General features: G+C 49.4%; 3 protein-coding genes across 4 annotated transcripts; 2 read left to right on the top strand and 1 right to left on the bottom strand.

The window, feature by feature from the left end:
* Positions 1-3151: 3151 nt before the first annotated feature.
* PLA2G2F (phospholipase A2 group IIF) lies at positions 3152-9555 on the top strand. The gene is made up of 5 exons (XM_004458650.1): positions 3152-3267; positions 3831-3883; positions 6145-6289; positions 7139-7248; positions 9332-9555. The coding sequence occupies exons 1-5, from the start codon at positions 3152-3154 to the stop codon at positions 9553-9555; spliced, it is 648 nt and encodes a 215-aa protein (XP_004458707.1).
* A 15557-nt stretch (positions 9556-25112) lies between these two features.
* Positions 25113-42897, bottom strand: PLA2G2C (phospholipase A2 group IIC). Its single transcript, XM_058304827.1, has 4 exons — positions 42698-42897; positions 40485-40632; positions 38129-38232; positions 25113-26704 (listed from the first exon to the last, which is right to left on the bottom strand). The coding sequence occupies exons 1-4, from the start codon at positions 42843-42845 to the stop codon at positions 26535-26537; spliced, it is 570 nt and encodes a 189-aa protein (XP_058160810.1). The 5' UTR covers positions 42846-42897; the 3' UTR covers positions 25113-26534.
* A 4005-nt stretch (positions 42898-46902) lies between these two features.
* On the top strand, positions 46903-58683 carry UBXN10 (UBX domain protein 10). Of its 2 annotated transcripts, none has more exons than XM_058304245.2 (2): positions 46903-47000; positions 55786-58683. In XM_058304245.2, exon 2 carries the CDS (start codon positions 55801-55803, stop codon positions 56641-56643), a length of 843 nt encoding a protein of 280 aa, XP_058160228.1. In that variant the 5' UTR covers positions 46903-47000; positions 55786-55800; the 3' UTR covers positions 56644-58683. The 2 variants fall into 2 exon arrangements, with proteins under 2 accessions (XP_058160228.1, XP_004458695.2); XM_004458638.5 differs by lacking the exon at positions 46903-47000 and adding an exon at positions 50634-50704.
* The last annotated feature ends 11486 nt before the right edge of the window (positions 58684-70169 follow it).

Here is a 70169-nt window from a genome sequence, read left to right as displayed (position 1 = left end):
TCTGGACATGGAGTTTCTTCATGGTGTCAAAAGGCAGATTGGAGTCAAGTTTGTGGATTATAGCATTTTATTCAGGACACCGAAAGTTTTGTTGCAATGAGAAAGCCAGATTACGTCCAGAAGCAGAAGCAGCTTCAAGCTTCTAGAAATGGCAAGTGATTTTTAGAGACATAAAAAGAGTTAGCTAAAAAGAGTTAGCTTGACTCCAATTGGTTGGATGGGGGTTGTCCACCTTTGAGAGGCGGGCTTAGGGAAGGCAGGTTTTATTTTGTGTCAAATATAAAGAACTAGGGACTTGACTGACCAGCTGGGTTGGTTGCCTTGGTGGGGATTTTGAATTTCAGGTGCTCAGAGATGTATTCACCAAAAGCAATGAATGTCTCATGATGATGGAGGAGATTGTTGTTATGGGGGGAGGAGTGGGGTGAGGGGGATAGGAGGTGCATGAGGGCCTCATATTTTTTGAATGTAATATTTTAAAAAAGCAAAAAAAGAATAAATGAAGATAAAATTTAAAAAATAAATAAAAAATATATTTTTAAAAAAAGCTATTAAGAGGAAACTGAAGAGGTTGGATTTTGGTTTTTGGCTCTGAGTGGTCCCCCAGATCTTTCTTCACATAATTTTGTCAGTGGGGAGGTTTTTAACTACAGAGCCAATTTCTTGAATAGATATAGGAATAGTTGAAGTTACATGAGCTTTGATAGTTGGTGTCTTTCAAAGAATTTGTCCATTTTATCTTAGGGATCACATTAGGTACATTTTAATGTGAGAAAAGAAGATACAGATAAAAAAAATAAAAGTCACTAGTCTTCTATAACTTAAAGATAACCATCACTAAGATTTTACTGAATATCCTTCCAGATAATCTTTATATGTGTTCCCGCCACGCTTTTTAAAAAACAAAATGGCTTTTACACTGTATATAGAGGTGGGGTTTTGTGGTTTTTTTTCCCACTTTCCAGCACAACATGAAATTTCCCCCAGAGTCTCAAATTTCTTTTAAGACATGGCTATAAATAGATCGCTGGTGATTTGCTCAACTAATCCCCTAACCTAAATTGTATCTGATTTTTCAGGGCCATCATAAATTACGACACCATCAGCATCCTTTATCACCTGTCTCCAGGAACAGCTCAGGCTTGAATGTAGGTTTATAGCCCCAGAAGTGGAATTACTGGGCCAACCAGTTATTGACTTCATCGCCACTGAGCACCCTGTGCTTGGCAGGAGGAGGGCCCGCGAGTGGGACGAGCCATCCCCCCTCAGGGATTTGCCTTCCACCAAGACCAGCCGGGCCAGGGCGGCCTATGGGGAGGCAGGGGGAGACAGCGGCCGCTCGGCCCCCTGCCACAGCCTCGGGCTCCCTGCCGTCGAGCTACGTGGCTCTCAGTTCCCTGCAGGCTGGAGGCGGCATCTGCAGCGCGTGGAGAGGACGCGCCTTCCTTCTCTGTTCTTCCTCCTTGGAGTGCTTGGACGCCTTAGGAGGTGTATGCCTCAGCCAGGGGCAAAAACCGAAGCCACGCTTCGTGCAGGAGACGCCAGCATTCAGGCTGAGGGGCAGGCGTGGCCCTGTCCCTGGGGGAGCCTGAGCTTTTGGAGGAAACCTAGCCCCCTCTTCTGCAGGAGCCCCAGTCTGAGTGAAGTGTCGTGATCCACAAAATCAGCTACTTACAAAGGAAATGCACAAGCAAGTACAAATGAATACCTCCCCGAGGAGGGCCGCGAGGGGACGGGGTTTATTTATCCAGGAAAACTTCCTGAGAAGGAGAGGGGCCTGGATCCACAGGCAGGAAGCTGGGCAGGCGAAGCCTTGGCTGGGAGAAGGAAGCCAGGCACGCAAGGCCAGCGGTGGGAAGGCTTGGCGTAAAGGAAGAGGACGTTGGCGAGGCCGGGCGGCAGGAAGGGAAGCTCGGGGGGCTGTCTCCTGTCCCTTGCCAGCCAGCCTGGGGGTGCTGACAGAGAAGAGTCACTGAGCAGGGGAGGGGATTATTTGGAGCCTCAATTTCCAAGGCTGCCCGCCCCCTACCCGCCTCCTGGCTTCACCTCGGGGCTGGGGAAGGGGTCTGTCCTTGGTAACGAGCAGACCTTCCGCTGAGCCCCTTCCTCCCCTGGCGGTGCCAGTGATGCTCGTCCGCAGCGGAGGACAGAGAGGCCAAGGAGAGGATCCGCTGGCCCAAGGTCCCACGGCCAAGAAGTAGGCATGCGGGGACTGGAACTCACAGCAGGCGACTCCTCGAGCCTCCGGGCCCAGCCCAGGAAGGGCTCCTGCCCGTCTTTCCTCCACACTTACCCGCCCCCCCATTCCCCAACCAAAGGCAAATGGCGCTGACCCCCAGCCCACCAGCCCACCAGCCCACCAGAGGTGATTTTGTCCGCCCCCCTCCTCCAGCAGATCCATGGCAATGCCTAGAGACATTGTTTTGGTTGTCACAGCTGGGGAGGGAGCTGCTACTGGGTCTAGTGGGTGGAGGCCAGGGAGGCTGCTCAACACCCCCCAATGCCCAGGACAGCACCCTGCCCCCTGCCCCGAGAATCACCCAGCCCAATGCCTCAGTAGTGCCGGGATTGAGAAGCCCTGCTCCAGAACAAGCAGGGCTGCCCTTCCGGTGGCACTCGGGGGCTTCCTGCCAGATGCATGTGCCCATAGCCCTCCAGTCCTAGCTCGGGGGTCCTGACGGATGCAGGCACCGACAGGCTTCTGCTCCAGATGTGGGTAGGACGCTCTCTCCAGATCTGGGGCTAAATCCTTTCCAGATGTGGAAGGGTTCCTTCCAACACGGGGATCCACATGGAAGGGCCTCCTTTCCAGACAGGGAGAGAGAGGCCTTTGGGTTCATTTCCTTTCAGGTGTGCAGGGAGGAGGCAACTCCTCATCAGGTGCCTACGTCCCCCACCTGTGCAGGCCTGAGCACACCCTGCAGGCCGTGGGTGGGGACTCTGCCAGCCCTCAGGGGCAGGGCAGTGGCGGGAGTGGGGGTGGAGGAAGTGGGGCCTCCTTTTTCTAGGGCATGTGTCACCTGCCTCCTGCCCGGGGTCAATGCCAGGCAGCGCGCGTGGCCGTGCGAAGCTGGGGCCTGCTCCCCGCAGCTCTTGGAGCGGACCTCGGACCTGGTGAGCCCTATGGCGCTGGCCCCCCAGGACTCAGATCATGGCAGGTGGGGCCCAGGTCAATCCCAAAGGGTTCAGGAAGAAGGTGCTGCTTAGACACCCCTCTGGGAGGGGGGACCCGTGCTTCAGGGCCTCCTCTACGCAGAGAACCTCCAGGTATTTGCCTGCTGCCCTGGGATAGAATCTCCATGGAGAGGGCAGGGGTGGAGGGGAGGTGGGGAGGCTGGCTCTAGGATCCATTTCTCCAGGAAGGAGAACTCTGATGCTCTGCCTGGTGGGCTGAGACATGTCACTGCTTATTTTATTTTGTTTTGTTTATATTTTAGGAGGTATCAGGGATTGAACCCAGGACCTCATATATGGGTGGCAGGCAGCTCTCAGCCACTGAGCTATATCTGCTACCCTGTCACTGCATTTTAAGTGAATCCTCATGGGGCACTCGAGGCCCAGAGAGGCTAAGGGATCTGCCCACAGTCTCACAGCAATTCAGAAGCAGAGCCAGGACTAGAACCCAGGGACCCAGGTCTCTTAGATCTGGGCTCAAGACCCACCCTCAGGAGGCGCAGGGGATTCCTGCTGAAGGTGGGAGGGAGGGAGGTGCCTGGTGCCTCGTGGCCCTGCTCTGCTGGCATCTGGGGCACCTGGGACTGGTGTGGACGGTGCCCCAGTGCAGGCAGGTGGATGGGATGGACTCGAGTCTCGGTTTCCTCCTCTCTCAGGTCTAACCTGGGTATGAGAGGGCTCTTCGCCATCGCCATCCTGGCGGGCAGCCGTGAGTAAAGACCCCTCCTTCCCTATCCCCTCTCCAGTCTTCACCCCGTGACTTTGGGTGCCCTGGGTTCTAGTTCTGCCGACCGGCGGTGAGACCTTAGACCTGTCACCTCTCCTCTCTGGGCCGCGCTTCCTGCTCAGCCCCTGCTGGCTTCATCCTCTCCGCTGGGGCTGTTTACTCCTCCAGCCACCCGTAAACGCCACAGGGTCTGCGGCATTTATGAGCCTCATGGGGTAGGGCTGGGAGCTGAGCATACATCGTAAAACGGTGGTGTTTGTGGGGTGTCAGGGCACCCCAGCAAAGCCTGGGTATGCGTTTGTGGACATGTAGACACGAGCAAATGAGTGTGTATGGCCATCAGCATGTGTCTATGTGTGTAGGTGTGTCTGAGCACACGGCGGAGTCTGTGCCACACATGTCAATAAAATGTGTGTCAGTGTTGGCGTGAGTTGTGAGACTATTTGTGTCCACTGTGTAAGTGTGTCTATCTCTGGAGTGAGTATATGAACGTAAGGGTGCAGGTATCCACTTATGGGCATGTGTACGAGTGGGTACAAGTGCATGTGAGTGTACAAGAAAATGGTGGAGCGGGTCTCGGGCACTTCTTGCCCAGGGTTGGTAGAAGGATGGGGGTAGCCACTTGTGGTGCTGTCAGGTGGGGCGTCCAACACAAATCTGGCCCTGCCACACATCCAGATGTTGGGGCAGAGGTGACTCAGGCCCGTGGAATGTGGCCTGAGCCTGGCCTGGCTCTCCATCCAGCCTGTTAAGCTTTGCCTGAAAGCCGGGTTTGAAGAGAGAAATGCCAGAGTGGTCCGTTATATAGAAAACAATCACTTGAGTTCAGCCCAAGAGGAGGCGGCCGGAGGGAGTGAGGGTCTGGTGTGGGCGACCCGGGCTGGGCGCTGGCCTGCAGGATGTCCCCAGGTCAGGGCTCCCGTTCCTCAGAGGAGAGAGCCGAGCCCCAGGAAGCTTTAGTTACTGGTCCAGGGCTGTCTGACTCCCAAGTCTGTGCCCTTCCCCCTGAGACACGTGGAGGTGGTGAGCTCCCCGTCGCTAGAGAGGGTGGCCCATCATGCCGGACAAGCAGGTACCTCGACTCTGCCACTTCCAGCTGTATGACCTGGGGCGCACCCGAGCTTCCCCCAGCCTGGGCTTCTGCCTCCGCGACATGGGGGCGGGCTGCACTCCTGCGGCGTGGGGGCGACTTCGCCAGGTGGTGACCCTGAAGCTCCAGGCACAGTGCACGGGGCGCCGGCCCAGCACCCAGCAGGTGGTGACGCTGACAAAAGCACGGGCAGCAGGGAGGGAGGGCCCAGCCCAGGTGAGGGCCAGGGGCGGCGGGACGCAGAGGAGAGGGGCACGAGGCAGCGGGGGCCGGGCAGGGGCCGCCAAGCTCCTTTTGCTAGTACAGAAAGTGACTGTTGCACTGTTGCTTCCTGTGAGACGCGGGCGAAGAGAAAGGAGCGAGTGTGTGTGTGTGTGTATGCGTGAGCGTGTGCGTGAGTGCATGCATGTGCAAGTGTGTTTGTGTGAGTGTGGGTCTGTGTGCGTTGTGTATGAAAGTGTGTGTGTTTGTGGATGTGAATGTGTATTTGTGTGTGCTCGGCAGCCCCCTTCCAACCCCCAGCTGGTATCAGCCTGTGAAATGAAGCCTTTTCTGTACCTTCATTAAATGACCAGAGTGCTACATTTTTTTTTTTTAATTAATCCTTAGAGAGATCAGCCCCAGGACGGTGGTGGGGCCGCTGAGTGCCTGCTGGGGACAGAGGCGGCAGACCAGGCAGGGGGAGGAAGGGCCTACAATCCAAGCCCTGTTGTTCCGATGGGCATTTGTGCAGCCCCTCACTGTGTACCAGGCACCCGGCAGCCCATGTGCAGCCCAGGGCTGAGCGTGGGGGCTCTGGACCCCGACTCTGCCTGGGTCCCAACTCTGTCTCCCTCACATTCTGACACTGTGACCTCGGGCAAGTTATCCAATGGCTCTGGACCTCGGTCTCTGCCCCTGTAACTTGAGGATAACGTAGACCTGGCAGGGCTGCGGCAGGCACTCAGAGAGCTCGAGCTCGTGCGCAGGAGGGGCGCAGGCCCGCGCCCGCACACCGCGCGTCTCAGTAAAGAGCGACGAGCAGGCTGATTTCTCCCGGCCGGGTGGGGAGTGCTCAGTGCTTGGCGCTCGGGGCTCCTCCCTCCTCCCCCTTCCCCGGGCCCTGGGGGGCTGGTGCTCACGGCGGCCCTGCCCGCCCCTGGCTCTCTTGCAGTCCTGACCTTGGCCCAGGGCAGCCTCCTCAACCTCAAGGCCATGGTGGAGGCCGTCACGGGGAGGAACGCCTTCCTGGCTTTCGTGGGCTACGGCTGCTACTGCGGGCTCGGGGGGCAAGGCCTGCCCGTGGACGAGGTGGACTGGTAGGTTCTCTTGTTGGGAGCTGGGGGGCAGCCGGTGAGCCTTATCGCCATTCCCGAGAGGACCCTGTTCCCAAAGGATGGGGCTTGTTTGATGAGTCAGTGGCCAGGGGACTGGCCTGTGACCTCCCCAACTGTTTAAATCGCTTTCTGTTGTCCATGGTCAAGGTCTGGGGCTTGAAGGCATCTGAACTCCCATCCTCACCTTGACCTGCCCATGGGCCACTCTCACAGGAGAGGAGCAAACACACGGCCAAGGCGCTGCAAAGGCCAGGGCTGGGCCCCAGCCCTTCAGGAGGGAAGCTCTGGAGGACAGGAACCGTGCCTCCTCCTCCAGGCGGGGGGTTCCCAAGAGGCGCGGCTTGTCTTTGCTCCTCTCTCCCCAGCAGCAGCCAGCACAAAGCCTGGCAGCGCTGAGAGCTTAGTAAGTGCGTGTTGACAACTGACTTCACTCCACCAGGGCAATGGGGACAGCCACACGCATTTGCTCTGTGGCCTGTCCCTCCAATCCCCACTCGACCTCCAGACCTTTGCCCCTCCCTGGCTATCAGGCACAGCCGGGTAGAACCTCTGCATACAGTCGGCGCTCCTCCCACCCTCACCGCAGTGCTGGACCGCATCCAGGGATCCAAGAGGGGAAGCGGGGATTCCTAGGAATAGGATGGAGAGGCAGGATTGTGCACAAGGGATCCGGGTGCTGGCTCCAGTTCTGCCACTGCCTGGCTGTGTGACCTTGGACAAGTAACTGCCCCTCTCTGGGCTTCAGTCTCAAGTTCTGCCTGGTGAGGGACTGCCAATGGGAGATGTGGCTAGCTTGGCCAAGCCTGCCTGCCCTCCTGTACCTGCCTGTAGGTGCTGCCATGCCCACGACTGCTGCTATGAGAAGCTCTTTCGCGAGGGCTGCAACCCCTATATGGACCACTATGAGTACGCCACCGAGAACGATACGAAGATCGTCTGCAGTGAGTCCCTCCCCCGCCATCCAGGCCCTGTCGGGGGACGGTGGGTGTGGTTGCCCAGTACAGGACAGGATGCTTGTACTGAAAACTGAATGTGGGCAGAAGATTAACTAGTTTTAATATAAAATGAAGAAATAGGATAAGTATGTCCCAGACAATATTTGGTACGTACTTGAACTACAACATTTATTATCTGAAATGCAGGTTTACCAGGTGGAGAGTCCTGTACTTGTTTTTGTTTTGGTTAGTTTTGCCAAATCTGGCAGCCCTGCCTTGGGGCTGGGATCAGATGTGTTCTGATTCTCAAGCCTGGCATCGGCATTCTGATGGCCATAATTCTCAAGCTTCATGGAGCTTAGGGAGTGGCTCTGATTCAGCGGATCTAAGTGGGGCAAAGGAATCCACAGTTATCACCAGAACCCAGGTGATCCTGAGACTGCTTTTCTGCGAGCCAGGTCTGGTGCAATGCTGGCGTGGGCGTGGGGAGACCTGGCCTGGACCCAGCTCACTACCAGCAACTCAGGGCAACCCTGGGCAAGCTGCTCATCTCGTCTGGCCTCGGCCTCCTCCTGGGCCCATCGAAGGGCTTGGATCCAAGCAGATGCATTCCTTTCCATTTCTGCCATTGGGGCCCCATCACAGGTCACGCCATGTTCCCAGCAATTGCAGTATCAGAACCAGGCCTGGTGGAGCTTGCTCCGTTCAGGATGAACACTCCATGGTCATTCCTCAGCTGACCGATGCAAGCAAGCGGCATCCCAGCGTACAGGGGCCAGGGGTCTCTGCCCTGCTTCCCTCAGATCCCCTTTGCTGGGGCAGATATGTGCTCCCCCACCCCCGGCCCGACCCCATAGGCCTCCTTGTCTTAATCAGGCTTTGCAAGTTGTTCCTTACTAATAGCTCACAAGCAATGCCAGCTTTGCAAAGACGCTCGTCTCCTGTGATCTGGGAGGCTGGCGGGGATCTGAGCACGTCTGGGGTCCCTGGGGAGCCCAGTGCTCTGTGGTCCTCACGTTCTGTTGTTCAAGCATGGGTGGAGGGGCCGCCTTGAGAGAGGGGGTCCCTCTTTAAGGGGATTTAAGAAGAGATAGCTTAGCCCCTCCCTGTCCCTGAGGGGCAACAGACTAACCTGCAGCAGGGGTTTTCACTGGGTTGCAGGGAGTCCTGCTGCGCCGGGGTCTGCTTCTGCGAGTGGGGACGCGGGCGAGGGAGCGGGCCTCCAGCCCAGCTGGCCGTTACTGTTTTTGTATATTAAGCAGCTTTGCTTTCAGCTGTTTGATGTATCGATCTTCTGCAAAGAATCTCATTTAAGAGAAAGGCTTCTTCCGATGGAATGTTTAAAAAGTTTGCAAACCATAGTCAGTGGTTCTCAAAGCGGGTTCCCAGGACCAGCATGGGCCTCACCTGGGAACTTGTTAGAAATGCACATGATCAGGCCCCACCCAGACCAACCAAGTCCGAAGCCCTGGGGGTGGAGTCCAGCAACCTGTGTTTTAACAAGCCCTCCGGCTGATTCGGATGCACACTCAAAGAACCACTGGGCTGGACGATTTCTGAAGGCCAAAGATAATAATGATGATAATAATTAATTAATAACAACATCCAAGCACAGCCAAGTGTTCGGGATGTGCTAGGTAGGCTCTTTACAAGCGTTTTATCACTCAATCCTTCTAAGCTCCAGAGGTTCTGTGGTTGAAGAGAGGAGGCGTGGGATAATAGAAAGTAACTGGCCGTGGGGAGAGGTGGCCCTGGCACCTGAGCTTTGTCCCAGCCCACTGGGTGGCTTCGACAAGCTCCCCCACCTTTCTGGGCCTCGGTTTCCTCAACCATACAATGAGCGTGTTGGACTGAGTGGTTTTCCAATTTTAGCACATGTCAGTTTCCTGGAAGGCTGGTTGACCCAGATTGCTGGGCCCTGCCCCAGCCTCGCAGGTGGGGTGACCTGCGTGGGTGATGCTGATCCTGCCTGCTGGAGCCCCCATTCGAGACTCACTGGACCAGCTAAGGCTGCGCTCTCCCTCTGCCCCCACGTCCCAGACGGGCTGCTGCCTCCTCACCCACAGCTTTGCCATCACCCACCCCACAGGCGAGTTCAACCAGACGGCGTGTGACAAGCAGATGTGCGAGTGTGACAGGAGCCTGGCTCTGTGCCTCCGGAGCCAGCTGTACAAGGAGGAGCACCGCAATCACCTCAACATTTACTGCCAGGGCCCCGTGCCCAACTGCAGCATGCACGACCCGCCCCCGGAGGAGGCCACTGGAGACGCGTCTCCCCGGCGTCCCACCTCCCTAGCACCCTCTGGGGTCTGAGAGAGAAGTGGGGGGAGGTTCTGGCTCTGTGGACCAGACCGAGGGAGCAGGCATGGAGGTGGGGGCAGATGGGGGGACCGAGGCTGCTCTGCCGCCTCCTCCCTGAAGCCCTCCAGGGAGACCAGTGCCTGGCCCAGCCCAGAGGACTCTGGGAGCTGGGCTGTTGCTCTGCTGCTGGTCTAGACTTGGCGGGAAGCTTGTGGCTTATTGGGCTCTCACCTGATGTGGACGGCAGGGCCCGAGGAAGGGGATGTCTGAGCGGGGCCTGGTGCCTGCGCCAGCTTGATGTCCTCAGCCTGGTCCTCAAGGCTGGACCCCGGGGTTTTAGAGACCCTGACTGAGCCACCAGCACAGGCGCCACGCTGGGCGTGTCCTGGGACCAGGACCCCGTCCCCGGGCTGCGTTCCGGGGCCCGTCGGCTGCTGCCTAGGATGAGTCAGTGTGGCCTCTGCCTGGGGGTCCTCGTGACTCCTGGAGCGGCACTGCTGGAGCAGGGGTCCACCTTGGCCTTCGTCAAGCGAGCACGGGAGCCCGGGCCCAGATGCCACAGGACGGCCACACTGCTCAGGGTCTCAGCCCCGAGGTCCTGCCTCAGTTCCCCAAAGTGCCCAGAGCAGGCTCCTGAGACACTGTGCCCTTGGGGCTCAGAGACCAAGATGGGGTGCACTCAGACACCCCCAACACGTCAGGATCCCCCCTCCGACGCACCCACGTCCTGACCTGCCCCTCCGCCCCGAGGAGCACCCCCGACTCCAGGCCCTGAGGATACGGGGAGGGGCAGCACCCAGCCCTGGAGCCCCCAGCCCGCCCCTGCTGCCTCACCTCCTGCCGCAGTCAGTGCCCTGGGGAGAAGCCCCCCTGCCCTTCCTGTGCAGGCTCAGAGCCCTGGACAGGCAGAGGCTGTGGGCTGGGTGGTGGTGGCACCGTGGCGAGGTGGAGTGGATCAGCTCAGTGAAGAGGGAAATGAAGAAGGGAGGGGGAGGGCGGAGGAGGGAAGGCGGTGGGGAAGATTCCGGAAGACAGTAGGGAGGAGGCAGAGTGGTGAGAGCCAAGGGAGGTGGGGAGAAATGGGAGAGGGGTGAGATAGGGGAGGGTCGATGTTCAGAAGAGGAGGAGGAAGCGCAGGACAGAGTTGCTGTGGGGGTCAGGGCCGGCCTTGGGCCCAGGGTCGAGCGTTGACCTGTGGGTGGAGGCGGAGGAGGCCTCAGCGGGGCCAGCTCTTCTCGACCGCACCCCCCTCCCCAGCACTGTCCTTTCTCCAGATGTGCCTTCCCCTGGTACCTCCCTGCCTCGCCCACGACCTCAGGGGCGGCAGGCGCCCTGCCACACACCGGCCCCTGCACTTGTCTGGCATCAACCCCGAGGACCCACGGACGTGGCACGGGGAGCCCCCTGGACAGGGGAGCAGCCACGGGGAAGCCGGGTGGACCGTTGTCACCGGTGGAGGGGAAAGCAGGCAGGGTCAGCTGGGGCAGGAGAGCCACGGGGGCCGTGTCTCACAGAGCAGCTTCTGGAGCACCAGCCTTGCAGCCTCGGGGACCAGGACGAGGCTGCTGGTGGGGTGAGCTGTCGCTGTGTGAAGACCGCAGGGGCCAGGAGCCTCCCACCAGCCCCCGCTGGCCGCGGGATGAAGGACGGTGCACCTGTGTCCCCTGACCGCCACCTGCCCAGGCACCGAGTCCTCCCTCTTCAACCCTCGTGGTGCCCGGCTGTGCTTGGCCAGCCCACCTTTCTGAGCTGGCGCTGCCACCAAGCCAGGGCTGGAGCTGGGATGGGGCATCCAGAGTGCCCCGTCGTGGTGGCTGTGGAGGTCTTGGCTGAGCCCTCCACGTGTGCAGAGAGCTGGGCTGGGTGCTGCTGCTAGGAGTCCTGCCCATGACACCCACCGGGTGACAGTCCAGACCATCTCCACAGGACTCGGCACCCCTCCTCTAGACGAAGGCCCCCTGCCTCAGCAGCCCATGCTGGGGGCGGTCCTTAGTCCTCAGCAGGGTGCCCGCTGGCCAGGCCCCCGGGCGGGGGGAGGTACACAGCGACTCACTCGCTCCTGGGTCTCCAGCTCTGGGGACTGCAGGCGCCCTGACACCAAGCCGCTGACCCCCTAGTTGGTTGGACAGTGGCACTGAGGGACTTTCAGGCCTCAGTCCCTGCAGTGCTCTCTCCACTCTACCCTGTTCTGTTGAATAACCGGGGCTCAGAGAGGGAAAGTAACTTGCCCAGTGTCACAACGGTCACAAGTGAGGGGGCTGGGATCTGACTTTGACCATGCTTCCTGGCCCTCCTCAGTGAGGGTGAGCCAGGGTGAGGGGTCACTGACCGGGGTTCTGGGTGTCAGCCCATCCGGGTCCACTCCAGCCCTGCAGCTAACAGACCGAGCCTTTACCCGCCTGAAGGGCCATGGGCCTGCTGAGACAGCCACTGAGCGCAGGTGGGACCGGGAGCTCGAGGGGGGCGGCGGGTGAGGGTTACCGTCGTGACTGCCGTTTGGAGAGGCAGAAGCTCATCAAGAGTGCAAGTGGGCTGGTAGATGGGAAATCGTTATTTTCTACATGATTTTCTGTACATCTTAACTTCTCAAATAAAAATAATGAAAAGACAAAAAGAAGAGTGCAAGCGGGGATGGTGACCGCGAGACGGGGCAGCAGAGCCCGGTCCTCGTCCAGGCCCCACCGCACTGTGGGTGCCGGTCCCCGGGTAGTGACCAGAGCAGCTGCTGCAGATGCCCCCGAAAGCCACGGGGTGTCCTGGAGCCCTCTTGGGGTCTATCTGAAGGGGTTCTGCCCCCTGCCCCCCCAGTCTTCCATCGAGCAGCCCGCCTTCCCTGTGTTATCTATATTGAGCTTTCACATGAGATTCCGTAAGAAGAAAAGAGATTCCCCTGCCAAACTAAAAAAGTTTAAAAATATCAGCCATCGATTTCTTCATCAACAGCCTCTCCCGCTGTCTCCTGCAGGTGCCAGGAGAGATGCTGGCTTGCAGGCGGAGACCCCAAACCAGACAGCGCACAGCCTGGGAGGGGAGGCAGATGTGAACCAGTAGCCTCGACACTGGCGCCCAGTGGTGTCCTGGGGGCGGGGGGGGGGGGCACCGAACCGAAGGCGCCCCAAGGCAGGCAGCCGTGTAAGCCCGAGGAATGAATGGGAGACGGCGTGGAGCTGGACTGGTGCGTCTGGGCTCCCGCCGGGGTGGAGAGGACAAATGGAGGACGCAATTTTTGAGGAGGCTGTTCCTTGTAATTAGGCCAGTCTCTCCTTTCCCCAGGCCTCCTGAAGACCCCACCCAAGTTTGTAACTCTTGGGCTAAGGCTGAGGAGGGGGCTGTGTTTGCTGCCCCCTGGCCCAGGGGCTGCCGTTTCTGCCAAGGCCTTAGTTTAGTCCTCTCATTCTCAGGAGAATCTACCCCTTCCCCTGCCCCTCCATTCTTCAGGCTGCCGGTGGGAGCCGCCCGGGAGTGGCTATGTTCTAGCACTTGGGCGACCCCTAGTGGTCATTCTAGGTCACCACCAGCTCCTCCGCTTCTGCACCCAAAGTAGGGGTCCCTGCCTGTTTTGTTTTGTTTTTAAGATTTATTTATTTACTAATTTATTTCTCTCCCCTTACCCCCAAGCCCTTGCCCCAGTTGTCTGTTCTCTGTGTCTATTTGCTGCGTCGTCTTCTTTGTCCGCTTCTGTTGTCTGCGGCACCGGGAATCTGTGTTTCTTTTTGTTGCGTCATCTTGTTGTATCAGCTCTCCGTGTGTGCAGCACCATTCCTGGGCAGGCTGCACTTTCTTTCATGCTGGGCGGCTCTCCTTACGGGGCACACTCCTTGCACGTGGGGCTCCCCTACGCAGGGGACACCCTGCGTGGCAGGGCACTCCTTGTGCGCATCAGCACTGCGCATGGGCCAGCTCCATACGGGTCAAGGAGGCCCGGGGTTTGAACCGCGGACCTCCCATGTGGTAGACGGACGCCCCAACCACTGGCCAAGTCTGCTTCCCTCTCCTGCCTTTTAAGAGACCCTGCCCACCCCCAGCCCGCTGGCAGTGCCCAGGAGAACACGAGAAAATGACCAGCATCATGGGTACCATCCTCTTGCCGTGGTCACTAACACCGCCTCTCGCCAAGAGCAGTCCTGAAAGCAGCCCTCAGCCCGGGCGGAAGCTGACCCTGCCGCCCGCGGTGCGTCACCTCTCTCCTCTGTAGAGCGTGGAGAGTCACAGGGACACATTGTGAGGTCTGGGGATCGACGAGGTCACAGATGTGGGCGCCCCAAGCCCCGAGCCTGGCCCAAGCATAGAGACAGAGTCAGCGCTAGTGACCAGGGCCCTTGGCTGGGTCCCCAGGGCCAGGCTGGTGGGCAGCAGTGGGGGCAGGGGTTCAGGGAGCAGCTGATGGCAGTGGAGCGGCTGTGACATCCCCCAAAGTAGAAACCTGGCAGAAGACATAGCCGTGGCTTAGCAAGGACCCTGGCTCCCTGCACGTGGGTGTGAGGGCAAGAGGGAGAGAAAGTGAATAAGGCAATGAGGAAGCGTCCACGGGCACTCACTGCCACCAACCCATGGCCAGGCCCCTGACACCTTGCCCGGCCCTGGGCTCGGCCGGGCCTGGAAGCCACTGCCTTCTCGTGCTTGGGACTTCGCTGTGAAGGCAGAAGGGGTGCCCTTTCCTTCCCAGAGGCTGGCACAGCACGCCGGCTACCGGCTTCCCCTGTTGTGACTCTCTAACAAGCAGCTGGTGCCAACTGTGCCAACAGGCAAAGTTCTGGGGAGAAACACGAAGGCGTTTCCCAGCATCCCAGCATCAGGGGGCAGGAGTGTGCCACGCAAAGAGGAACTGACACATCGCCCGCCAGCATGGCCCTGCTGGGATGTTCATGCTCTGCCTGGGTACGACGCCAGGATCTCAGGGCCCAGGTGAGGAGAGCTGGACTTCTGGAGCGCTGACTGTACGCTGGGCACTGTGCTCAGAGCTGTGTGTGGGGGGGGGGGGGGGGGGGGGGGGAGGCAATGGCCTCATTGAACCTGTTTAGTAACCCTTTGAGGCAGGGCTATTAAGAGCCTTTTTATTAAGTGAGGAAACTGAGGTCCAGTGCAGCACAGTAAATGACCCATGGTCATACAACAGAGCAGGAGTTGAGCCTGACTCCAGAGCCTTGACCTGAGGGAGCATCCCTCATTTTGAGAACCGGAGACTTAGAAGACACGGGCTTGCCTTCTGGCCCCACCTACAGCTGTAACAAGTTGCCTGTCCTCTTGGAGCTCCGTTTTCACCTGTGAAATGGGGGTGAATGATCTCGGGGATTGCTCTGATGATCAAACAAGACAGCGGATGAGAAAGAGCCTGGGAGAGCCCAGATGCTCCACAGATAGTGAGTTTTCATTACGATGAGGATCCGGAGGCCCAGAGGTGGGTGGGGGGCTTGTATGATCTCGCCTTCCTTCTTACAGCTTCCTCCACATGCCTGGCCCACTGCCACCCCCTTCCAGCCCCACCCCTGCATCACACCCACTCCCTTCCTGTCCTCGGAGCACCAGCCTCTCCTCCGCCTCCCTTCCCGCGTTGCTCAGGCTGTTCCTTCCACTGCAGTACCTTCCAGTCTCTCTCCACCTTGCCTGCCTAACTTGCACTTACCTGAAGAGCCCGGAAGCCTCCACTGACCTGCAGAGCCTGATCAGATGGTCCCCCAGGTGCCCCCGCACCCTGGCTCTCCCCTCACTGTCCTGTTACTGCCCATTCATTTACCTGTCTGTCTTCCTGGCTGCTGTGAGCTTCAGGTGGGTGAGGGACCTCTCCTGACCTCCCCCTCCCCCTCCCCAGAATCCCCAGGGCCCAGCCCAGTGCTGGCACAATGAATACATGTGGAATGAATAAATGGATAATGAATAAATGAAACCACCCAACAATTAGTGGCTTCGCCAGAACCAGGACCTACGCCTCTCTCCAAGGCACGCATTTAAACCCTTGCAGCAGCCTCTAGATTAGCCCTTCCCCCTGACACTCTCTAGTGCTGGATTTCTTCTGGGACCAGCCTGCTGAGGAACTTGGAGAAAAGAGTCAGACGGCCCTGGGCTCAAGTCCCTTCTCCGCACTTGCTGGCTGTGTGGTTTTGAGCAAGCCCTTTGACTGTGCTGAGCCTCCATTCTCTGCTCTGCAAATTGTGGGTCTTAGTAGCTCCTGTGTCCAAGATGGTTGAGGAGTTGTGTGAAAGAAGCCAACCCTGTCCCTGGCACAAGGTGAGCACAAAGTACCTGGGCACAAGGTGTGCATGCAGTACCTGGGCACCAGGTGGGCACTCAGCACCTGGGCATGAAGTGGGCACACAGTACCTGGAAACTGTTCTTTCCAGCAACTAGGTTAAACAGCCAGGGCTTCTCCCCGACCCAGGACCTCAGGGCCACATCCTTCCCCCTTCCCTTCTTGTTCCCCCACCTGGGTCAGACTCTGGGTCCCAGTGATCTCAATAATGTCTGGCCCATCCCATGAGCCACCAGCCCGTGCACTTGCTGACCCAGAAACCCAGTCACCCCACTCCCCACTGCACCCCAGCCAGCCATTCCCCTCTTCTGCAGGGCCCACAGCCTCGCCCATGTCACCTTATGCCACAATCTCCAACATCTGCTCATCTTCCATGACTGTCACAGCTTTGCCAACACACCCAGGAATGGGAGCGGGGAGCAGGAGCTCCACCTCCCTCCACTCCTGCACAGATGCCCAAAGCGAGTAACAACCTCGCCCAAGCGGGGCGCTGTGCCCAAGACCCAGCCCTCAGTGGCGGGTGCGCACACGACGACACCTCCTTGACTGCCGGATAGCTTCAACCAGACGTCAAGACATGGGGCAGATTAAAATGGAAAAAGAGCTGTTCAAATTGTGTCCTTGGAGGCTGAGCACTCCAACAATGCAGCCACGTGGCCAAGGGAACTGACATTACCAAATCCCTACTATGTGCCAGGCATGGGCTCCATATGTTACCACGTCACATGGTCTCAGCTGCCCATTTCACCCAGATGGACACTTGGGTTCAAGGAGACTGAGCTGTCCAAGTTCATATAATGGGAAGTGGTGGGTTGTTCGGACCACTGCTGAAACCCTCCCTGCAACTCTACTGTGCCCAAGATCAAGTCCAATCTTCTCAGAGAGACCACAAGGTTCTCTGTAACCTTGTCCTACCCACCTTATCTCTTTTGCTTGCTCTAAAAACCACCCCCCTTGATTCCATGCCCTCTGAGCTACTGGCAGTTTCCTTTACATCCCACAGTCCCTCTTGACCTCAAGTCATTCTGCATATGTATCAGTTATTTTTTAAAAAAGGACAAGGTTCCTTGCCCTCATGAGCATCCATCCTAGTGGGGAAGACAGTTAATAAACAGTGAATACTTAGTGTGTTAGAAGGTGGAGAAAAGAACTAGAAGAATAGGACAAAGAGGACTGGAAATGCTGGGGGAGGAGAAGGCAGCATTAAATAGAGTGGTGAGGAGAAGCTGAATTAAGAAGGTGAGAGTCCAACACATATCTGAAGGGGCCAGGGAGTGAGCCATGTGGACATCTGGGGGAAGAGCCTTTCAGGCAGAGGGAACAAATGGTACAAAACCTCCAGCGGGGAGTGTGACTGGACTGTCAAGGAACAGCGTGGCCAGTGTGGCTGAAGTGGAGTGAGTGAGGTAGAGCCCAGGAGGTGAGGTCAAGGATTGGAGGGGGGTGGAGGGTCACCTTCATGCAGGGCCTTCAGGGCATTGTAAGGACCTTGGCTTTTACTCAGAGGGAAATGGGGAACCATCAGAAGATGTGAGTAGAAGAGGGACATGCTTAGCTGCAGGTCACTCTGTTGACTGCTGCTGTGTGGAGAGGAGCTTGAAGGGGCCAAGGGTGGCAGCAAAGAGAACAGTTGAGAGCAGTTGCAGTAACTCAGGCAAGGGGTGATGGTCGTTCAGACCAAGATGGTGGCAACAGGGCTGGTGGCAGTGGGGCTGGGAATTAGTGGTTATCCAGATGTTTTTTGCCCTCTCATTTTAATTTATTTTCAAACTTAATTTCAAGTTCAAAAAATGAAATAAAATAACAGACAAAAGGGAGCTCAACAAGTTATGGAAATATTACTCCTAAAAAGTTCTGTCCAGGTACTTTTATCTCATCTAATTCCAACAAACTCAATTGTTCTCATTTTAATTTTTAAATGTAAACATTTTCCTGAAGTATTTTATAAATACAGAATCTAGATGTATTTTGAAAGCCATGCCAACAGATTGGGTGTGGTATATCAGGAAAAGAGGCTGGCACAGGAGTTTTGGTCTAAACAAGTAGGCAGATTGAGAAGCTCCTGCAGAAATGGGAAAAGGCATGGTGGAGGAGGAGTTTGTGTTTGTTTATGTTGAATGATCTTCAGTCCTTCTACCTAGGAAGCTTTGCACACCCCCATTTGACCTCCCTCACTCCCCTTCATCTCTCAATTCTTCCAGGTCTCCAGCGAGAAGGCAGGTCCCCAGGGTTCCTCTGGGAAACTCTTCGGCAGCAGACATTACTCCACAAGCTGACCCTGATTCCAGCATTCCCCATCCGGCTTTGTATTGCGTGTTTCCTTGTTCTCCTCCACCCTCACCCCAGTTTGAGAGCTCCTGGGGTCCAAAACAGGGCTTGGGGTAGGGCCTCAATATGCATTTGTTGAGGGAATGAATGACTGCCCTTCAAGGACAGCAGGCTTTCCCCAGGAAAGCAGAAGGCAACCCTCTGGGGTCCCACCTGACTCCCCAAGGCATCGACGTTGGATAGGTTTTGGATATAATCAAGGGCACTCCTCTCTAATTTCCAGATTAGAAGCTGAGACCCAGGCGTGGAAGAGCCAGCCTGGATCTCACACTAGAACCCCTCTACCCCACACCAAGTCAGGCATTCTTCCCACTCACTCCCTGGCCCTGGGCCCCCAGCTCCTTCCTCCCCTGTGTTGGTTTGTCAGAGACAGTCACCTTCCTGAGCTGGTCTCTGCTTCTGGTTGGGAACCCCCAAGCAGGCGAGGTGCCTGATGGCTTGGGCCTGGCTGCCCTGGTTCCATGTCTGCTTTTCTGCAAACATTTCTCCCACAGACCTTTAAGACCCTTTCTGATGTCCCATAAACCACTGGCTTCCCTTTTGCAGTTGCATTTGCAGTCGCAGTTACTACAGCATGTACAGATGGGAGTAGGGGAAGAATAGAGCAATTCACCACGTGACTGTGCAAGCTGAGCCAGGACAGAGCCCAAGAGCCTTCGTTCCCAGAGCCTCTTTTGACCATCCCCTTCTAGTTTCCCTTTGTCTTCAAACCAGTGACAGTGTCACTCAGTCTGGACTTTAAGAGTTTGAACTTGAACTCCTAAAAGCTGCAATAGTTCTCAGTGTTCTCCCCAGAAAATTTAGACCTGATTTTATTTGCTTTCTTTAAGTATCTGAATTCCTTCTGCTCATCACTTCACCTGACATACACACCTATATCTGTACTCAATAATAAATGTTTGTTGAATGACTGTGTGTTTTCTATTATTACATGAATATGAGCTTTTTCTTCCCAACCAGAAAAGGTAAGGGACAAGGACCATGTCTACAATGTTTCTTAGGCTTCCAGGCCTAGCACAGTGCTGAGAACCCATGAATCTCAATGAATAAAGACCAATTGTATCAGTCAGTTGTTGCTGCATAACAAACCACACTAAGACTTCTTGAGCTCTTCCAAAAAATTGAGGAAGAGGAACATTTCCTAACTGTGGCAGCTTGACATTATTTATGAATCACAAAAAGAGGACAATTATATTTGTCAACTGGTCTGTCCCTCTGGGTGTGATACCCTTTGATTGTATTAAATTCAAAGGTTTTAAGTTTACTTGATAAAATCAACTTAGGGCTTTTGATTTGACCATGTCAGTAAGGTATAACTCAGGTCAAGTCCCTGCCCCCTTGGTGGGCTGATATAAATGGATACTCACTCAGGAAGACACATGGGAAGAGAGAGAGCATCATAAATGCCAGAGGAGAGAACTTTGTCATGTGACAGAAAGGAAAAGGCTCAAACAGCTAAACCCTGGGGAGATATGAGGCATTTCCCAGATAGTTTGCAGCCAAAGAGAACAAAGCAGCTGAGCAGCAGAGAAGGCCTGGAAAGAAATGAACCCTATGCTAGAGACTGATAGAGAAAGCCCTGAGAGACCAGGCAGAGATTGTCTGCCATCTTGCTTCAATACGTAGCAACTGACTTTGGTGAGAAAGCAAACAGATTTCTGGTACTTTGCATCGGCACCCCTTTGGCAAACTAATACCCCAACTCATTCTAAGAGGCCAACATTACCCTGATACCAAAGCCAGACAAAGACACTACCAGAAAATAAAACCATAAGCCAATATCCCTTATGAATAAGGATGCAAAATCCCCAATAAAATACTAGTAAATCAAATTCACTACCATAGGAAAAGGATTATACACACACCATGACCAAGTGGATTTATTCTTAGAATGCAAGTGAGGTTCAATATTTGAAAATCAATCAATGTAATATACTACATTAACTGGATGAAGAAAATAACCCCACAGAATCATCTTAACTGATGCATACAAAGCATTTGACAAAACCCAAACACCCTTTCATAATAAAATCCAATAAACTAGAAATAGAAGGGAATTTTCTCAATATGATGAAAGTGATATATGAAAAGGCTACAGCTAACATCATACTCAATGGTGAGAGAATGAAAGTGTTTCCCTTAAAGGCAGTAATGAGAAGGGTACTCACTTTATCTACTTCTCTTCAACACAGTATTAGAAGTTCTAGTCAGAGAAATTTGGCAAGAAAAATAAATAAAAAGCATTCAGACTGGAAAGGAAGAAGTAAAATTATCTCTATTTGCAGATGGTATGATAGTATATGTAGAAATCCCTAAGGAATCCACATAAAAACCTGTTAGAACTAAAAAATAAATCCATCAAAGCTGCAGAATACAAATTCAATGCACAAACACCAGTTGTATTTTCTATACACTAGCAATAAACAATCTGAAAAGGAAACTAAGAGAACAATTTAATTCACTATCATATCAAAAAGAATAAAATACTTAGGAATAAATTTAACCAAAGAGGTAAAAGACATGCACACTTGCTAAAGACATTGCTACAAGGAATCAGGGACGACCTAAATAAATGGGAAGACATCCCATGTTCATGGACTGGAAGACTTAATATTGTTAAAATGTCAATACTATCTAGAGTGATCTACAGATCTAATGCAATCCTTATCAAGATCTCAAAGTTGATTTTTGCATAAATAGAAATATCCATCCTAAAATTCATATTGAGTGTCAAGGTATATCGAATAACTAAAACAATCTTGAAAAAGAAGAATAAAGTTAGAGGACTCAAAATTCCTGATTTCAAAATTAATGGCAAAGTTACTACAATCAAAACATTGTGGTACTGGCACAAGGATAGACATATAGACCAATGGAAAGACCAGAAGCCCAGAAATAAACCCTCAAATATATGATCAACTGACTTTTGACAAGGGTGTCAAGATCTCTCAATAGGGATAGGACAATCTTTTCAACAAACAGTGTTGGGAAAACTGGATATTCACATGAAAATGGACCCTTACACCATATACAAAAATTAACTCAAAATGGAGCAAAGATCTAAATTTAAGAGCTAAAACTATAAAACTCTTAGAAGACCTTTGCAAAAGCAAATTTAAAAATAGATCATTTAGATTTAATCAAAATAAACAAAAATTGTGTATCCAAACAGTGAACCCTAAGTTAAACCAAAAATTAAAGTTACTAGTTCAACTGTAAAAATATGCTTTCATCATTTGTAATAAATGTTCCACACCAATGCAAGGTATTAATAATAGGATGATATATGGGAATCCTGTATTTTATGCATGGTTCTTCAGTAAACCCACAACTTCTCTAATAAAGAAAAAAAAGTTTGCATATCAAAGGACACTATCGAAAGAGTAAAAGAGAACCTACAAAATGGGAGAAAATATTTGGAAATTATATATCTGATAAAGGATTACTATCCAGAATATATAAAGAATTCCTACAACTCTACAACAAAAAAATAAACAACTTAAAAATGGGCAAAGGGTGAATTGTGGGAAGATGGCAACCGACTAACAGGCAGAGCTGAATGCTTTCACAAAAACAAAGGAGGCAGAGTCAAAAATTGTCTGAGGGACCTGCTTTGGGGGTCAGCAGACCTGACAGTGCTACACAACTCCCAGGAGGGTGAGGGACAGAGAGATGAAGAGGCAGAAAAGACAAACGTGAGTTACCAAGTCCCCTTGGCAGCTGGGAAAGGCTCTCCTCCCACACCCCAAGATACTAAGCTAGGGTAAAACCCCTGGCTCACTGCAGCTGAGAGAGGGGGAACAGACATCTTGCGTCCTGTCAGCTGTTTCAAGGGAAAGGGGAGGGGAGGTCGGATGCTGTTTTTCAGTGAATTCAGCCAGCAGAGCCCACTCTGAATCTCTGATGTGGAAATTCAACACAGGAACACAGAAAAGCCAAGACTGTTAACATCTCTGGGGAAAAGGGCGCTGACTATTGCCATCTGCTGGCCGGTCTGGAAACAGCATGAACAAAAACAAGAGTACTCTATCCAACCCCTGGGAGAAAATCTGTGCCCAACTAACTGAGTCCCTGGCCTGATTTTGAAAACTTAAGCTGGGAAATTTTAAAGACTGAGAATAAGTTGAACCAAATAACAAAGAAAAGCTGTGGGGAAAAAAACAATAGGCAAGAGAAAGAAATTAGCCATTAGAGTAAATATAGCAACATATTCAGAAGCCTAGACACCAGCAAAAAATTGCAAGCTATACTATTAGCAGGAAACAGGAAGAAAACAGGAAACAGAACAAACCAAATATCCTGAAGAGATACAAGAGTTAATACAATTAACCAGTGATAATCACACAACTCTCCTAAATCACTTCAAAGAATTTAAAGAAAATATGACTAAAGAAATAAAGGATATTAAGAAGATACTGGGAGAGCATAAAGAACAATTTGAAAGGCTGCAAAGAAAAGTAACAGACCTTATGGGAATGAAAGACATGATGGATAAGATTAAAAATGCATTAGGGGCACATAAGAGCAGATTTGAATTGCTTGAAAACAGAACTAGTGATTTTGAAGGCAGAAAATCTGAACTGGAAAAGACAGGAGAACAGAAAGAGAAGAGAATGGAAAAAATTGAACATAATCTCAGGGAATTGAATGACAATGCAAAACAAACAAACATTCACATTATTGATGTCCCAGAAGAAAAAGAATGGAAAGGGGGCAGAAAGAATATTTGAGGAAATAATGACTGAAAACTTCCCAACCCTGATGAAGGACATAAATACCAATATCCAAGAAAGACAACACACCCCAAACAGAATAAATCCGAATAGACCTACCCTGAGACACCTGCTATTCAGAATGACAAATATCAGAGATAAAGAGAGTATTCTGAAAGCAGCAAGAAAAAAGCAAAGCATCACATACAAGGGGAACTCCGTAAGATTAAGTGCTGCCCTCTTATCAGAAACCATGGAGGAGAGGAAAAAGTGGTATGATGTATTCAAAGAACTGAAAGAGAAAAACTGCCAGCCAAGAATTCTGTATCTGGCAAAGCTGTCCTTCAAAACTGAGGGTGGGTTCAAAGTCTTCACCAACAAACAAAATATAGAATATGTTACCAGAAGACCAGATTTGTAAGAGATACTAAAGGGGGTGCTGCAGCCTGAAAGGAAAAATCAAAGGCAAGAGATTTGGAGAAGAGTTTAGAAATCAAGATTCTTAGAAGGGTAAACGCTTCTGAAGTTTCTCTTAATTCTGATTTGTGCTTTAAAGAAGTTATGACAATGGGAGTTGCCTCCTTCAGTATTTTTTAGATGTATGAAGTACTGATAAATTTCACAATGACGGTTTTATTTTTTAGATTATACTGTAGGTAGGTTAGTCCTTTCCACAAGTGAGTCATATTTTGAAGTATGCATTTTTTTAAATGAGTGGCTTTTACAGATACATCATAATAAATCGTACTGCTACATTTGAAAACAAATAGCAGATGATGTGGGAGAAGGAGAGGGGTAATGAGGAGTCCCTCGTACTTTCACTGTAACTTTTCTGTAATCTAAAGCCTCTTTAAAAATAAAGTTTAGTATATATCTTAAAAGTCATCTGTACAAAAATTATTAAAGAAATAAAATAATTTATGCACTTAAAATATTGGCAAAGGACTTGATAGACATTTCTCCAAAGAAGCAAAGAAGATATACAACTGGCCAATAAGCACATGAAAAGATTTTCAATATCATAAGTCATCAGGGAAATACAAACCAAATCCACTTCATACCTACTAAGATGGCTATGAAAGAAAGAAAGAGATAAAGAGAGAAGAAAGGAAAGAAGGAAGGAAAAAGAACCAGTGTTGGTGAGGATGTGGAGAAATTAGAACCCTCATGCAATGCTTGTGGGAATGTAAAATGATTCAGCTGCTATGGAAAACAGTTTAATAGTTCCTCAAAAATTTAAATATAGAATTACCATTTGACCCCACAATTCCACTCCTATGTACATACCCAAAAGAATTTAGATTAGGGACTCAAAGAGATACTTGCACGGCAATGTTCATAGCAGCATGATTCACAACAGCCAAAAGGTGGAAACAACTTACATGTCCATCAACAGATGAATGGATAAACCAAGTGTGATATATACACACAATGGAATATTATTCAGCCATCAAAAGGGATGAAGTTTGATACACACTAAAATGAATCTTGAGGGAAGCAGATTTGGCTCAATGGATAGGGCATCCACCTACTACATGGGAGGTCCAAGGTTCAAACCCAGGGCCTTCTGACCCATGTGGTGAGCTGGCCCATGCACAGTGATGAGCACAAGGAGTGCCGTGCCACACAGAGGTGTCTCCCACATAGGGGAGCCCCACGCACAAGGAGTGAGCCCCATAAGGAGAGCCGCCCAGCATGACGAAAGTGCAGCCTGCCCAGGAATGGCGCCGCGCACACGGAGAACTGACGCAGGAAGATGTCACAACAAAACACGACACAGATTCCAAGTGCCACTGACAAGAATACAAGTGAACACAGAAGAACACATAGCAAATGGACACAGAGAGCAGACAACTGGAAGGGAAGGGGGAGAGGGGAGAGAAAAAAATATATATATAATGAATCTTGAAAACATTATGCTAACTAAAATAAGCTAGACCTAAAATGGACAAACATTGTATGATTTTACTTATGGCAGGTAGCTAAAATAGGTAAATTCATAAAGACAGAAAGTAAAATACAGGTTACCAGGAACTAGGAAGAACAGAGGGGAAAGTTATTACTTAATAGATAGAGAATTTCTGTGTGGGATGATGAAAAAGATCTGGAAATAGCAGCAGTGGTTATACGACATCGTGAATGTATTTAATGCCTCTGAATTGTACACTTAAAAATGGTTAAAATAGTAAACTTTAGAGTGTGTATATTGTACCACAATAAAAATTTTAAAATAAAAAAATTACTTTAAAAAGTTGTTGCTGCATAACAACCCACATCAAAACTTAGTGACTTAAATAGCAGCCTTTATTTAGCTCACAGTTCGGTGCGTTGGTGATTTTGGCTGGGCTCAGCTGGCGGTTGTGTTTGTCTCAGCTGGGTTCTCTCAAGCCTGTAATCAGCTCTGGGTTGGCTTTGCTGATCTTGTCAGGGCTCTCTTACATGGCTGAGGTCTCAGCTGAGACAACTGGGCTGATCTGACTCAAGCCGCCTTCCAGCCGGCTAGCCCAGGCTCGTTCCCGTGGTGGGGCAGCAACTCCCAAGAGAGGGAGTGGACGCACAAGGCTTCTTGGGGTCCAGGTTCAGACCTGGTAGACTATCACTTTCATTGCATTCTATTGATCAAAGTGAGTCACAAGACCAGTTCAGATTCAAGAGGTGGAAAACAGATTCTATCTCTTGACAGGAGAAGCTAAGCTTACGGTGGGAAATGTGAGGGTACAGAGAGGCAAGAGCAAGTATGGTCATGCGTGCAATCTATCATTCTAGCTGGCCATGGAAAGTATCAGGATCCATCCTAATTAATCACTTTAATAGTTACTAGAGTTTAATAATGTACCCAAGGGATTCTAAGTCTGGATGGAGAAGTTCAGTATCACTGATTGCCTCTCCCATCCCCTCTTCCTCCATTTATGTTTTTCTTTCTTCTCTCTCCTCCTTCCCTCTTTTCTTGCTCTGCTTAGATTCTAACAAGACCCTGCTCCCAATGGGCATATTCCAGCTAAGGGCAGCTGACTGCTGAAACTGGGCGCAGCATCTTCCGTGACATCTCCCACGACATCCACGTGGCAGCGATAGGATGCCGATGATCCCATAGTGCTCTGTCTTCTGCCGAGTGAAATGACATCAATTTTCTTCTATCTGGGAGTTTACAGAGAGCAGAACACAAGCAAGTGAGACACAAACTCCAAGGGAGCCTCTTGGGTCCTTGGTGCATGTGCCCAGTCTCTGCTTTGCTCCCAGCTAGATCTGGTTCATGGGCCCAGTTCTCAAGCCTGCTCTGCACCCTGATTTGGGATGGGGGTGGAAGAGGATTTCTGGATATGTGCTGGGGCCTCTTCCTTTCCAGAAACTTCCAGAGATGAGTGGATGAGACATCTTTCGACCCCGTCACCTTGTCATAGCACTTACCACTATCTGAATGCATTACGTATGTATGTATTTGTGGCCTGTCTCCCTCCCTAGAATTCAAGCTCCTTCAGGGCAGGGACTTTGTCCTTTTCATTGCTGATTTCCAGCCCTTGGATGCTGCATTGCAGGAGCACTCTGAGCCTGAGGGCTGAAGGGTGAGCTGCCCCCTTGGAGGAGACATTTTGCTCTCCCTCCCCAGGGAAGGGCTGGAGCTTGTTGGGGTGGATCTGAGAAGGCTTCCTGAAAGAGTGATACTGGAGCAGATGCGGAATGACAAGGGGAGCCCCATGGCCTCCTTAACACGGGAGTTTGCGCCTGCCACAGCGGGGCCGGCTGGAGAAGACTTGCTTGAAGTTTTTCTCGTAGGTGGGCAGGCTCTTCTTGAAGCAGTACACGGATCGCTTGTCACACTCGCAAGCTCTCAGCCCACACAGGCAGCCACCACCAGGTCCAAGGCCACAACCACCTGCACAGAGATTGGGGTCAGAGCATCACGGGGGCTCCCAGTCCACCCCCAGGGTTTGGTTTTAAGGTTAGGGAGAATGGGGAGTTCACTGTAAGGGGTCAAAGGTTAACAAAAGACAGGGAAGGAACTGGGAGCCCTTTCCCTTTGCCTCCAAGCCCTGCCCCCATCCCACCTGGACATCCCATGAAGTGGGCTGGTGGAGGCGGGTCGCCAGGGAGCTCTCAGGCCTATGTAACTCATCTCACATCGCCAACTGCTTGCTTGACATCTCACTTGGATGTCTCAGGCATCTCCAACGTAAGATGTTCGAAAGGGAACTCTTGACGTACTACGGTTCCCTCCGCCCACCAAGCCTGCCCTTCTCTCACGCTCTCGTCTCAGTAAATGGCACCACCTCCTTGAGCCAGAAAACCACCAGCAGACTGCGAGTCTCCCACTACTTTCACTTTTCACATCCAGTCCAACAGCAAGTCCTACTGGCTTTCTCTGTGTTTAAAATATTTCATGCTCTGCCCTTTTCTCTCCATCTCCTTGGCCACCACCCAAATTCCTGTCATCACCAGTCCTTCCTCCCTAATGGTGGGAAATAAACAGGCACCTTCTTCAAATAGAGCCTGGATCATGTCCACCTTCCTGCTTGAAGGCCTGCTGTGATTCCGCGTTATTAGGAGACATCCCAGATCCTTGCCAACGCCAGCAAAGGAGGCTTGTCGTGAGGCAGGCCATGCACCCTCTCCATCCTCACCGTCCCCTCTCTCCCACCCCCACTGCGCTCCAGCTACACTGGCCTCTTTTGAGAACCGTGCCTTGCTCTGTCATGTCCCAGGGCCTTTGCACTTACCACACTCTGTCTAAAATGCTTCTCCCCAGGATCTTCAACCCCTCCTCCGGGCCTTCCTCAGAGAGGCCCTCCCTGACACCTGATCTAAACATCCCTCCCAGCCACTCTCACATCCCCCTATTACTGCATTCACTGTAAGTTTCACAATCTGTAATTCTCTTACTGGTTTTCTTGCTTCTTGTCTGTCTCCCATCAGTGGAGTATAAACTCCTTGTGGCCAAGACCTTGCCTGTCTTGTTCATCACAGAACAGTAGCTGGAACATAGTAGGTGCTCAACAAATAGTCATCGAATGAATGAATGAATGAAGCTTCTGTGGGCCTCTGGGATCAAGTGTCTGCCTTTTTAGACAGGAATCTTTTCTTTAGGAGACAGAGCTGTAGTGCTCTATGTATGTGTGTATGTGTGAGTGTGTGTGTGAGTGTTTGTGAGAGCGATAGAGAAAGAGAGAGAGTTTAGGGGATGTCTAAGGCAGCTTCCTCTTTCTAGATAATTCCACCCCAGTTTCACTTTCTTTTAGGGTGAGGAGGGAGGAAGAATGTCAGCCAGACTGCCTGGTTTGTGACCTTGGGTAAGTGACAGCCTCATTTAGCTTCAGTATGCTCATCTATGAAATGGTGATAAAAGAAAATATAAAAAATAAATAGTAGTGTCTACTTCATAGGTCCAATGTGAGAATTTTTGTTGTTGCTGCTCTTGATAGATGGAGTGGTTTGGTTGGGATTTTATTGTGCGTGTTTGTTTTTTGAAGTGAACACTTTAACGCTTACTCACATGCTTTGTTCTCTGTTTTAAGTAGAGGAGGATCACTGGTGTGGGGTGTCAGTGATGGGGAGATTCATGGGAAGGGGTTCACCTGGGGCCTGCTTCTAAGGTATATGAATATGTTCAAGAGTCCATGGGGCATTTTCTCTGTGGGTGGACATCCACACAGTAACTGAAAGAATACTGAATTCCCATCCTGGGGAGTTCTGCTACATTTTCTAGTAGGACAGCAAGAATCCCCCAAGTGCAAGGGCAGTGCCTAGTGAAAGACAGACCATTATACCAGGCCCTTGATATTGATGATTGTACTTATGAACTTTTTCTTATGAAATTGAAACTTAGCCTAGTATTATATACTGCCCAAGAGTTACCTCCTGAAAACCTCCTTGTTGCTCAAATGTGGCCTCTCTGTAAGCCAAACTCAGCATATAAATGTACTATCTTCCCCCCTGGCATGGGACATGACTCCTGGGGCTAAGCCTCCCTGGAACCAAAAGATTATTACCAAGCACCAACTAGCAATACACCTGGAAAAAGGCCTTGACTAAAAGGGAGAAATGATAAACACAAATGAGTTTTTATGGTTAAGATATTTCCAAGTGAGTGGGGAGGTCATTCCAGAGGTTAAACTTATGCAAATCTCATGAGGATCTCATTCACTGTCACAGTAAACAATGCCTCAACTAGTGGGGCTCCTGAGGGCTCTAGAGACATCCAGAAACTATAAGCAGGGCAGAGAGTTCAGGAATTTGGCACACCGTCAGCAGGCCTTACACTGGAATTTATGTTCCCTAGTATAAGAGATTTAGACTCATTTATAGGTTATCTTCACATGGCACTTCTGCTCCTTTTATTTGAACCTATAGTTAGCACTATACTTGATAAATATATGTCCCAGAGACTTAAATCTTTGGTCTGTCCGTGTGCCCATTGAGCCCTGAATTTCAGCAGAGTTGCAATACCTACTCTCCAGTTCACTGGACTCACCCAGGACAACTAATGAGGAGATGAGGATGGACAACACCCATCCCAAGGAACAGAGAGTGTCTGTAACTGGAAGCAAGATAGTTCCATCCATCTGCCCCATGGAATCTAAGCTCCCTCTCAATTAGAAGCAGAGTGGGCATCACCATCCCAAAATCCTCAAGATTGGGGAATGAACAATGGACTAAAGCCAACTTATGATTATTCTACAATAGACTTATTATTCTAGCAGTAGAAAGACTCTTATCAATGATACAAAGGCAATGGCTGCCAGAGGTTCTGAGGGATGGGAGAGGGAAGAATAGGTAAACATGGGGGCATTTTCAGGACACTGGAGTTGTCCTGCATGACACTGCAGTGGCAGATACAGGCCATTGTACATTTTGTCATAACCTACAAAATTGTGTGGGACAGAGTATAAATATAATGTAAACTGTAGTCCATGGTTAGCAGCAATGCTTCAACATGTGTTCATCAATTGTTACAAATGTACCACCCTAATAAAGGATGTTGTTAATATGGGAAAGTGTGGGAGGGGAAGGGGGTGGGTCATATGGGACTTCCTTATTTTTTTATGTAACATTTATGTAATCTAAAGCTCCTTTAAAAAATTTTTAAATTAAAAAAAAAAAAAAGAAACACAGTTCCCCAAATTAAATCTTTTTGCTAATGTTACTACATATGACTAAAAAAAAGAAGGGCTTTTAACATCAGGAAAGGGGAGACGAGATTGAAAATAATCAAATTAGTCCCCTTAGCACCATATAAAATGAAATTAAGAACAAAAGTGTTGGTTCCTAATAGAGAACAAACCAAAACCCAAGCATGGCTCTTCCTCTCCCCACCCCAGCCCCCACCCCAAACGCCAACAACAGAAGAGAAACGCAGCTAAAGCCCAATGGGCTGGGCTCTGCTGAGGAGCCGGCCGGGCCCGGCTTCCGGCTGGCTTCCTCTGACCACTGGGACGCAGCGCCAGGGCTGCTCTCGGTTGCTGTAGGATTCGCTCTATCAACGCTCGCTTTTATCACTGCCATGCCTCTTTAGGTTCACGTACAGAAAAAAGAAGCATTCTCTAAAGTTGGCCCTCGCGCTGGCAGCAGTCTGTTTGCTTTTCTCCCTCTTCCAAGTCCACCCTTCCTGCAGGGAGCTGTCCTCCCACCTCTCATGGGAGACTTGATTTCTCAAGGCATGTTGACAACCCCCTCCACTCCAGCCGCACCTCTCCGTTCACCCTCCTGAAATCTGCCAGTGACGTTCACGCCTCTGGTTCTCGTTCCTGCTGCTCCCACTGTTTCCGAGACCTGGGTCACCCGTGCCCTCCCTCGGCAGCTTCGCCATCTGTGAGAAGCTTCAGCGAACTTGGGCCCCTCAGCGGGGCGAGGACTGGACGCCTGCCCACTCGTCCTGCTCTCCTCGCAATGGGCCTGGCACCAGGTGCTGTCACTGGAGACCCTTCCTCAGTCACCTCCTCTCCCACTCTTCCCTCTCGGCCTACTCTTTCTCTCTTTGTCTCCTCTTCCTCCTTCTTTTCTACCCTGCTGTGAGTTGAATTGCATCTCCCCAGATCACATGTTGCTGTCCCTGCCCCCAGTACCTGTAGATGTGCCCTAATTTGGAAAGAGGGTCTTTGAAGCGTTCAGGCTAAGATGAGGTCCTCCTGAATGAGGATGAGTCACTCGATGTGACTGGCGTCCTTCTAAGAGGAAGACGGACCCAGGGAAAATAGCCATGTGCACACACAGGAGGAGGCTGGATGGCGCACCGACAAGCCAGGGGAGGCCCAGGATTGCCGCAAACCCCAAAAGCGAGGAAGAGGTGAGAAGACGCCCCCCTCGTAGGGTTCAGGTGGAGCTGGGCTCCGCTGGCACCTTGATTTTGGACTTCCAACCTCCGGGGCCGTGAGAGAACACGTTTCTGTTGTGTTAAGCCACCTGTTTCTGTTGTGTTAAGCCACCTGGTTTATGGCACGTTACAGCAGCTGTAGGGAACTAAGCTACTTTCTTTCCTCTATTCTCAAAAGCTCTTTCTCTCACTCCCTTCTCTCTCTTGCGGTTTCTTCCTATCCTTTCCTTTTTTTTTTTTTTAGGTTTGTAATGATCTTTTTTTTTTATTCATTTTTTTAAAATATTACATTCAAAAAATATGAAGTCCCATTCAACCCCACCGCCCCCACCCCCCACTCCCCCCACAGCAACACTCTCTCCCATCATCATGACACATCCATTGCGTTTGGTAAGTACATCTCTGGGCATTGCTGCACCTCATGGTCAATCTTCCTGTCCTTTCTAGATGTGGGATATGATTCTCTCCTGACACTCCTTCTACTTCCCCACGCCTTCTAGGACTGATCTTGAGCTGGGCGCTAGGGCTGTAGACTCGTTTCTGGGGGTGTCGCTGAGTCACGTCTGACCAGGCCTGCTATGCCCTGGAGGAAGAGGGAGCCTTAGGCTAGAAAATGCCACCTTTGGAAGCCATCCTTTAAGAACAAGCCTAAATCCAGATCCTGCCGCTTCCAATTTGCTGATGGAGAAACTGAGGCACAAAGCAAGGAAGTGAGGACATCAAGACATTCTTTCACATTCCATGAAATACACTTCCATAAATGAGACAGGTTCCTGCCTGTGGCCATCCCAGACCTCTGTCGGGTCTCTAACTGAACACCGGCGCCCCAGCCTGGGTGATCTTGTTCAGTCTCGAGATTTTAAGTATCATTTGAGCAATGATGACTCTCAGGTTCTCGTTGCCAGTCAGCTATCTCCCCTGAGTGTGAGACTCAAATAGGCAGGTTCTTCTTTTTTTTTTTTTTTCCTGTCAGAAATTGTCTTGCTTTAATAAAATCTTTAGGACATGGAGTAACAGAGAAAGTGACAAAAACATACAAGTAAGATGTTTAGGTTACACCATATTTATGTGACATTTGCAAAGAAATATAATAAAACATAGCCAACCAGCAATAAACAAAGTTTTAAATGGACTACCACCTAATGCAAGCATCTGTCCCAATTCTCCTCTTGTACTGAGTTTAGGAGTGCTAAGAAACTTACTTGAGTAGCCGAGAAAAATATGTCCTACTTTCTCCCTCTATGATAGCTATGACAACTAAAGTCATAATTTTCCCCCAGAACAAGTTATTTTCAGAGGTTTTGCTAAGTAAATAAATAACATATATAGAAGGCATCATTATATACTGTGACAACACTTAAACTTAAATGATAAATATTCACTTAAAATTACTTTAAATCATTACTCACAGGCTGTAATAATTTGCAGGTTCTTCTTGACAGCCCCCTCAGCTACCCAACGTGCATCTCAAACTCCACATGACTCTTACTTTTCCCTCCAGTCTGCTCTTCACAAGTTCATAGATGGCGCCACTCTCTACCGGCTGTTCAGGCCAAGAACCCAGGGCCCACCCTCTCTTTCCTTCACACCCCCACTGAACCCATCAGCAGCTCCTGACAACTCTACTTCCCAAGCATACGCAGCACCTGGCGCTTCTCTCCGTCTCCACCGCCACCACCCTCGTCCAAGCCATGGTTGCTTTTCCCCCATGCTACTGAGGCTCGTAATGAGTCTCCCTTTCTCCACTTGCTCCCTCCTTCTCTGCACAGTAGCCAGAGTGATCTTTCTAAAGCAAAATTAGAACGAATCGCTCCCTGTGTAAAACGCTCCAATGGCGTCCCCTGGCAGTTGCTGCAGAAAGCCAGCTCCTTTCCACATCTGCCCAGCGCCGCAGAACCATCCTGGCTCATGGCCCAACCTCATCTTCTGTCCTTCCCGAGGCCCCAAGGCTCCTACCGCATTGGTTCTGAGGCCTCGAGCCAGTGCCTCCTCCCTGGACCACCGGTCCTTCCTTGACCAGGGGAAGCAGCACCCTCCTCCTCACCCCTGTGGCTTTGTTTTAGATGCTTCATAGCAAATTGCCACGCATGTATTTTTGTTTATGAATATATTATGATCTGTCTCCCTCCCTGAGCAGCAAGTGCCTTCAGGGCAGGGATTTTGTCCTTTTTTGGCTGATCTCCGGCCCCTAATACTCAGTCTCCTTCAGTATTTGCTGATGGACTTATTAGACTGAGGCAGTGCTGTAGCAGTGAAAGGAGCCTGATATTCGGAAACAGGAATAGAGGCTCTAGCTCCAGTCTGCTGGCTGCAAGCTGTATGATCTTGGGCAGGTTGCTCCCCATTTCCACGCCAGTTTCCTCAACTTTCAAATGGGATAAAGACACTCATATTGTCTATTTCATGAGTTTTCCCATCCATTCACTCATTAAACAGGTATTAAGTTCCTAACTGGTCTTTGGCTAGGAACTGGGGGTAGAGGTGTGAGCAAGCAGCCCCCACCCTGCCCAGCTCCAGTGGAACTTACATTCTAGCTGGGGGCAGAGTCAGGAAACAAATAAGTGAAGATAATTTCAGATAGGGACAAAAGCCAGGAGGGGGAAATGGGGGTGCATTGTGGAGAGGAGTAAATTCAGTAGTAAATGCAAAGGATCTCTGCAAACTGCAAATTCCAGTGGTGACCCTTATCACCCTCCCCCTTTGGCAGAGGCTGGGAGGCCAGAGTCAGAGGCGACTGTGGTGGAACTGACTGGACTCCGCCTCTGCCTGCCAAGGCCAGGCTCCTCCTACAGGACACGTGCACGCCTGTGTGGGTGGAAGGGCCTGTCACCACTGGGTAATCTTAACGTGCCTTGCAAATACCAAGAATTTATGTAAACCCCTGCTCCCCAAGGGAAGGAGAATAGCTTTCCAGACTGCCTGAGGGCACCCCCCTCCCCCCAGCAAATTGGCCCCAGGGCTCCAGTTACAGGCCTTTCTCAGCACTCATCCCCCAGTGACATTTAGAGAGATGGACAGACCAAGTTGTTTTTCTCTTTTCCCTTCCCTAGTCACCAAGTGCATCTCAGCCGCTGCTCGTTGCTAGGCAACCTGGGACCAAGCTTTGGTGCAGGATTTCAGAACTTGGAAGAGGCTGGGGAGGCAGTTAACCCTTGCAGGGACAGCTCCTTGAACAGAGGTGGAACTGGTGTTGGGGGAGAGAATTTATTCCATAAGGGGTTAATGACATTAGCCCATGATAATGTAAGATATTTCTGAGCAGCAAAAGTCATAAAACCCTAATGTTTCCCACAAAGTAAAAGGGAAGAGAAAACTTAGAAGAAAGAAGAAATCTCAGCAGCTACGAGGAAGAGCATCAACTCAGCACTTACTATGGGCTGACCCTTTGTCTGTGTTACTCTGGACCATCCTTGCAGCAACCTAACGAAGTATAGATTGTAACCTCCTTGTTACAGAGAAGGACGCCCAAGGTGGTCTGATCAATCAGCCGGCAAGAAAGGGTCACGCTGGGATCCCCCCCACCTCTGCCTGGCTGCAAAGCATGGACTCCCTTAAGACTTCTCAGCAGGGCATGTAAGGCTGGGAATGGAGAGATCTGGGCATTTTAGAGAAGCAAACTCCAGATGCCTGGCCCAGGGCAGAGCATTCTGAGCCAGTTTGCCACAGACCAGCAAGACTTACCTTTGTGTGTGAGCCCCCCAAAGAGATGCATACCCATCACCCTCCCGGCAGCCCCATGCCACCATATGGGCTGGAATGAGACAGAACTCTGCAGTCGGACAACCTAGGTCCAAATCCCAACGCTGCTTTCCCTGGCTGGGGATCCTGCCCATCTCACTGCACCTTTTCTCAGGCTTCCTCCCCGATAATGGGGTGAATAATGCCCACCTCAAAGGCCTATCACAGGTGCTCAGGAACTGCAGCTATTATTATTACTCACATCGAATGGATGAGAAAACAGATCGAGAAAACTCAGGCCAGGCAGTGTTTGCAACACATTTTGCCTGCAGGTTTTAATGTTGTCTCTTTTACTTGGATCACACCTTCCCCCGCCCCACCCCCAGGCCTCAGTCTCCCCATCAGTACAACGAGGGTATTGGTCTGGATGATCTCGAAGGGTGATTTCAACTCAGGAGTTTGCACAAGAACATGAAGGCCAGGAGGGTGGGAACTGGGTCTGCTTTGCTCTGTTTCCCTGGCCCGTGGAGCAGCGCTGGCACTGGGTGGCCATCTGACAGGCGCTCAACCAATACTGGGCAAGGGAGTGAGTGGGCCTGGGGCTCACTTGAGGTCTCAGCCCATCTCAGCAGCAGGTGCAGGATTAGAACCCAGGCCTCCCGGTTCCCAGCCCTGTTCCTGGGAGTAGGGCCTTGTCCAGGTGGGGGTGGGGATGGCGGGGGGTCTGCCTGGTTCTCCCTGGCTGAGTCAGTCGAGGAGGGGGATGCTGATGCTCCTGGTGGTGATGGGGGTGATGGGAAAGCCTCCCCCCACCCTAACACCCTGAGTCCTGCTCAAGGCTTCAGGAACAACTGGCCCTTCTGCTCAGCAGGAGAGCAGCAGGCCTCTGGCTTGCCAGTCCAGCTCCCAGCCCCTCCCCGCACCTCCTGCCACCTCCCAGCCTGGGCCTATCTGAGAGCATTTCCCATATGCCACCTCCCGGGGCTCCAGTCTTTGACCCAAGACATTTTCCTCCACCCTCCTCCATTTCCTGGGGTCCTGGCCTGGGACACTAGTCCCTGCTCATGGGAAGGTAAAGAGGTTTCAATAGAGAAGTAGCCCCAGACCTGGAGCACCAGGCTAGCCCAGCTCTTGGGAGGGAGCCCCCGGGAGCCTACAGGAGCCTACAGAGCCTGCAGAAACCCACAGGAGATGATAGGAGCCCACAGAGCCTACAGGAGCCCCCGGGAGCCTAAAGGAGCCCCCGGGAGCCTTCAGGAGCCCACGGAGCCTAAAGGAGCCCCCGGGAGCCTTCAGGAGCCCACGGAGCCTACAGGAGCCCCCAGGAGCCTACAGGAGCCCCCAGGAGCCTACAGGAGCCCCCGGGAGCCTTCAGGAGCCCACGGAGCCTACAGGAGCCCCCGGGAGCCTACAGGAGCCTACAGGAGCCTGCAGGAGCCTACAGGAGCCCCCGGGAGCCTACAGGAGCCTACAGGAGCCTACAGAGCCTGCAGAAACCCACAGGAGATGATAGGAGCCCACAGGAGCCCACAGGAGCCTACAGGAGCCCACAGGAGCCTACAGGAGCCCCCGGGAGCCTAAAGGAGCCCCCAGGAGCCTCTAGAAGCCCACGGGAGCCTACAGGAGCTCCAAGGAGCCTAAAGGAACCCACAGCCCGTAGGAGCCTACGGGAACCCTCAGGAGCCTGTAGGAGCCTGTAGGAGCCCCAAGGCAGGGGGCTGGGGCTGGGCCTCGGACGGCAGTGAGGGAGGCTCTTGTGCCAGGACACTCCATTTCCCCCTCTCAGATCACATTGTTCCTTTTTCCTTGGTCCCCGCACTGCGTGGGAGCACTGGAAAGGCACTCCTGGGGTATAGTTTCTCCAAAGAGGATGTCTTTTCAACCACTGTAAGGTACTCCTTTCCACGACAGATGTCAAGATCAAGACGTAAAAGGTGAGAAGCAGCTATGAGAAAGCGAGACCGAGCCAGGTGAAGACGCTCAGGGGGCCCATCTGCCGCGCGCGCCCCCTCCCAACCAAGAACCAGGCTTCTGCCCTCCGGGGCGGGGCGGGGAGGGGAGGGGGCGGGGCTGGTCAGACCCTGGGCTGGAAGGGAGTCACACTGAGGGAAACAACACTTTGGGGTAACCTCTTCCAGTGCACCCTCACTTCCCCTGCCCCAGACCATGAACCCAGGCCCATCTTCTGGGCAAGGCCTGGGGGACGGGGGCAGGGGTCACAGAGAGACACTGCTTTGGGCCTGAGGGTGATCATATCCAGAGAGCGCTGAGTTAGGAAGTCTTGAGCTCACATGGGGAGACAAGGGGTGCTTTCCCTGTCAACAGTGTGGTCGAGGCAGGGGGGCCCGGGCGCCTGAGGCGCAGGTGGAGCTAGGGCTGGTCCCCCCACTGTGGGCTGTGCCCCCAGCTCCCCACATCCCAGCTCGTTGCTGAGGCCGGGGAGACCATGCAGCCCTAACTCTCGGTCTCAGCCGCCCAGAGCCCGGAGCCCTGTGCTCGGGGCACTGAGGAGACCTGAGGTCTGAACCTGAGAGCCCATCGCAGGGCTCTCCCTGCCTGAGGAGACAGGCGAACCCCAAGGACGCTCCCAGCTGTGAATAAAGACACCCGAGAGGGAAGCGATTCTCGCAGCTGCACAAGGCCAGGTAGGAGGCGAGTGGGCTCCGTACCCCGACTCCAGGAGGCGGCCAAACCACGGCTGCGCGGAAGTGAGCGGGTCCTCCCGGGACCTTCACATGTGCTTCCTCTTCAGAGGCTGGACTCGTCCTCACACCCACCACCACCACCACGGCCAGGAGCCTGGATAGCGGGGACCCTCCCAGGGTGCTGGACACCCATCCGCTCGCCCACCCCACTCTTCCCCTCCTCATGGCATGGCCTTCATGACACGGTAGTGCCCCCCTTCCCCTCCCAGGAACTGTGGTGGTCCCCACGGGAACCATCCAGGGCTCAGCACCCAGTTGCCCTTGACAAATATTTGTTCAACTGAAACACAGCTGAGCTGCTCTGTGTAACCCATGGCAGACAGAAGGAGGAATGTTTTCAACAGCAACAGTTGCCAAGGGAAGCTGCCAAATTCAATGTAATCTCAAGGCGACAAATATCCATTGAGCGCTTACGACAGACCAGGCACCGTGTGGACAGGAGAGGCCAGGGCGAGGCAAAACACGGGCTGCTGGTTCCCGGAAGGGCCTCTTCCCCTCTCAAAGCACTGGGAAAACTCTCGTCTCTGAAAAGTTCTCCGGGTCCTCAGGGAAGTGGTCATGAAGCAAAGGCCCAGTTCAAAGGTGTTTCCCTCCAGAGAAGGCTACTCACAGACCACGGTCCTGTTGACGACGTGGAACTGGTAGCTGTTCAACACGGGCTGGCAGCCGAGCTGCTTCAGCTTCTCGTAGCAGCAGTCATGGGCCAGGCAGCACCTGGGGCCAGAGGAGAGGCGGGAGGGGGCTGGAGGTGCGGGTGGGTCCCTAGGGAATTACCTGGGGGTCTTCAAGAGGGAGTAGGAAGGAACTCACCTGCCTCCTCCCCAGGGTAAGAAGACTCCGAAGGTGGGAGGTGAGTTATTGACGTATTAAAAATAATAAAAAGAACCACCAACATTTCCTGAGCTCTTTTCTAGGACGTCTTGCTGTCCTGTTAGCTCTTCTTGGGAACCCTAGGGTCACCATCGCTGCCCCTATTTTATAGGCTCACAGTTTCCCAAAATTATACAGCTAGAAAATGATACACCCAGGCCTCAAATCTAGGTCCATGTGACTCATTCATTCAACACATTTTTACTGAGCACCTACTGTGTGCCAAGCACTGTGGCAGTCTCTGAGGAAACAACATCCAGCAAAAATACATGTAGTCCTTGCTGTCTTGGTGCTCACAGTCTCTGCAGGCTGGGGCAGGACAGGAGAGCACACAAGGAGAGAAGACGGCTGGAAATGGCCTCCATGGCCCATCCTCTCAACTTCTACACGAGGGCAGGGGATTCAGAAATGCAGCAGCCCGACCTGGGATTCAATCCCGAGAACTGAGATGAAAAGAAAATGCTTCTGCTGATGCACTCAAGTCTTCTGCTTCCCCATTCCCATCTGCAAGTGGGAATTCCCATCTGTTGTTTATCATCTTCGCCTAATAGCTCCAGATTCATAATCAACCTTTGGATTTGGGCAGGGGAGGGATGAAGGAAAGGGCACAGACTTTGAAATAGATTCTTGTCCAGATCCTGACCTTGTCCCTTAAGAGATGCAAGTGGGAAGTGGATTTGGCCCAACAGACAGGGCGTCTGCCTACCACATGGGTTGTCCATAGGGCATCCAACTACCACTTGGGAGGTCCAAGGTTCAAACCCAGGGCCTCCTGACCCATGTGATGAGCTGGCCCACGCGCAGTGCTGATGTTCACAAGGAGTGCCCTGCCACGCAGGGGTGTCCCCTGTGTAGGGGAGCCTCACACGCAAGGAGTGCGCCCTGTAAGGAGAGCCACCCAGTGCGACAAAAGTGCGGGCTGCCCAGGAATGACGCCACACACACAGAGAACTGACACAGCAAGATGACACAACAAAACAAGACACAGATTCCAGGTGCCACTGACAAGAATCCAAGGAGACAGAGAAGAACACACAGTGAATGGACACAGACAGCAGGCAAGTGGGGAGGGGAAGGGGAGAGAAATAAATTTAAAAAATTTTTAAACTTAAAAAAAAGAGAGAGAGAGATGCAAGTCTTTGCACAGCAGGTTTAGGGACACTTGGTCTAGGAGCTCTACTATTCTTTCCTGTAAAATAGGGATGGAAACACAGCCTCATACAATTGCCATGAAGATTAAATTAGGTCATTTGTGCAAATCATCGATCCCAGTGCTTGGCACATGGTGAACATTTCTCAAGTGTCAGTTTCCTTCCAGGGCTCGAGGGTCCTTCCAGCTAGAACACTCCATGGCAGCATGAACCCAATCCAGAGGGACTGAGCGCCAGGAGTGGTCTTTCAGCCCCCTCCATGGGTCATGTGTACCCACGTAGGCTGAATGTGGCTAGGAGCAAGCCCTTTTGCTTTCTCTTTCCTTCATATGAAATGACACGCAAATTATCCTTTGTCTCTCCTCCCCATACCCTCACCAGATCAGACCCTCCTCCACTTTTTCTGGGAACTCACCCTCCCCCCATCCTTAGGAGTAGTCCTAGCAACCAGGTTACACCAGGTGACCCACCTGGATGGACAACTTTCCTCAGTGGCCTCTGGGAGTCTCTCTCCAGGAACATGGAATTAGGATGGAGAGACAGCAAGACAGTCTTGCTGGGTGACTAGACCTAAGAACTGGGGAGCTGACAGGGCGACCATATCTGCCACGAGGACTGTGAAATGCAAAAAGGTTTTAGAGCTCTGGGTAGGTCTGACTACACACTTAGTGGCGCCCAGTGCAAATAGAAAACATGGGGTCCCTTGCTCAAAAATGATGAAGAATTTCAAGATGGCACCTGCAGAGCAGTATACAAGCTTGGGGCCTTTTGAGCACGGGGTCCTGTGCGACTGGCTCTGCGTTTCTCAAGACCTGCCCTCCAACCTGCACTTGGTTGAGTTGTTTTCTGTTACTTGCAGTGCAAGAGTCCTAATGCCTCTCTCTCACTTCAAGCATGGGCTTTAAAGCAAAGGTGGAGGTCTGGGAGCTAGCCATCTGTGATCACCTGTCAGTGTCATCCACAGGGGTCCCTTTGCCCCCAAGCCCACAGTAGCAGCCATATCCGTAATATGAGAAGAAGGCGCTGCGCCCCGTAACGTGTTTGACCATCCTTTGAAACTGCCAGAAGCTGCTCTGGGTGGGGGCCATCACTGCTGAAGAGAAAAGAAGGGAGAAAAGAAGGGGCATGAGAATAAGGCTGTCTTGAGTTCCCGTAACTAAAGTGCTAGCATTTGGTATATCACTAGTTCTCCAAAACGTGGCATGTGGGCATGGCTGGAGACATTAGCTCCTTTAATAGGGATGGAAATAGGGTCAAGTTTGCCCCTGTAACACAGTTAGTTTCTTGCTAAACCAGGATGAGAAGCTGATTTCCATGACGTTTAGGACAACACTCTACTGTCACCCCACAGTCACTCCCCAAAAAGGGGAAACCACTATCCTAGAGAAACACCCTTATGTCTGATGCAACATTAGCAGGGAAGTTCAAAGCCAGAAGTCCCCATCCCTGCAAATATCATCAGACATTTATGATCTCATTGGAGAAACCAAAGCTGAAGAGGCAGGAAATTTACTCTCAACCCATTTTTTTCAAATGGCAAATACACATGGACCCAGCAATTTTTTTTAGCATTATTTAAGATTGAATTCTTACCAGAAGACATCCTAATTATTTTTTATTTTTTTCCAAACACCTCCCTCCTCCCCTCTACCTATCCCCTAGTGCCCTCTAATCTACTATCATCTCTGCCAGTTTGCATCTCTTATAAGTGACATCACACAATATTTGTCCTTATGTGTCATGCTTATTTCGTGAGGCATAATGTTTTAAAGGTGCCTCCATATTGCAGTATGTCTCAGAGCTTCCTTCTTTCTTATGGCTGAAGGATATTCCTTTGTCTTATGGACCACATTTTTGTGTATCCATTCCTCTGTTGATGGACATTTGGGTTGTTTCTACCTTTTGGCTCTAGTGAATAATGCTGTATGAACCCTGGTGTACATGTGTATGTTTGCAACCCTGTTTTCACTTTCTTCAGGGATGTACCTAGAAGTGGAATTGCCCAGAAACAGCAATTTTACTTTTAAAAAATGCTTATGAATGTGGGCAAAAAAACATATATATACAAGGATGTTTGCTGCAGCACCATTTGTGATATCAAAAAACTGAAAACCACCCACAGATACACCAACAGGGAGATAATAACTAAATTATGTGTATGGTAATATATTACCTCTAATAGCGATATCTGTAGGCAATGGGATTGAGGAGGCAGGCAGAGAAACAAGAGACTTCTATTTTGTGCTGTTTGAGTTTTTCTCTTTTACAGTGAGCATGTATAATTTTCTATTAGAATGTTTGAAATGTGTTTGTGTGTGTAGAGAGCTAGAAGAAGGTACACCAGACTCTTAAGTGCGGTTACATTTGTGTGCAATAAAAAGATTGTGGTTGAGAAAGGACAGGAGGGGTTTTATCTTGCTACTATATACACATTTATTTTACTTTTTAATTATTAGTATATATTACTTTTGCAACAAAAATAAAGTAAAAGCATGACATTAGGAAAGAAAAGTGGAGGCAGAGAGCTTGGGGAAATTTTCCCAGGAGACTTCCTGTCTCATTACCATGATTTTGGACACTTTGTTTTCCTAAAGTGGGGCATAAAGCTGGGACGTGTTCATTACTGCCTGGGCAGGCCCTGGAGAGAGGGTTGGACCGCACTCGGGTACTGATCTTTGAGGAACACTGTGGAGCTGCAGAGGTGGTCCCTCCTGCAACCCCTCCAATTCCACTGTGGACTAAAGGGAAAAGGGAACCCATGATGACTTCGAAAGTCAAAGTTTTTGCTTCACTGTTGAAACAGAAGATTGGATTTTGACAAATCTCTGTTCAAGTAATCAAACAAAAGAATCTAAGAATTTTCCAAGCAACCCCACACTTTTTCCTAGTAGGCTCTTTTTCAGTTCGCGGAGGCACATTATCGGCTCTCCTGGTAGCAATGCTTCATAGTTACAATCCTCCCTTTCTCAGTAAATGGTTCCTAGAAGTTGTATGAGATCCCAACACTGACCAGCTCACTTAGCAGAAGGTACACAAGCAGGAGAACTTTGGTGGGAGCCTGTTCTACTCCTGACCTTCTTCGAGTGGCCTCAGGAAGGGCCACCCCAAAGACAGACACACAGACGAGGAGGCGCCCTCCCGGCCGGCTCACTACTTACAGGAGAGGAAGACAAGAACCACGGCGACCTTCATTCCCGAGGAGACCAGGATGCCCCAGGCGCCGCGGTCACATCTTCCCCCGTGCCCAGAGGGCCTGCCAGTGAGCTCCTGTTCAGGGTGGAAATGACCCAAATGCGGCAAGGCCATGTTGGCGCGAAATCCCAGTCCCAGCCAGGCCTTCCACAGCCTCAGCGGAGGGCGCAGATTAAAGAAATCTTTTTAGAACCTCGTTATCTCTGAATATGATACCCTCCGTGGTACTTAGACCTAAATTTAAAAAGAAGAAGGGTTCAATTGTTTGACAAGTACAAGGGTTTTGTTTTTTAAAATTCCTGTCTTTGACAGCACTCTTCTTTCATCCTTTAAAAAAAAAAAAAAAACTTTCAAGAAATCAGCATTCCCTCTGTTCCCAAGTCTAAAAGGCATAAAAATTGCTCATAACAGAAATCCAGTTCAGAAAGCTCTAGCCCTGTCCGCATCGTGGTCCCATGGCCCTTCCCTTCCTTAACACCCAGGTATCTTATTTGTAAACGTAGCCCCTTCTGAATCTCAGTTTTCTCTCTTGTAAATCAACACTAAAAGTACCTATCAGTAATTTCAAACATTTATCGAGAGAGTACTAAATGCCAGGCGCTGTTCTCTTTAAGTACTCCAAGGGTATTAGATTTCTTAGCCCTCACAAAAATTTAGAGATAGATCCTCTTATCATAGAGATGGCGAAAGCGAGTCCCAGAGAGGCTGCATAACCTCCCCGCGCTCACACTGCCACCTACTTCTCAGACTTGTTCCGAGGACCAACGGAAATCTTGAAAATAAAAACTGCTCTGTACTGTCACATGGGGTAATGTGAAAACACTGATCTTCCTACCATTAGCAGTAGTGATGACATCAATGTCAGGTGCATTTTCCGCAGGACAAAAGAGGAGACCGTGGGCTCAGCATTCCTGATGTGACGCCTACACATGGTCAGTCAACAGTTTCCTTAGATACAAGTAGTCTTGCTGAGTTCCCGTCGTAAATCAGGCTAAATCTGATAACGGGAGGACTTGGAGTGTGAACAATAGCTCAGTTGAGCCTCCGGGACTTGGCAGATGGAGAGCATTGGCTAGATTTACACTTTGTGGCAAAGTTTCCGATTTACACTTTGTGGCAAAGTTTCCGAGGAAAACTTCAAAATGAGTGTCCTGCTGCAGAACCCTGGGGAGTTAAAACAGCACCTTTACTATTTTTGCCCGTTTTAGCAAAATCCTGGTGAATGCTGTGAGGCTGGGCCCTTACCAGGTCTAGTCCCAGGCAACCCTCATTTCAAATGCTGCAGATAATGTTTTTTAGTTAGGTTCCATCTCTCTCTCTGTCTCTCTCTGTCTCTCTCTGTCTCTGTCTCTCTCTCTCTCTCGACTGGGGATTGAACCAGAACCTCATACATGGGAAGCAGGTGCTCAACCGCTGAGTTACATCCATTTCCCCTTTGTCTACTTTGAGTCTGAAAAATTTCATTGTGTGCTGGTTTATTCCATGAAGATGGGGTTCACATCTCTTGAATAAGGAGGTAATGACTCTTGGGGCAGACAGAAAAAACTAGGGTGCATTACTGGAAATGAAATCGGACAGATCTTAAAAAGCACCAACTATGAGCTCTCCTAATGAGATTCAATTCTGGTCCAATGAGAGCTTCTGAGCTGACTGGGGAGAACAAATAGGTAAATATTTAAATATTGAGCAAGAGCCTGAGGAGGGCAAATTCCATGTTTGGTTCTCCATCATTCCCTGAATGCTTAGCACTGGCACTAGCGGATGGCCTCTTCAGGGCTGGGATATGGGCTGTTGCCCAGTTCACAGCTGGGCCCCTCCTTGCTGTAGGGAATTGCCTGGCCTAAGGTTAAGGCCCTTTTGGGGCAGGGGTGGTAGCTGCCTACCAATGCCTGGCTGAGGTGATGATATAAAGGGCCACCCCGTCTCCTCCTTCAGGACAACACTAAAAGGCCATCCCAGCTCCAGAATTCCCTGAGGACAGCAAGAGGCCTCAGCAGCACCTGCACTGTGTCTATTTCTGCTGCTGCCCATTCTTGCCTTGCTCACTTCCTGACAGGTGTATATCCTGGGTACCTGCCCAGCAACACACTTCTCCATCTCAGAGTCTGTGTCCAGGGAGCCCAGTGATGAGCATGGCTCTAGTGCTTATATAAGCAAATGCCTACGAGCATGGGGAAAAGAAAGTAAACTTTCCTGGGAGGGTCACAGAAAGCGTCCAAAAGAGGTGGCTTTTGAGCTGGGCCCAGAATTACCCTATATTTGTATACTGCTCTCATTTAATCCTCACTACAACCCTCCCAAGTAGGTAATACTGCTTTCTCATTTGACAGATGAGAAAACAGAGGTTCAAAGAGGAGACTCCTGCCAAAGATCCACACAGCTCCTAAGTGGCAGAGCTAGGACTTAAACTCTGGTTTCAAACTCCAAATCCAGGGCACTTTCCACCTCACCAGACCCCCCTCCCCTTGATCTTTCATTCTTGTGGCTTTTTGAAGGTCATGGAGAATCTTCTTGAACACTGACCCTCACAACTGTGAAGCAGGCAAGACAGTTATGGCTCATTTCATTTGCTTTGGGGGTGCTTCAGATTGTGCTGAAACAAGGCCAAGAGCACAGGGCCTTGATGAAGGGGTAAGAACAGGCAAGGGGCATGGCATGGACTCCCATGCCAGCCTCTAGGGCAGCAACCAGCAAGCTGGAGGTGCAAGACTTCTGTCTTCTATAGATAAGGATGAAGCTCACTGGGTGACTTTTCTGCCCATGGAGAAAACAAGGAGGAAAGAACCTGCAAGTTCCAGAAGAACAAGGGCCAAGTCTACGTTGTTCATCTTGTTACCCCGAGTGCCTACTTAGCATAGCACCTGGCACAAATTGGTAATAATGAGGAGGATGGGTGATATGGATATGGTACTTATTTTATATCCTGCACATTTCAGAGCAACATACATGTATTTTCTGATTTAATCCTCATATCCCCCAACTAGATAAGTACTACGATTACCCTCATTTTCCAGATAAGGAAACTTGGCCCAGAGAGATGGGCAATAAATAGACATTTGTGGAGTGAATGAATGAATGAATGATCAAAGTCTTATACTTGAAATTACAGAAATAAAACCAGGAAGTATTGAATACCAGCATTGGGCTAAGCAGGGTATGTGAACTTTCTCCTGAAACCTTCTTTGAATACTCCTAGAGATATATAATATTCATAGTAATCCCAGTTTATAGAGAAGGGAGATGAGGCTCAGTGAGGTTAGATAATTTGCCCTGCAAATTGTCAGATCCAGGTCATAGGCCCCCAGAGCCCACACTCCTATTCCCTTCCGGCTTACTTGTGGATTATTGATCTTCCGGCTTACTTGTGGATTATTGATCTTCCTGTTTACTTGTGGATTATTGATCGAATGGTTGGACTGATCCAAAACACAGCCGAGAAAAGAACACCAAAAATGTCCCAAACAGCTAAGATGCCACAATGCTCTTATTTGAGGCACAGTTCTGACAAGCTGCTCAGTGTCTTTTACTTGGACCCAGCAGTTAAACAGGAAGGGAGCTAGACTGGCTGCTCTTAGCAGGAAGGTGAAGGAGGAATGAGTAAAGCTATAGCCACCAAAGCCTAGGAACCACCAAAGCCTAGGAATTGGGTGTTGGGGAAAGTGGCTCCACCCACATCAACCTGTGACACAATTATTGACACAATTATTGACTTTGAGTTGCCAAGAAAAGGTTACGCTGTGCGGAAGACTACAAAGGTGCAATGGAAAGACTTCAGGATCCTGTGTCAGAGAAGTGGGATGGAGCTGGGCTCCACCACTTACCGGCAGAGTGATTTAAGCTCTCTGAGCTTTAATATCCTCAGCTTGAGGCAGAGACAATGATCCTGCTCCCCCACGACTGCCAGCAAGCTTCAACAAGCTCCTGCAGGTGAAGGCACTTTGTCAACAGAAGCAAGCTGAGTTACCGTGTTTGACATGTTCTGCTTAACAAGACTGGGAAGTAGGCAATACATTTTTGGAAGGTTTCCAATAATATGGGAAAATAATAAGGAGCAGCAGAAGCACTTAAAGATGTAAGTTTTCATTATCTGGAAACTTCTCTTTTGCAGGTCCCCTCAAGAAGCTGATTCACCATGAGACATGACTAACTGTGCCAGCCTCTTTCCCCTCTACGAGGGTATCCATCTAGGTCTGCCTTCTGCTTCAGGGTTATTCATGATCTTGACTGACATGACCAACGGGGTCAAAGACAGAGAGAGAAGGACATTGGGTAAGGACTCTGAAACTTAAAAGTCACTAGTTTAAAATGGGGCCAAATGCTCTTCGGGTACAGGTTATTGAGATACCAGCGCTTTTGCCTTCAACCCAGTCCTGGGAAGGTCATTTCAGCTTCAAGCCAGGATCCTTGGGGGATGCCAACTGTGGTTTGCTGGAGCAGTCAGTGGGAAAGCCGCTGCTGAATCACCACCATCGTCATTAATATAGTTCTCAACTTAACTGAGCACCTATCATAGGCAAGGCCCTGCCCTTGAGGAGCTTGTAACCTATTGAAGGAGATGAAAACAATATAATAATCACTAACCCTATTAAGCTCTTACCATGCGCCAGATATTAAAGAAGACCTTTAGATGCACTATCTCATTTCACTCTCACTACATTCCTAGTTTTATCAGCTCCGTTCTATAGATGTGGAAACTGAGGTCCAGAGATGTTAAATCAGTTGCCCAGAGTCCTCGGTTAGCAAGTGGTGGAAGCAGGACACAAACTCAATCCGTGCTCCAGAGGCCATGCCCACAAGCCCAGCAATTGGCATGATAGGTAGGTAGAGATAAAGCATCATGCAGGAACAACAGGTCCTGTGGTGCAGGGAGGTCTCAGGAACCAGCTGGACTTGTGGTCTAAAATGGTTCCGCCACTCTTTAGCTGGGAGGCCCTAAAGTTCAGTTGTTTTCAAAGGCAGAGGAGTCCCCTGGAGGACAGTTGTGGATGTCTGACCAAGGGCGGGTGCTTGCTACGTTTCATTGGACCAGAAGGACAGGAAAGAGCATGTGAAGTTGAAGTCGTGGGGTTGGCAGGAAAGGCCTTCATGGAAGAGGTGGCTGTTGAGATGGGCCTTGAAGACTCAGTAACTTTGGATTAACTTCAAGAAAGGGAGACAATGTGGGCAGGCATGAGCAAAGACACTGGAGCTGAAAATGCTGAGGACCCATCTGGGAACAGGTGGGCCAGAGCCCAGGGAGAGAGCTGGGGGTAGGCAAGACGTGGCTGGAAAGAAGGCTGAGTCTATAATTAAGCCGGCAGGGCAGGAAGCTCTGCCCATGTATCCTGAGACTCCACTTTGTGGGTCTGCCGGAGACCAGGCATTCTAGGGCTCATGTGTTGAAGACATCCTCTTTTAAAAAGGACAGGAGACAAGGCAGCAAAGTCAATGTTCCCTTTATAGAGCAGGCCAGCACAGCAATTGGCCAGCCAGTTTAATTTCCTTCCCTATGGCCTTAGCCTTGGGCTGTGCATTACACGACGTTGCAGGCAAAGGCACTGACTGCTGAATATTAAACAGAGCCTGGGCATAACCACCAGCCCACTGCATGTGCACACACACACACACACACACACGAAGGGTGGTGGGAGAAGCCAATCTGACTTTCCAAAGGATTGCATAATTTCTTAGGTGATATTAAAATAGCTGATGAAGAATCCACTTTAATCTTTTGTGGGTGGGCGCTGAAGGACTGAAGAGCATCGCTTAGATATTTCTGTCTGAATCATTTACAAGAAAGAAGCCGCCAGCACTGAGCTGCAAAACCACCAGCTCCCCAAACCACTATCACCTGCACTTTCCTGGGGCCTCAGATGCCTTCCTGGATGTCCAGGGTGGGTGAGGGCCCTTACCTTCTGCTCCCACAGTCAGAAGCTTCCTTTTTGAGATGGGCAGAAACCCCACTGCAGGGACGGTCCCCTCCTTCCCAGCCCCAAAAGGGCCTCCTGTGCCGCCCAGTTGGCACACATTCATGTCCAGCCTGTGCCCGCTCTTCTGCCCTTGGCTCAAATTGTAATGAAAACACTCTGATGTGGAACTCTTTATCAGGGAGGGATGAGTCTTCTCCATCAAACTGTGAAGTTCTTGAAAGCTGGAGCAGAGTTGTGCTCACATCGCAACCCTGTGTCCTCGTGCCTGGGACAGGCCAGATAGCAAATATTTTGCCCCAATGCTAGATAACACCTTCCAATAATAATAGGGATTATTATCTGATAATGTGGGCCTCCAATGTCTACTGACATCATCTTCAAATAATATAGTCACTAAATGACCCGTGTGTGTGATCTAAGCATCTAGAAGAGTGCCTGGCTGACAGCAGTCCTCTCTTAATTCCATCATGGAAGTAAGGCTTCATCCATTTCAGCTGGGACCTGAAGGGTGAGTGGGAATCAGGCAGGCCAGTGAAGGAGGGAGAATCTTCCAGGCAGAGGGGAGAGCAGGAGCAAAGGCCTGGTGTACACATGTGAGCGTGTGGGGGGAATGGGCTTCAGAGCAGCCATGGAGAGGCAGTGAGCCTTGGACAGAATCAGCCAGCCCCCCTTTCATTTGAACAGGAGGGGGGGGGGGAGAAATTCAAGGAGGCCCAGGCAGGCAAGTGTTTAGGTCTGAGACAGTTTCCCTATCATGGCTTCTATTTTCTTTCCGAACAGACAGGTGAGGTTATCTTTCAAGAGGGAAGAGGGGTGGCTGGGAGGTTTCAGGAGAGAAGGCAAGGTCTGTAGAGCCATTGAGGAGCGGGGCAGGGGAAGGTGGGAGGACTGACTGCTGTATGAGGCTGAGGGTCCCGCTGAGGTTGGAGACCACGCCAAGGCGTGGGGCTGGTCAAGAGGGTCTTCAGCTCCTGGGCATAAGCAGAGAAGGCAGATCGGGGACTGATGTGGGTTGGGGTTGCCTTAGTGGGAGGGCTGAAAGGCAGCCCGACAAAGGCATGGAGGATTCTGGCAAGAGAGTGGCTGAGGTGTTGAACCACAGCCTCCAAGGAAAGGGAAGAGGCAGGTTGTAAGGTAGAGAGAAAGCCGGGCAGTCCATGGACTTAAAGTCTCTAAGATGTTGAAAAACAAATGTAGGAGGAGAGCAGATGTGGCTCAAGTGGTTGGGCGCCTGCTTCCCACATAGGAGGTCCCGGGTTCAGTCCCCAGTGACTCCTAAAAGCAAAACAAAAACAAAAACAAAACAAAACAAGAAAAGAAGTGAAAAAACCAACTCGGGGGCACCCCTGTGGCTCAGAGGTTGAGTGCCGGCTTCTCACATACTTGGTCCCGGGTTCAATGCCCAGCCCAGTACCTAAAAAAAAATGTAGGACAAGAGGCATAAGTGGCTGGAAGTAGAAGAGGTTGTGGTTAGAGGTGGTTGTTGGCCAAATCCAGTGTCAGTGCAATTGCCAACAAGGCTCAGGATGTGGCAGGGGGGAGCTGATGTGGAAATGAGGAGGTCAGGGAGCGGGGTGGCCTGAAGGAGTGGTACTAAGAGCAGAAGACAGACCAGTGGTCTGGCTCCTGAACTCAAACAGATACCCCAAGGGCAGACCCTCAGATTCTAGGGTTCCCAGGAACCAACCAGCCCCACACTCTCATTTTAGAGGGACACAGAGGGGGTCCAGGCCTGAGCCAAGGTCACAAGCGCGATTGAGGCAGGCAGCACTGGACCCCTGAAAACCCCAGGTCCTCGGCCCCCCGCCCCTGAAAAGATGAAGAAAGGAGGCGGGGTGAGGAGAGGAGGCGGCAAGTGAAGGCCAGGTCGGGAGCTCCTTCCTGCCGCATGGGGGCAGGGCCTCTCCCGGCCCCAGTCCCCCCAGCCCCCACCCCGGCCAGGCGGGATCCGGTCAGACCGGAAGCACGTGGCCCCCCACCCGCGGCAGTTGCCCGGGAGACCAGGGCTGTTTACCAGCTGGACCCGCGGAACCGCGAAGGCGGCGGATGGAGCGGTGCTGCGAGGTGAGCGCGGCGGCGCTGCCCGACCCTGCCCGCCTGCCCGGGCTTCCCGGGAAGCCTCCCCAGGCCCTGCCCCCGGGCGCACCCCGGGACACAGGAGAGGGGCGCGAGAGAAGTCGCTACTTCCCTGGGGCAAAGCAATCCTGGCCGAGCTCACCTTTTTGAAAAGGGAGAGCTGCGGGCTCTATAGAAGCCCAGGGGCCTAGGAAACCCCTGGGCCATCCCCTGCTGGCTGGGCTGTACAGAAGGGCACTGAGAGCCAGAGAAAAAAGGGCTTCCCAGTGCAGGAGAGCCCAGAACCAGAGCTGAGCCTCCTCCAAATCTCTGCTCTTTCACCCAAGTCAGCTCTCTCTGACTCTTCTCCCAATCCCTGCTTCTGCTGCTTACGCTGGTTTCTCCCTAGGGCCGCCGGGACTGGGAAATAATTGAGCTATCCTCTGTGCCCTACCCCCATCCCATGCCCCGCACCTCTTCTGATGCTGGAGCCATCCCCCGTTCCCCTTCCAAACCTTTGATCACTTGGTGGCTTGTGGTCCCATTTTCCCTTCCCCCTTTAAAATGTGGCACTTGTGCAAGGACAGCGTATGCTAATCATTAGTCCACCGTAGAACTGGGAATGGTACCAACGTTTCTCATTCTCAGGCCAGCTACCAGCTCCTGTCGCTTCCTTTAAAGCCTTCATCCCTTCATCCCGAAAGCCTCACAAGAGGGGTGGGGAGTTGGCCAGGGGTAGTATTAACTGAGAAACATTTTTTAAGAGACCAATTTAAGAGTATGTGTCCTTGGTATATACCAGCAGATGGTATGTGGGTGGTTACATTTTATTGCACTTACTGTGGGTTTAGATTTAGGCTGTGCGGGAAATGGGGTGGTCTCACCCCACGGTGGGGGCAGGGGCCCTTGGAAAGCAGGAATCTTGCTTTAGCTTCGCCTGTCAACTTTTCCCTCTTTCCAGTTGCTTGGGTGATTAGTCTCAAGGAGTGGGCAGCTGCCCTTTTGACAACTTCTTGGAAACAGTTCTCAGTGTTTGTTTCCTGACTCCTAGCAGGCCTCTGGGGGAGCAGCTATTGTGTTTAAGTAAACAGGCCACTTGCCTCTTGAGCTGGCAGCCTGCTGGCTGCCTACATCTAGATGCTGTCAGTTTGCGTTGTGGCTGCGAGTCTGCCAGGCCTTGAGGTGGCGAAACGAGCAGAGCAGGGATGGCGATGGGCGCGCAGAAGCCTTCCTGCACTGAGGGAGGTGGGCAGAGCTCGGGACCTAAGGTGTGGGTAGAGAGGCACAGTTGGCCCAGTCGCAAACACCTGTTTCCCCACCTCCCCTATCCGTGTGATGGCTGCTGAGGACAGCCAGTGGTCCCTCCATGTCACAGATGGTCCCTGCACTGGAGAGGAGGCAGTGGGTTATAAAAGCAGGTTCAATGCAACGGTGTTACCTGAAGGAGGTGTTAGTCTCTAAATAACCATGAGTGGGCTTATGGGAATTAGTCATAATTGAGGTTTTTCTCTGAGATAGCTCATAGTCATGTTATCTTATGACCAGGGTGTCTTGAATATGACACCCCCTGAACATGGATAATTATATAGCACCAAAAGGTATGGAAAGTGCATGCATATAGCCGAGTTTTACAGTTAAAAATAATCTAGTAGAGAGCCTGTTAGAACACATGACTCTCCTCATCAAAGTTGTTAAGGAAGAGGTTTCTAAGTTACCAAACTTACTGACAGTTAAACCTTTCCCAGGCATGTGTAGGAGTTGGAAGGCAAGCCTGTGATAATTCTGTAGAAGCTGTGGCAAATTAGTAGCCATTCCGCAAGGTGTGGGGGGGGGGGGGGGGAAGGGTGGTTTGCCCAGCCCGGGGAGTGGGTGTTCCAGTTGAGTTTATCTTTGGCAGAGCAGTCGGACATTTCTGGCCTTCTCATGCTAGCCCGAGTCAAAGTGCAGAGCTGCTTAATTAAAAGTGAAAGACTTTAGAACTAAACTAAAATTAAAGCGCTGGCGGTGACAGCACGTTCTTCACAGTTGATCAGAAAATAGATTAAATTAACAAGGAGAAAGGCAGCCTTATTTGATGCCAAGATTTTGCCAAGGAGAAGGCTCCTGAACTCTCAGCAGCCAGATTGGGTGTGAAAGACTAGGAGGAAGGGGGGAGGGGAGCGTGGGGACCCAGTTTGTGCGGGGATGGAGCGGAGCACAGAGGCCTTTAAAGTAAGAAGGAGAGGGTGGCTCTACTGGCGAGGACTTCAGCGATGCCAGGGATATTGTCTGTTGTTTGGTGGTGTTTTCCGTGGGGAGGAAGAGGGCCCGCCCTAACAGGAGGTGATCATGGTAACATGCACGGGGTACTGGGGTGACCATGGTGACATAGCGCGTCCAGCACGGGGTACGGGGGTGATGATGGGCAGGGCTGTGTGATGAAGGGGCTTTGCACGAAGTGACGCTGAGCAGGAAACCAAAGAGTGGAATCGGGAGGGAAGTGATAGGCTCAGGTGTTTATTTAGAACTTGGGGGACAATTTTGTAGGCGGTAGTGCATTGAAATCAACCTCATGGCATTGCTGCGTAGTGGGCAGGACAGGTGGGAGTCCTGGACTCACCCAGGTGGTTGGAGTTGACTAGGAGTGGCCGCACGATGGACGACCTGGGGAAAAACTCTGAGGCAACAGGTGTGACTTTTGGACCTAGAATAAAAGAAAGCACTAAAACAAACCAACCATCAGAAAAACAAAAACACAGACCATTTAGTTAAGCCGGTGCTGTGCACCTTACCTACTCTATCTCACTACTTTATAGATAAAAAGACTGATTTTCAGAGGTATTTAAGTAACATCGTGGAGTCTATCTAGCTAACTCTATAGATGAGGAAAGTTGTGCATCAGAAAGGTAGAGTTAGAGAGCTAGCTAGCTAGTGGCAGACTCTGAAATATGACCCAAAATTTGGACACCCAGACCTGTGTCCTTTGCACCCAAACACTCTGCTTCTTGGGGACCCTACGGCCTGAGAGGTCACAGCGGGCCTCTGAGGGCTGGGAGAGGCTGGGCAGCATGTGGGCTGAGGAGGCAGCAGCTCGGGAAGTCAGGATTCAGAAGGCAGGGAGCACAGTAGGACCTTTGCAGCATTCTGGGAAGGCTGTAACAGGAGACAGAGAGGGAGTGGGGTGGAAACATCTTAGTGAAGGGGCCACCGAGGTGGTGATGAAAGAGGATGTGGCAGGCTTTGGCCGTTGCTCAGGGCTCCCACCCTGCTTCTGTTTGACTTAACTAACACTCCTGAGCCCCCCATGACGCAGGCTGTTTACAGGTAGTTGGGAAAACAGAGCTTACCACAAAGACAGCGTAAGTGCTGGGAGAGGTGCCAAGCCTTGGTCCTCAAGAAGCCTCTGTTGGAGTACCAAGGACACAGGCCTGGGTGTCACAAGCTCTAGGCTCTGTTGCAGCCTCTGCCTCTGGCTACCTGTATGACCCGGGGGCAGCCACTGCCTTTCTGGGTCATACATTTCCTCATCTATAGAAGTGGCATGTGCCCTGATTCCCCTTCGAAGTGGATCGAGGACAGGGGTTGACAAACTAGGGCCCACGGTCACACCTGGCCCACCACCTGTTTTTGTGTGGCTCATAAGCTAAGAATAGCTTTTACATTTTTAAATAGTAGGGGGGGAAAAATCAAAAGAAGAATCATACTTTTGGACACGTGAAGATTTTAGGAATTCAAATGTTAGCGTCAAAATATGAAGTTTCCTTGGAATCCGGCCACGCCCATTCATTTACACACCGGTTACTTTGCTCAGGGCAGAGTTGAGTAGTGGTGACAGAGACTGTGTGGCTCACGGATGAAAATATTTAGTCTTTGGCCTCTTACAGAGAAAGTCTGTTGACTCCTGGTCTAGAATCTCCGCAGGGAGCTCTGGTACATGGCCAGCTCAGCAGTGGAGCCTCTCCGTCCTCACTCCTCTTGAGTGCAGGGGGTGACAAAGTTAGAGCCGCGAGAGGACATGGCCATGGGTGCTGGGAGCAGAGCTGCCTAGCAAGGATAAATGAAGAGGCATAGGAATGACTACGAGGCAAGGGAGAACCAGGGCTAGAAGGGAGTGCAGTGGTGAGTAAGCCCAGGGAGAGAGGAAATGAGGGCCAAGGGGGCAGCGCCTCCTCGGTGAATATTTGAGGCAGCTCCAAAAAGGGCATGCAGGGAGAAGTCTGCCCCTCTCCTCTCTCTAGTGTCGCTGAGCCTGCCCGGTTTCCCTGCTTCGTAACCTGACAGGGTTGCTGTCAGTCTTTGGTGCAAAGGCAGCTACTGGTGACGCTCCCATCTGTGCCTCTGCATCTCTGGGAGGGTCTAGGCCAACCGCCAGTGGGAGTCAGAAGGTTCTCCAGAACACACAAGCTCTGCCCTGCTTCAGGACTTTGTCCTTGATCTTTCCGCACCTGGAACACTTTTCTTCTAGATCAGGGGTGGGCAAGTCTGGCCCAGCCCCTGTTTTTGTAAATAAAGTTTTATTGGAACAAAACCATGGTTGTCTGTTTATGGATTGTCTATGGCTGCTTTCATGCTACAATGACAGAGCTGAGTAATTGCAATAGAAACCATATGGCTCACAAACCTAGAAAATATTTACTCTCTGGGCCTTTACAGAAAAAGTTTGCTGACTCCTGTTCCAGATTGTAACATGGTTGATTCCTTCTCATCCTTCTGGTTTCTCATCTTAAAGACCCATTTCCTTCTCCTCCTCCTCCTCAGAAGAATGACTTCCCACCCCAGTGATTCTCTGATGTAATACTTTTTCTTTTCCTCACAGCAGTTACTGCTCTTGGAAAGTACCTTTTTACTTCTGGGTTTAGGACTTGTCTTTTCTCACCACAGTAATTTAGGTTGCAAGGACTCTGGCTCCCTGGTGTGCTCCTGCAATGAATGCATGCATGCGTGCATTGCGGCCAGAGCCCTCTAAGCGTCATTGCTCAGCTGTCAGCCCTCCAGGGAGAAGCCCCCGGACCGTGGCCCTTGTAGCGTATAGTGGGACTTGGGGAGCAAATGGCATGGATCTAGAGATACCAGGGAGTTTAATAACCCTCTGTTCCTTCCTGCTTCCTTAGGGGTCTTGAGAAGCAATGGCCACAGAAGCCCCTGTGAACATAGCACCACCTGAATGCAGCAGTGTTGGCACAGCAGCTGACCCCTTCATTTGGCAGCCAAACTCCCTGAACATGCATGTCATAAGGCCCAAGTCTGCCAAGGGGCGTACACGGCCAAGTCTGCACAGATCCCAGGGCATGGAAGGGTGCCGTCACCACACACCCTCTTCTCCACCTCCGGCCATTCCCTGCGAGTCGCCAAGCAGCCAGAAGCCAGGGACCTGCATGCCCAAATCTCCAAATCAGGGAGCTCCCGGTGAGATCCCTGAGCTGCTGCAGCAGGTGCCCCTTGGGGCTTCCTCTTCTCTCAATAAATATCCAGTCCTTCCCTCCATCAACAGAAAGAACTCCGAGGAGGGGACTGTGGACACGGTAGCTAAAAAGGCCAGCTCGCTGCAACTGAGCAGCACCAAGACTCTTTACCAAGAGGAGATGCGTGCCCTAAAGACAAGTGAGGAAGATTCCAGAGCTCAAACTTGTCCCCTGGAGGAGAAATTCATCACTCAGGCAAAGAGACAAGGCTCCTCCGGGGCTGGAAACTTGGAGGAGCCATCAGACCAAGAACCACGGCTGCTGCTTGCTGTCCGATCACCATCAGGCCAAAGGTTTGTACGCCATTTCCGGCCAACTGATGACTTGCAAACCGTCATTGCCGTGGCTGAACAGAAGAACAAGACTACGTACCACCACTGCAGCATTGAAACAATGGAGGTGCCCAGGAGATCCTTTTCCGACCTCACCAAATCTCTGCAGGAGTGCAGAATCCCCCACAAGTCGGTGCTGGGCATCTTACAAGACAACAGGGCAGGGTGGCCCTGATCCCACCCACCTGGGGGGCTGGGGTCCTGGGTCTCTGAGCAAGGGGCACGCTTGGATGCTGTGGCTTCCTGGGCAAAAGGTGCCAAGTGCCATGTGAATCCGGTGCAGCTGTGATTCTCGGGACCTCTTCTTCACAGCATCGCCTTTGAAGCAGTGAAATTTGCACATGAATCGGGTGTGTTAAGACTCTTCCAGTTGTTAAATTCTCTCCACCATAGAAATGATCGGGCAGGCTACCACAGCTGTTCCGGAAACAGCTCTTACCAGGTCTTCTCCTTTCCAGAGTTTTGGGTCCCTCTAAAATAGTGATCCTTTCTGGAGCACCTGCTTATCTTTACAATGAATTCTCACTCCCTCGAAGCCAGTGGTTTGCCTTTCTGTATTTAATGCAGAATTAAACACCGCCCAAAGAGGGTTCTAGTCTGGTAAATTACCAGAAGTTCAGTCAATGTCTACTTGGCATTTGTATTACTTGCAAGTATCTTTAAGAAACAGGCAGTTGACTTTATCTTTGGAAACAGACTCCTTGGATGGACTCTGGTGGTTAGAGTTGTTTGGGGACTGCTGTTTGTGTTAATAAGTGGCATCAGAGAAAAGAATAGATTTTGCTAACGCAAATCCCCCAATACATCAAAATTTTCTAAAATAGCCCTAGAGCTGGAAAATTGCTTCCACAACCATGAATTAGCCAGTATTTACTTTTTCATAGAGACTGACAGTTTACAACTTTTGGTAGCTACCCTGTGTATGCAGAATTCTTCCAAAACTCAGACAAGGCCGTGTTGTCTGATTCCCTTTGCTTTTGTCAGGAAGGGAGTCTTTGTTTCTAAAAGGAACAGACCTCCAAGTCTGTACACGTTTGTACTGAAGACCCTTTTGGCTGGCCTGTGGTGGGAGAAACTGTCTTCTCCCCCAGCGTCAGTGTCCCACTGCTCCCGTCCTCTGCATGCACCTCGGTTTGGTGTTATCTGGATGAGCCTGCCCTGGAAGTCCATGTGCCCAAGCATCTGGCTGACGGGCAAGGAGGTGCACATGACAGCTTTATCCTGTAGCCACTTGGAAGACCATGGAGTCTTGTTCTGACTCTGAAGACAATTTGCCAAAGTGCTTTTGTATCCAGCCTCCCACGATTCATCTGGGTCCCCTTTCTGGCCAAATCGCCATTCCGAGGAGGAAACGCTCAGCAGTTCTGGGCGTTGTCTTCCCCCAGACACATCCTCCTAGGTACGTGGAAAAGGCAGGAGTCAGAAGGCATTCTCAAAGCCCTGATGTTGCTGCTTCAGCAACAAGTGCATTTTGTACACAGATAAGGACTGAGGTTGGAAATGTTACTTCCAGCAAATTGCCATTTCCTAGCAAAGGAGATGAGCAACATTATTTCTTCTGAGGAAGCCTAGCCTTTTCCTCACTGCACCCCACACCCAGGTCACTCTGGAAGAGGTTATTTCCACAGGTCTTGAGAACTCTCTTAGTACCAACCTGGTCTGGTCCACCGCTCCTTTGATTGGAAAGGTCGGGTGGGGCTGCTGGTCCCTGGGCAGGCCCACGCAGCTGACACCCCTGGCAGTTACTGACCGTGGCAGATGGAGCTGGCAGTCGAGCCCGGTTCTCACAGCACAGGAGATCCGCCTCCCACCTAGGACTCAAGTGCTTAACTCTGCCTCTGATCTAGGAGGCTGGGGAAGAGACTCCCACAAAATCACACCCACTCGGTGGTAAGAATAAAATCCCATCCACCTGAGACTTGGTATTTTTTTCCAGGCAGGAAAACTTGAGAAAACTTCAGTGAAATGGAGCATGCTTACAGGAGGTAGAATCCTCTGCACTTAAGGGTGTGTTGCTGCTATTGAACTTAGAATTTTGGGGTAGTGGGAAAAAAAATAGAATTTTGGGGTGGTGGGAAAAAAAACAGATGCATAGAAATATTTTAGGATACGTGAATAAAGCTAGATTTGAGACATCTTTAATAAATGGTGGTTTTGTGTTTTTTTGGGACCAAAGATGATGATCTAACAATAAATACTGATTTGTGTGAACAGAGTCGGTGGAAGTGTGTCTTGTATTTCAGCCTAAGGCTTCAGCTGCCACCCATTAGCAGTCAGAGGGCTTTTTCCTTTTTTTTTTTTTTTGACATGCTCTTCAGTTTTCTCACTGGGAAAGCACTTGGCTCCACTGCTAGAACCAAGTCTTCCTTCCCGGGCATTTCAGATGCTAACCTCAGAAGCCCCACAGCACACACTCTCAGCTTGTATTCATAGCACTAAGCTCATCTGTATGGAAAGAGTCTCCTGAATTTCTTCTAAAAATCATTCCAAGTACTCTGATCTTGGGAGTTGGCAAGAACGGGCTATATCGGAATTTCAGAGTTCTTGGTGGCTCTGGTATGTGGCATTGCCAGTTAGATACCCTGGGCTCATGGACTAACCTGGTCCCAGGGCACTTCTCTTGGTGGCCCTGAGAAGGTCAGCCTTGTGGTCACAGACCTCGGTCATTTATTTAACCAATTGCTGTTGAGGGCCTACGTGGCATCGGCCCCCAGCTACTGAGAGCCTGCTCTGTGCCTACATAGCACACTGGCACTCTAGCAGGCTGCTGCTCACAGTGTTGGCAAGAAAATGTGGAACCACCACTGGACTCCCAACCCAAACACTTCTAAAGTCAGCAGCTACAGCTTTAGCCGTGAAGGACCCCGGAGCGAGGGTGAGATATGTGGCTGCCCGTGGAAATGCAAAGGGAACACTTGTCTCCTCTTCCAGTGATGGTGCTAGGAAGACTGCTCATTAGGGATATGGACTTGCATAGGACAAGGCTTCATGACAAGGTATTCCAGAATATTCCCAGCTCAAAGCCCAATAGGTAAATTAGGCCCAGCACAGAAGGACCAGCAGGAGGAATAAGCGACTCATCATTTCAAATTCAAAACATTTTCACCAACAGATGGCAGGTGGTTTTAATACAAGAGTCCTTGCCCTGGAAGTACCTGGGGTCCCAGCCAACAGCCGTCCACCAGGGCCACGCAGCTGAAGAGATGGCCTGAGAACATGACCTTGGGCCAGCAGGGTCCCCCAGAGCTCCCATACAAAGTACTCCTCAAACAAATTAAAAGCCAAGCCTAGAGGCCTTCAATTCCAATTAAAGCCTTAAAGATTAGGGACAGATTCACATTACAAAAATAGGCATTTGAGGAACTGACCTTTTGCTCTTTGTTCATGATCGCATATGTCACTTAAAATCAGTTTCTAATGTCAAATAAAACCATCATTCTCCAGGGGGCAAAGAGTTTGTCTTGCAGTTTTTACTAAGACTTTTACAATAAACTGAGGTTAAAAGGTACACAGTTTTCCTACAATTTTAAGTGAGCCTTTTAAACAGTATCACAAAACTGGATATTTTGTTTTAGCCTTGGTTTGGAAGACATTCTGAGAATTCAGCAGGAATGTTAGTTTTCTTAGTCCACTAAGGCAACAAACCATGATACACTTAAGAGCCTGTTTACCGTCGCCCTGAAACCAGAACCAAGCTTAACCGCCCATAGACGCAGAGAAGGTCAGCGGCTGTGGCAGACTTTTGGTGACTTGGTTACCAATACACATGGCAGTGATCACACTAAAAAAATATCGCTGGGTATTTTATGTTTTCACCCTGATGAGGTGACATTTCCCTTCCTGATGACAGAAGTTTCTACCCGCCCTTTCTGATGTTTCTCTATATTCAGATAGTTGAGGAAGCAGCAGCACTCCTGCACAATGAATGCAGAAGAACAAAAGAAGTATTTGAGGACACAAAGTCTACCCCGAGAGGCTAAACAACTGATGTGGCAGCTGCCAGTGGGGACAATTAAAGCTGCTTTCGCTCTGTGCAGCTCAAAGGAACACCGGCTGCTTGTGCTCAGCATAGACCGTAGGGCGTAGGGAGGAAGACGGAAGACCCACTCGTCGGGGTGTTCCGGTGATCCAGGCGGCAGATGATGACGACTTGGACCGGGGCAGTCGCTTTGGACGTCATGACAGGTGGTCAGATTCTGAACATATACTCCATCTTCTCAATAGTAATAAAAAAGGAGCATTTGACAAGTTGGGATTTACTTAAGTGGATTTAGCTTGGCCAATACCGCCAGAGTGGACTGTTTCTATAAAATAAACACAATAACAAAATAACCTGGGCAGGCAGGGGAAAGACACTGACCAGCAGCACATTCATATGAAGGAAACGCATGCTTTTTTTGGACAAAGTGTACAGAAAATGCCAAAGCTATTGATTGATTTCATTAGGAAGAGGTACAACTAAGTCTAAGTTAGGACCAATTACCATCGAAATCTAGGGGCATGATTACTGAAAAAGAAATCCTTGTTCCAGGAAGGTAACAGTGTTCTATATCTCCTCTCCTCCTTCCCTCCCTCTCCTGTCTCCCTTCATTCCATTTATTCAAATCCAGTAGCTTATTTGGGATACAGTTGTTGGGCGGGCGAGCTTAATCACGGTCATGATAGTGTGATTTTCATGGCCACCTGTTCTTTACTAGGAGAACTCTGTACAATGAGGTCTTGGTCCGTCTCGTGACAGGTGAGGAATGCACCTCTCTGACACCTGCTCATTCTGATCCACCGTGTTGTGGGCCCAATGACAGACAACCTGAGTCTTCTCTAGCCCTGACCCGCTGTTAGCAACAATGACCAGCCATCAGCAGACAAACCCTGGAAGAGTGGTGGCAACCCCACCCTCCCAACAGGGAAGTACAGTCCGGAGACCTGCTGCTGCTCCCCAACCCACCGCCTGCATCCAGCCCTTGGAGTCTGCACATGCCAACCCAGACCAGACTTAAGTGTACCATGTCCCTAAGACTCTGGATCCAGACTCTCGGACACTCTGTAGAGGACTGTTAGTTCCCCCAATCCAGGACTGGGTCTCAACTTGCTCTTTCCGTTGCTTTTTAAAATTAGAGACCATGTGGGTTTACAGAACAGTCATGTATAAAATACCAGATTCCTATATACCACCCTATTATAAACACTTTGCCTTAGTGTAGGTCATTTGTTACAATTCATGAAAGCACATTTTTATAATTGTACCATTGACTATACTCCATGGCTTCACCTACAGTTCACTGTGTGTTGTGCAGTTTCATAGATGTTTTTAAAAAATTTTTATTCTAGTAACATATATGCAACTTAGTGTTCCCTCTTTTGACCGTGTTCAAACATAAAATTCAGTGCTCTTAATTACATTCACAGTGCTGTGCTACCATTGCCACCATCCATTACCAAAGCTTTCCTATCATCCCAAATAGGAACTGTGCAGCTTTAACTGCCTTAACTCCCTCTCCCTTCCTCTACCCCATCCTCTGGTAACCTATTTCTAGATTCTGTCTCCATGAGTTTGTTTATTTTAATTATTTTATATCAGTGAGATCATACAATATTTGTCTTTTTGTCTGGCTTATTTCAGTCAACACGATGTCTTCAGGGTTCATCCATGTTGTCACATGTATCTGAACTTTATTCCTTTCCATGGTTGAATAATATTCCATTGTGTGTATATATACCATATTTTGTCTATCCATTAGTCAATTGATGACACTTGGGTTGCTTCCATCTTTGGCAATTGTGAATAATGCCACTGTGAACATTGGTGTGCAAATATCTGTTCGAGTCCCTGCTTTTAATTCTTTTGGGTATATACCTAGACATGAGAATGCCAGGTCATGTTGTAATTCTATGTGTAACTTTCTGAGGAACCGCCAAACTCTTCCACAGTGGCTGCACCATTTTATATTCCATCAGCAATGAATATGAACTTTTTTCTCCACATTCTCTACAACACTTGTAATTTCCCATTTGTTTTAGTCTGCTAGGCTGCCAAAATGTAATATATCAGAAATGGGGGGAAACGGACGTGGCCCAATGGATAGGGCATCCGCCTACCACACGGGAGGTCTGCAGTTCAAACCCTGGGCCTCCTTGACCCTTGTGGAACTGGCCCATGTGCAGTGCTGATGTGTGCAAGGAGTGCCGTGCCATGCAGGGGTGTCCCCACATGGGGGAGCCCCACGTGCAAGGAGTGAGCCCTGTAAGGAGAGCTGCCCAGTGTGAAATAAAGTGCAGCCTGCCCAAGAATGGTGCCGCACACACGGAGAGCTGACACAACAAGATGACGCAACAAAAATAAACACAGATTCCCAGTGCCGCTGATAAGAATAGAAACGGTCACAGAAGAACACACAGCAAATGGACACAGAGAGCAGCCAAAGGGGGATGGGGGAGGGAGGGTAGAGAAATAAATAAATCTTAAAAAAAAAAAAAGAAATGGGTTGGTTCTTATGGTGGAGAGTTAATAAGCTGTAAGCTTACAGTTTCAAGCCTGAGAAAAATGTCCAAATCAAGGCATCATCAGGCAATGCTTTCTCCCTGAAGGCTGGCTGCTGGCGATCCTGGACTCCTCTCTCACATGGCAATACAGATGGCAGTGCCTGCTGGTCTCCCCCTTGACATCTGAGTTTCATTGCTTTCAGCTTCTGGCTTTCTCTTTGCTCCAGTGGCTTACTCTCTGTGCTTCAGTAGGTTCTCTATGCCTCTCGCTCCCCCTAATCTTCCTGTTCGTAAAGGACTCCAGAAAGAAGATTAAGACTCACCCTGGGTGGTGCTTTACTGAAATAACCTAATTAAAATGTCTCACCTACAATAGGTTCACACTCACTGGAATGGGTTAGCTCTAAGGACATGATTTTTCTAGGGTCCATAAAAGCCTCAAACTGCTGCACCATTTAAAAGATAATAGCCATTCTAATGGGTGTGAAATGGTATCTCATTTTAGTTTAGATTTGCATTTTCCTAATAGCTATTAAGTATGATGTTAGCTGTGGTTTTTCATATAGGCCTTTTATCACATTGGGGAGTTTCCTTCTATTCCTCATTTTCTAAGTGTTTTTTATTATCTAGAAGGGTCCTAGGTTTTGTCAAATGCCTTTTTGTGTCAACTGAGATAACCATGTGTTTTTTCCCTTCATTCTGTTAATGTGGTGTATTACATTAACTGTAATCGTTTATTATATTGAACCATCCTGCATACTGGGGATAAAGCCCACAAGATCATGGTGTATAATTCTTTTAATGTGCTGTGGGGTTCGATTTGCTAATATTTTGTTGAGGATCCTTCTATCCAATTCCATAAGAGATATCGTTCTGTAATTCTCTTTTCTTGTGGTATTTTTATCTGGCTTTGGTATGAGGGTGATATGATATTGGCCTCATAGAATAAATTAGGGAATGTTCCCTCCTCTTCAATTTTTTGGAAGCGATTGAGCAGAATTGGAGTTAAGTCTTTGTGGAATGTTGGTAGAATTCCCCCGTGAAGCCATCTGGTTCTGGGCTTTTCTTTGTTGGGAGGTTTTTGATTATTGATTCAATCTCTTTACTAGTTATTTGTTCATCAAGATCTTTTCTTTCTTTTTCAGTCAGTGTAGGTAGTTTGTGTGTTTCTAAGAATTTGTCCATTTCATGTAGGTTATCTAATTCATTGGCATACAGTTATTCATAGTTTCTTCTTATAGTCCTTCTTATTTCAGTAGAGTCACTGGTAATGTCCCTGATTTCATTTTTAATTATTTGTATCCTCCCTCTTTTTTTCTTTGTCAGTCTAGCTAAAGATTTGTCAATTTTATTGGTCTTTTCAAAGAATCAGCTTTTGGTTTTGTTGATTCTGTATTGTTTTTTGTTTTCTGTCTCATTTATTTCCACTCTAATCTTTGTTATTTAGTTTTTTCTGCTCACCTTGGATTTAGTTTACACTTCTTTTTCTAGTTCTTCCAGTTTTGAGGTTAAGTCTCTAATTTGAAATTTTTCTTCTTGTTTAATGTAAGCATTTAAGGCTATACATTTCCCTCACCGCACTGCCTTTGCTGCATCTCATAAGTTTTGGTAAGTTGTATTTTCATTTTCATTCACTTCAAGATATTTCCTAATATCCCTTGTGATTTCCTCTCTAACCCATTGGTTGTTTAAGAGTACATTGTTTAATTTCCACACATTTGTGAATTTTCACTTTCTGTTATTGATTTCTAGTTTCATTCCATTGTGGTTGGAGAAGATGCATTGTATGCTTTCAATATCTCTGAATTTATTGAGACTTGTTTTATGACCTGAGTATGGTCTATCCCAGAGAAAGATATATGTGCACTCAAGAACAATGTGCATTATGTTGTTGTTGTGTGCAGTATTCTATATATGTCTATATATATATTGTTGATTTAGAGTATCATTTAAGTCTTACATTTCCTTATTGTTCCTCTGTCTAGATTTTCTATCCATTATTGAAAGTGATGTATTAAAGTCTCCTACTATTAATGTAGAATCATCAATTTTTCCCTTCACATTTGTCAGTATTTGCTTCATATATTTTGGGCTTTGCTGTCAGGTGCATATGTATTTATAATTGCTATGTCTTATTAAATTGACCCCTTTGTATATAATAACTGACGTTCTTCCACATAACAGTTTTTAACTTAAAGTCTATTTTATCTGATACTTGTTTCACTACCTCAGATCTCCTTTAGTTACTACTTGTATGGAATTTTTTTCCATCCTTTCACTTTCAGTCTACTTATGTTTTTGAATTTCAAGTGGGTCTCTTGAAAACAACATATAGTTGGATCATGCATTTCTTTTATCCATTCTGCCAATCACTGCCTTTTGACTAGAGAGTTTAATCCATTTACATTCAATTTCACTCCTGATAATATAGGAGTTTCTTCTGCCATTTTCTAAGTCTTACACCTTTTTTTGTCCCTCAATGCTTCTGTTAATGCTTACTTTCATATTTACTTGATTTTTTGTATTGTATCATATTAAGTCCCTTCTCATTTCTATCTGGCTATATTTTTCATCTATTTTCTTTGTGGTTACCATGGGGTTAAAATTTAATAACATCCTAAGTATGTAACAACCATATTTTATTTGATACTAACTTGCTTTCAATAGCATACAAACATACTCTTTATAAACCCGTCTCCCTACCATTTATATAATTATCACAAATTATATCTTTGTACATTTTATATCTAAAACCACTAATTTATCATTGCTTTTTTTTGCATTTGTCTTTTAATAACTGTAGGAAGAAGTGGAGTTACATACCAAAAAAATACCAAATGGTTACCTTTACAGAGGTCTGTATTTCTTTATGCCACTTTGAAACTCTGTCTAGTGCCTTTCCTTTCAGTCTGCAGAACTGCCTTTAGTATTGCTTTTAGGGCAGGTCTAGTGGTGATGAAGTCCCTCAGTTTTTGTTTATGTGGGAATGTCTTAAATTCTCCCTCATTTTTGAAAGAAAGTCTTGCCAGATATGAAATTCTTGGTTGGAAATTGTTTTCTTTTAGTACTTTAAATATTTTGTCGCACTGCCTTCTTGCCTCCAGGGTTTCTGATAAGAAATTGGCACTTAATCTAGTTGAGACTCCCTTTTATATAACACATTGCTTTTCTCTTGTAGTTTTCAGAACCCTCTCCTCATTCTTTGCATTCAACAGTTTGATTAGTATGTGGTGGGTTATATTTTCTTTCATGTTTATTCTGTTTAATGTTCTCTGGGCTTCTTGGATTTGCATATTCACATCTTTTGCTAAGTTTGGGAAGTTTTCTGTTGTTATTTCTTTGAATATTTCTTCTGCCCTTTTCTCTCTTCTTTCTCCTTCTGGGACTTCCATAATGTCTATATTGGTAGACTTGATGGTGTCCCAGAGGTCTCTTGGACTACTTTCACTTTTTATAATTCTTTGTTCTTTCTGCACCTCAGCCTGACTCATTTCAATTGTCTTGCCTTCAAGTTCACTGATTCTTTCTTTTGCCAGCTCCATTCTTCTGTTGAAACCTTCCTGGGAATTTTTCATTTCAATTATTGTGGTCTTCAATTCCAGGAGTTTTGTTTGGTTCCTTTTTTAAAAAGCTCTATCTCTTCATTGAGATTCTCATGTTGTTCATTCAATGGTTTCCTGATATCCTTTAGTTCTTTCTTTGTATTTACCTTCATCTCCTTGAGCATACTGAGAATAATTTTTTAAAAGTCTTTGTATAATATGTCTACAACCTGGTCTTCTTTATTGATGTTTTCTGGGTTTTTATCCTCTTCCTTTGGATGAGCCATCATTTCATGATTCTTTGTCTTGTAATCTTTTGTTGTACATGTACATTTAAATATTTTAAAATATTAACTCTGGGATTTAATCCCTGAGATGTCTGTTTCTTGAGTTTGTAACTGTATTAGTCAGCCAAAGGGGTGCTGATACAAAATACCAGAAGTTGGTTGGTTTTTTTAAAGGATATTTATTTGGGGTAGGAGTTTACAGATACCAGGCCATAAAGCATAACTTACTTCCCTCACCAAAGACTATTTTCACGGGTTGGAGAAAGATGGCTGCCAATGGCTGTGAGGGCTCAGGCTTCCTGGGTCCCTCCCTTTCAGGGTCTGGCTTCTCTCTGGGTTCAGGGTTCCTTTCTTCCAAGGGCTTGCTTCTTCCCAGGCTCAGGTTTCCTCTCTTTCTGGGGCTTGCTTCTGTTTCCTCTGTGAGCTTACTTCCCAGGACTCCAGCTTAAGTCTTCAGCATCAAACTCCAACATCAAAAACCCTCAACTCTATCCTTTGCCATGTCTTTTATCTGTGAGTTTCCACCCACCAAGGGGTGAGAACTCAATGCCCTACTGACATGGCCCAATCAAAGCCCTAATCATAATTTAATCACACCCAGATACAGACCAGATTACAAACATAATCTAATATCTATTTTTGGATTCATAACTATATCAAATTGCTACAGTAACCAACTAGTGATAAGACAAATTTTCTTGAGTGTCAGCCCTTCTATCAGGATGATCCATCCAAGGGGAATGCAAAGCGTAGTTTTCTCCCTGTCTTTTCTGGGTTTGTGTCCAGTCTTGGGCTTGTGCTTGCTAGTGGTTTACAGAGTTTGAATGCCCCCTTTAATTCCCAGGAAATAGACTTTCCCCTTCTCCCATGTGTTCCACTGCTGGACTTAAGCCAGGTGAGCCTTTGCCCCAGGCCATCTGCCCCATTTCTTTTTACACTACTTTTTTTCTCTCAAGTTGCTTTTGCCTGGAAGGCAAATTTTGGGGGGGAGGGGGTGGATAGGGTTGCTCACTGAAGAGGAGTTTCCTTAGTCTTTCCCAGCCAGAACGAGGTCAGGCACCCACAAAGGCAGTGCCAGCCAACTTCAAACTGCCCTAGAGAAGGAATGAGGAAGGGGCCAGGAAGGATGCCAGGAGCTTCTTCCACGGCTCCCCAAAACTGTGCTTTCTTGACGTGTCCAGCAGAGCTTACATCTCCTCCATCACCTTTGTCTGGGGTTGAAACACTGGCTGCCATGAAGTAGCCAATCAAAAACAGTAATCAGTGTGCCACCTACCACCACCAGCACCACCACCCTGCCCCAGATCTTGGGGAAGTGCATTTTATGTCCCTTTCTGGCACCAGCAAACTATGTAAGGGGCTGGAAGCCACGGCTGCCTCTCATGAGCACGGGGCCTGAGTGATAGTAACGAACATGCTGAGGGAGCAACTTACTGGTATTTGCCATAATTTACCAGCCTCTTTTTCCTACTCTTCCCTGGATGCTATAGAGTGTTCTACGGGACTCCAGAGTTTCAAAATCGTTGATTCAAACAGTTCCTGAACTGTTCAATAGTTGTTCTGGTGGAGGGACTGATTCCTGGAGCTTCCTACACTGCCATTTTTCCACAATCCTTCTCGCTCTTTTCCATTTTAATGCCCAGCAGGCCCTCGTTTATTCAAATCATCTGTAACAAATTCACTCAACAAATATATTAAGCACATATGTGCCAGGCACATATTATGCCTATCAGGGAATAAAGCAGGCCAAAAATTCCTGCCCTTATGGAGGGTACATTATAATGGGGGGTGGAAGGGAAAGAAAAAAACAACATAATTGATAATAGAGTGTGGTGGGAAGGAGATAAATGCCATGGAAGAAAAGCTCAGCAGGGCAAGGGGGCTCTGGAGATTGGTGGGTGGGGTGGGGTATAGGATGAGGATTTTAAATGGTTGGCCCAGGCATACCTCATTGACAAAATAACCTTTGAGTAAGGACTTGAGGGAGATGAGAGAGATACCTGTGTGGGTTTGTAGGGGGCAAAGTGTTCTTGGCAGAGGAAACAGAGGTCCTGGGGTGGGAGCGTGATCCATGTGTTAGAGGAAAGGGGAAGCAGCCAGGGAGGCTGCAGTGAGGAAGGCTAGTCAAGAGATTGGGGGAGGGGGTGATTATCACGTGGGACCCTTTAGGCACTGTAACTGAGTAAGATGGGAGCCCAGCAGCTTGCTGAGCAGAGGGTGAGTACCTGATACGTGTGTTCAAAGGAAGGCTCTAGCTGTTGTGTTCGAATAGAGCACAGGAGGCAAGGGTGGAAGATGAAAGGCCAATTAAATCTATTACCAGAATCCAAGCAAGAAATGAGGACCAGCGTGGCAGCCACAGATGTTGTGAGAAGCAATCAGCTTCTGGGTATATAACCCATTTACTTAAGGAAAAAAAAAGAGTAATACTAAATTTTATTGTAAAAATAACATTATTAAAGGAAATGCTGACCCATAATATGCATCATTATAATAAATTATTTTTCCCAGCAGGAGGCTCCCTCTTACAGAGTCCATTATGGTCTGTCCCACAAAACAAAGCACATGCTTTTTTCAAAACAATGGAAACCTGGGGATTGGATGTGGCGCAAGCAGTTGAGCGCCTGCTTCCCACATGAGAGGTCCCAGGTTCAATTCCTGGTGCCTCCTAAAAACAAAAGAAAACACAAGCAAAACGATTGAAAAAAACAACTCAAGGGAGTCAATGTGGCTCAGTGGTTGAGTGCCGGTTCCCCACATATGAGGTTCCAGGTTCAATCCCTGGCCCAGCTCCTCAAAAAAAAAAAAAAAAAAAAAGGAAACCTTGGAAAAATAAAGAAAAGATGGAAGAACTGAAGAGGAAAAGAAAATCATCCATAATCCTTTCAGTGAGAGATAACCATTGTTAACATTTTGGCATATATCATTTCATTCTTAAAGATTAAATTCATTTTACACATTACTTTCTTGCCAATAGGCACACATGCATGTTTTTAACATCTGTTATCCTGGTGAGCCCAGTTTCCTATTCTTTTTTCAAATGCCTACAGTCTTTATAATATTTTAAAACAGAGTATTTCAAAATTGTTATGTACTGTAATTTTATTAAGCCATTTCCCTTTTACGACACTTACATGTTCCAATTTTTGGGGCCATAAAAGTCAAGGCTAAAAACTTCATTTTATATATAGGTTTTTACATATTTTGAGTTATTTCTTTAAGATAAATTTCCAGGAATCATTGGTAGATCAAATTATGTGAAAGATGTTTTTGAACATCTTTGCTTTTCAAAGGGTTGTAGCAAGTACATAATACTTTCATTGCAGCAGCTTCAATTATGAGTGTATAGCTTTTATAATTTTCCCTAATTTTGTTGGATGAAAATAGAAACC

This window comes from Dasypus novemcinctus, chromosome 9 (genome assembly GCF_030445035.2).
Source record: "Dasypus novemcinctus isolate mDasNov1 chromosome 9, mDasNov1.1.hap2, whole genome shotgun sequence".
Lineage (NCBI taxonomy): Eukaryota > Metazoa > Chordata > Mammalia > Cingulata > Dasypodidae > Dasypus > Dasypus novemcinctus.
Note: the sequence above shows the minus strand (reverse complement) of the source record. Positions and strands in the feature narration are given on the sequence as shown.

Bases quoted from the DNA above. Each gene is read 5' to 3' on its own strand.
- UBXN10 (XM_058304245.2), top strand. From the start codon at position 55,801: ATGGCCACAGAAGCCCCTGTGAACATAGCACCACCTGAATGCAGCAGT.
- PLA2G2C (XM_058304827.1), bottom strand. From the start codon at position 42,845: ATGGCCTTGCCGCATTTGGGTCATTTCCACCCTGAACAGGAGCTCACT. The intron at 40,633-42,697 runs GTAAGTAGTGAG...TTTTCTCTTCAG, and splicing joins GGTTCTTGTCTTCCTCTCCT to CAGTGATGGCCCCCACCCAG. The intron at 26,705-38,128 runs GTGAGTAGCCTT...ATCTCTGTGCAG, and splicing joins CGTCAACAGGACCGTGGTCT to GTGGTTGTGGCCTTGGACCT.
- PLA2G2F (XM_004458650.1), top strand. From the start codon at position 3,152: ATGGCAGGTGGGGCCCAGGTCAATCCCAAAGGGTTCAGGAAGAAGGTG. The intron at 6,290-7,138 runs GTAGGTTCTCTT...ACCTGCCTGTAG, and splicing joins CCCGTGGACGAGGTGGACTG to GTGCTGCCATGCCCACGACT. The intron at 7,249-9,331 runs GTGAGTCCCTCC...CCCACCCCACAG, and splicing joins CGATACGAAGATCGTCTGCA to GCGAGTTCAACCAGACGGCG.